This window comes from Malus sylvestris, chromosome 13 (genome assembly GCF_916048215.2).
Source record: "Malus sylvestris chromosome 13, drMalSylv7.2, whole genome shotgun sequence".
NCBI classification, from domain to species: domain Eukaryota; kingdom Viridiplantae; phylum Streptophyta; class Magnoliopsida; order Rosales; family Rosaceae; genus Malus; species Malus sylvestris.
The window spans coordinates 37,974,319-38,046,407 of record NC_062272.1 but is presented as its reverse complement, the minus strand read 5'-3'; the positions used below and the strand labels follow the sequence as shown (position 1 = coordinate 38,046,407).

Genomic DNA, 72,089 nt, shown 5'->3' with positions numbered 1-72,089 from the left:
GTGCAGTGTACTGCTAGTAAGAATCACTGAATAATAATACTCCCGGCCCAATGCCTTCACCTAAGTCTCTATGCCTATAGCTAGAGATAACTTCCTCCCGGCCCAATGCCTGTCTCCGTGTCCCTTAGCCTTTCGTTAGGGATTATTTCTCCCGGCCTCACTGCTAACACCAGATCCTCGCCCCAGGCAGCATAGTGTAGGTACGCACAAATAGTTACGTCTCTCAAAATAATCACTTCATAGTATAAAGTCATCCATCGTCTATACTATAAAGTGGGGTTTCTAAAACATGTTCTAGCATCCTATCGTCATCCATCAAATAGTCTACCAATTCATGGTTTTTATAAAAATACGATATATTAAAATATGGCTCAATATAGGCCAACAATTAAGTCTTCACCAAAAACACGAGGCGAGAATCAACATATTCAATAAACATGCTTAATATAAAATAAAATTATAAACTCGTAAGGCATGCTATTCATTTATGAAATTAAACTATGAAATCATGTAAATTTTAGAAGGGGTCCACTCACTGTACTTAGCCACCAGAAACTACGCCACTAGCGATGACAGAAACGTCACAATAATTGCCCCTACCCACATAACTAGCACATTTAGTCAAACTCTACTCAAACGATTGAATTTGGGAAAACGGACATTGGAAATGGGTTCAGGACGTCGAATTACCCTAAGAAGGGTCCTAGACGAAAACCCAAAAAAGTCAACCCTAAAGTCAATGTTGACCGGGGGTCAACGGTCAAACTAGGTCAAACGGGGTTTAGGCTTGAATCTGGATTAGGGTTTAGGTTAAATAGGATTAGGATTTATTGGGTTTTGAGTGTAGGGTCCTAAGGTTTTTGGTTAAAAAGGGTTAGGGTGAAAAGTGGTGGTTTGGGCTTAAGCCCAAAGACATACACATACACCCACGACATACACACACACTCGCACACACTTACACACACATACAAGCATACACTGGCCCAAGGCCCTTTGGGCTGCTGAAAATAAATAATTAAATAAAACAAAAACAGGCTGGGCTATGGGGTTTAGTACACGGGTCCAAGGCCTTTAGGTATTTGGGTTTTAAAAACATAAATCTAAAAGTAAAAAATATGGTACGGGCTAGGGTATTGGGTTGGTCCAAAAATGGCTAAGGCCCGGGGTGTCCTAAACGGCCTGAAAGGCTTGGTGTCACTAGAGAAGAACGCCGGAGCTGCTACAGCTCCGGCCGACGGCAAACAGGGGTTTTAGACCCCGATCTAACTACCAAAATGAAGAGCAAGATGAGGGGAAGAGATTGCTACCCTCAAATAGTCGTGACACGGGCGGAGGTGATTGGAAATTCCCTCGAAACTCATGGGTTCACCAGAAAAATGGGTGAGCTACCCCCGCGCCGTTCCCATCTTCAAAACCTTGGGAAAACAATGTAAATCTCATCACACAACATCCGACATCATCAATGGCGATTTAAAAAGGGATCCAACCTTACCTAACCAGAAAACTTAGAAAAACTCGTTGGAGGTTCTTTTCTCTATTTGGCCGATCTTACTGCAACGGGGAAGAGAGAGAAGTCTGAGTGAGGATAATGATGATGATGATCTCGAGCCAGGAATGCAGCTGTAGATGGTGTTTGTGTGATCACTGTGCAGGAAATGAAGAGGCAGAGAGAGATGAGGAGGTTGCAAAGGGAGAAAACGAAGAAGAAGGAGGAGGTTACAGGGAGAGCAGAGAAGAGAGAGAGACTGGGGGGAAAATATAAAAAACATAAGGTGGGCTCCACATGGCTCACCATTTAAGAACTAAAACTATTTTTAAAATATAAAAGGGGGTTAGGGTGTTTCACTACCATTCTTCTTAAACGTGCTGAGGAAAATAGAATCTATTAGTTGTTAGGGAATTTGAACTCAGAATACGAGGACCTAAGGAGTCACATCTTGATGAGTCAAGAACTGCCCACCTTCAATAATGTTTGTGCAACTATTCAGCGAGAAGAAGCAAGGAAGAAAGTAATGAATGTTGAGCATAACTCGAGGTTAACTGAGACTCATGCATATACCTCAAGTTACAAGAACTTAGAAGCAAAAGTGTACAAGGGTAGAAATACACACTTAAAATGCAAATACTGCAATGATGTTGGTCATGTGGAATATAAATGTTGGGAACTTCATCCTGAACTCAAGCCTAAATTCAGCAAAGATGGAAAGATAATACCAAGGTCCTCACATCTATTTCACCCTCACCCTAAGGCTCAACTTGCTAATGCTCACTCTCCTAATGTCTCACAAGGATCCACGGAGTTCACTGCCAATCCATTGTCACTCATCAATGAATTTGCAGCCTACCTTCAAAGAAAATGACACGGAGGAGGTTCACAAGCTCAAAGCAAGGATGAGGGCAGGTATACAACTATGTTAGGATAGTTTGTTGGCTTTCTTGCTGGAAATAAGAAAGTACCACATGAGGATGCACCCGGTATACTCAAAGCCTTCACTACTGCTCTATTAACTAGTACTGAAAATGATTGTTGGATAATAGATTCAAGCGCAACATATCATATGACAAACAAAGCCACAAACTTGCATCATATTAAATGCTTTTCAAGTCCTTCACATGTTTCAGATGCAAATGGAAAAAATGTCCTAGTCTTGGGAAAAGGAGAAATAAACTTACTCTCACACAAAACACCTTCCACTACCTTATATGTACCAACCTTTCCTTTCCAACTTCTGTCAATTGGAAAAATCACAAATACCCTAAACTGTCATGCTATTTTCTCACTAGATAAAGTGATTTTTCAAGATGTTCTCACCATGAAGATGATTGGTGAAGGGGTCTTTATAAATGGACTTTACTACCTGTGCAAGGATGCCTATTTTCCTCAGGTATTTCAAGCTCAAGTGAAGTCCATAGATGAAAACCAACTTTGGCATAAGAGATTAGCTCACCCCTCAGACATTGTTTTGTCTAAATTATTTCCTCTTTTTTGTAAATCTCATCTTACATGTGATACTTGTCAATTTTCTAAGTTTACTAGACTACCTTTTGGTAATTCAATGTCTAGGAGAAGTAAACCTTTTGAAATGGTACACATTGATGTATGGGGACCAGCACTTAATCAATGGAAGGATTTAAGTATTTCGTTCTATTTGTTTATGACTTCTCTTGAATGAGTTTTTTTATACCTTATGAAATCAAAGAGTGAAGTCCCAAACATTTTCAAAGATCTTCACATGCATGGTAAAACTCAATTCCAATCAAACATTAAAGTTTTAAGATCAGACAATGGCACTGAATTTCTATCCTACAACATGCTTCAATACATAAGTTCTTAGGGCATCATATATCAAACCAGTTGTGCAAGAACTCCTCAACAAAATGGAGTAGCCGATTGAAAGAATAGGGACCTATTGGAGAAAACTTGTGCTCTCATGCTTCATATGCATGTTCCCAAGAAGTTTTGGTCATTTGCTATTCTCATTGCCACTTATCTCATCAACCGACTCCCAAGTCATGTGCTAGAGTACAAATCTCCCTATGAAACACTCAAAGGTAGCAAAATTGATTTGACACAGCTCAAGGTATTTGGATGTGTTTTCTTTGATCACATTCTAGCCTTGAATCGTGACAAATTAGATGCCAGGGTTACCAAGTGTGTGTTTATGGGGTACTCTTCCACTTAAAAGGGATATATGTGCTTCAATCCAATTACTAAGAAGTGCATTGTGTCAAGAGATGTGAAGTTTGAAGAGGATTATCCTTATTTCACTTCCAAAGGCACTACTACTAATCAGGGGGAGGAATTGTTTGAATTATTTCCACTCCCTCAGAACTTTGATCATCCAGTGTTGGAAGACAACCTAGTCTCTATGAGTTTAGATGGAGAAGAAGTGCAAAGCAACTTAATCACTCCTAGTCCAATTACTGCCAGTGAAAGGGATGGCGAGTCCCATTCTGATCACTCTCAACCTCCTACAAAGCCTCAAGTGATTAAAAGAAACCCTCATTGAACTAGGAAACCTCCAACTAGGTTGCAGGATTATGTTACTTATGCCTCACGGCATCCTATCACTGAAAGCCTCAGTTTTCGTGATTTCTCTGCACCTCATGCTGCATTTCTCAGTGAAAATGATATACGCTATGAACCTAGGAGTTTCCAAGAAGCATCGCTTCTCCTACAATGGAATCAAGCCATGATAGATGAGTTTCATGCACTGGAAGAAAATAAGACCTAAAGCTTAGTTCAACTACCACTAGGAAAAAGTGTTGTTGGAAGTCGTTGGATTTACAAGATAAAATTTAAGTCTAATGGTTCTATTGAGAGACACAAGGCTAGGCTTGTTGCTCGAGGTTTCACCCAAACCTTTGGGGTAGATTATAAAGAAACATTTGCTCCTGCGGCCAAGATGAATTCAATGAGAGTCTTACTCTTAGTGGCTGTTAATTGTGGATGGCCCCTCTATCAAATGGATGTGAAGAATGCCTTTCTTCATGGAGAGTTACAAGAAGAAGTGTATATGCAGCCTCCTCCAGGCTATAATGGTCATAAAGACAACATGGTGTGTAAATTGCACAAGGCAATATATGGATTGAAACAATCTCCAAGATCTTGGTATGCCAAGCACAGTTCAATACTGGATAAGGCCAGATTTGTTCGAAGTAATGCTGATTCCTCACTATTTGTAAGAACTGGTACCAGTGGGAAGTTGGTGGTTCTCATCTCATCATAGGGGATAGTGCTGTTGAAATTGAGGCCCTGAAACGTTCTCTACATCAAACATTTGATATCAAGGATATAGGGCAGCTCAATTATTTTCTGGGCATTGAAATGGCAACTTCTTCAAAGTGGTTGTTTCTCCATCAACACAAATATGTACTGGATCTTCTTCAGGAAGCAAACATGCTTGATTGCAAACCTGGCATCACTCCCATGGATTGTAAACTAAGACTCAACATAGAAGGCGAAGCCATGCATGATGTGAGTTATTATCAACGGTTGGTAGGGAAACTCATTTATCTCACCATCACTCGCCCAAATATCACATATGCAGTGAGCTTGGCAAGTCAATTTATGCATTCTCCCACTGTTGATGACCTTCACATTGTTAAGAGAATCCTCCGCTATCTCAAGGGTTCAATAAGACAAGGAATTATCATGTGCACCAATAAGTCTGCAGCCATTAGTGGCTACACAGATGCAGATTCGGCAGGGAATGCACTTGATAGAAAATCTACCACAGGGTATTGTACATTTGTGGGTAGAAACCTTGTCACTTGGAAGAGCAAGAAGCAACAGGTCATTGCTCACTCTAGCACAGAGGCTGAATATCGAGCCATGGTAGCCACTTCTTGTGAACTTAATTGGCTTAAATGGCTCATTTCAAACTTAGGGTTTTCTACTCCGTCCCCGATGTCCCTTATGTTCGATAATCAAGCAGCCGTGCACATTGCTACCAACCCTGTGCTTCATGAAAGAACCAAACATATCGAAGTGGACTATCATTTTATTCGAGCTCAAGTGCAAACTCAAGTCATACGGACCATTTTCACACGAAGCCATGATCAACTGCTAGATCTCTTTACCAAGGCTCTAGCATCGACTCTATTTCTTCATTTTTTTGGGCAAGCTTGGCTCAATTAACCTCCTCGTTCCAGCTTGAGGGGGAGTGTTGAAGGAATGAAGTGTGTCTCGATGGGTTTATGGTTAGCTTCTAGGGTCAGCTACCATGAGTGTATCTCTAGGGTAAGCTTAAGGCCATATTGTTCTAAATCAGCTTTTCCTTAATTTAAGGGAAGTGACTGATTAGTGTAAAGTAGATAAAGCTTTTCCTTGATCCAAGGAAGATGACTGATTGGGTTAAGTAGGTGAGCTTTAGTTGGCTATGATAGACAACCTTCTTTTCTTCTTTCTAGTTAGCTGCTTGCAGCAGCTAACTACCCAAACATCTCCTCCCTCTCTTCTCTCATATATACCTTGTCACTTGTACATTTGAATACATGAAAAAACATACATTGAAACTCAAAACTAGAAAATCTACAGAATGTCTTTGCTTTTAGAATCTTGATCAGTTCTCCTTTCTTTTTCTTCCCCTCCTGTTTCCTTTTCCACAATCAACAAGGGTTTTAAAACCCATTAATTGACAAGAATGAAGAAGAGAAACGGAAGAAACTTTTAACTCCTCTTTGTTATCTCACTAACATCACCCCTAGCCTTATACCTCTAATTCAATTCATTGCAATAGTAGGCCTCCTTAATTTACCTCTTCAATGCTTTGCTAAGTCTTGAATGACAGTCACATCTCCAAGTGGACATCCACCAAATTTGCAACTTGGCCAATCTCCACAACATATCAAAATCATCAAATAAATATCTCATGTTCATACGTTTGCTTGAGACCCTCAAACTGAAATTTGATCTAGGAAGCTGGATTTCCATCTCTTTTCGAATTTGATCATCTAAAGCCTCTAGCTCTACTGTAATTGTATGTGGCGACTTGCTCCATAAAAATTGGATTAGGCCTTTCTTTTCTTTGTCGGTGTAAATGAGAGAATGGATTAGGCCTTTCTTTTCTTTGTCGGTGTAAATGAGAGAATAAGGGAAACCCTTGTGCAATTGAATACATCACGTGCAAGGCATGTGTTCCACATTTTGTTGACCTGTCAAACCTCCTTTCAAGCTTGCAAAGTAATAGGAAAACTGCTCCTTGCCAAAATAGAAAACCTTGATATAATTTAAGTGAGAGTGAGTTTAGCTTTATAATAATGGAGCCTCACAAAATATTAAATAGTCATCTCTTTGTGCAAGCCAATTATACAATGCCATTCCCTTAAACAAAAGATAAAGACATCCTTGTATTCAAAATACGAATGGCAATAGCTCCATTGGACTCAACAAAATCATATAAATATAATGCAATTTAGTAATTTCCTTTGCCTAACCATACAGGCACAAAAACGTGTAAATGCTTTCATTTAAATCCAACATGTCACAAGAAAAATGCAATTTTGCCGAGCAAAACAAGTGGAACATTATACACTTAACATGTGATATTACGTAACTGTTACATATTTTCAATATTTTGAATAGTTTGTATAGTTGTAATCCAACATGTGATATGTAACATCCCACATCGTCCAGGGGTGAGAATCATGTAAGCCTTATATGTATATTCCCTTCTTTACCTAGCACGAGGCATTTTGGGAGCTCACTGACTTCGAGTTTCATCGGAACTCCGAAGTTAAACGAGTTCGTGCGAGAGCAATCTCATGATGGGTGACCCACTGGGCAGTTCTCGTGTGAATTCCCAGAAATAAAACCGTAGGGCGTGGTCGGGGCCTAAAGCTGACAATATCGTGCTACGACGGTGTCGAGCTTGGGATATGACATGATATTACTTAATGAAAGGGGAAACAAATTCGTCGAAATTAGTTTGACCAAATGTATTTGTGTTATGTTATCTAATTCGACAGGAATAAGGAACATCGTAACGTAAAAATGGTAGAAATTGAAGAATTTATGTTTTGATAATATATATAAAAAATAAATTGTAATTGTAAGTAGAATTTGTTGATAATATATTTGGTCAAAAGTACACCTATCAATTTGTCCCAAATACCCAAGGGATGTAGAAAATGAACTTTAATGTTGATTACCCAACGAAACTCTGTCGGTTTAGAGATCAATGGTCATCAAAACTGTAGTTCAAATTTGCAAAGTTTTCACATAAATCCAAACACATGCGTTAGGAATCTATTGACAGAAACTTTCAGGCGGAATTCAGTCGGGTAAACACATATTGATACCTCCATCTGGGTAAATACTAAAAGGTTAAAAGTTTTCAACTTCTTTTTTTTTGTGGGTCACAGATATCAAGTCACAGGCCTGGGGAATCTATTGACATGGAGATCACCCGACGGAGATCCGTCCGGAAACCAGAATTAGTCAAAAGTTGAATTTCATTTTTCAATGTGTCACAAATACGAAACTCACGTGTGGAAAAATTCCACCACCACAATGCTTAACCGACGAACGTTTGTCAGGTAAATCTATATGCATCCACTATAAATGTCTTCTTTTTCATTCATTTTTCTAATGTTTCCTCCTACCATCCACAAGCATTGTACGAAATTAGTGTGCACAATCCAACGGTAAAAAAATGTTTGCATAAACTTGGAGATCACATATGCAAAAATCACAATACAAAAAAAAAAAAAAAATTGGAGATTAGGAAATAGGTCGAAAGCTTTCGATGGTTAGAAACCAAAATTCACGATTTAACTTACGTTCGATAGCGATCATTTTTGCAAATACATTGGTCAACCCCCAATATTAAGATCAACGTTCCCCTTAGTGGAAATATAGAAGAAACACTAAAGTGTTTTGGTATTGAAGCTTTTGAATGGGACACGCACTGTGTGAAACTAGTGACACACCCCGACCCGAAATATCCACTAGGACTCTGAATTGAGTTGTGCTGGCCAACACCTAGATGGTGATGAAGCCATAAAGTATAAGGATGTGGAAAATGTGAATAAATTTAAACCTAAAAGTGCCTAAAGACAAGAGTGCGCTGTGAGCGGGAATGAACCCATTTTACACGATACATCAGAGCATAAGTAAAGTACAATAGTGTGGGTAAGGATCATACCCTCAGAGGTAGCCACCTATACTAAGATTCGCCCAGAATCCTCGTCGATACGAACTTTCAGCAGCTAAAACCTAGAGGGGCAAAAAACCATAATACATACGTATATAGAAATCAGGCTTGAGAGCAATGAAAATCAAAGTATAAGAGTTGTTCGATAAGAAATAAGGAGGATAAATATGGTATTAATAAGGTGAATCACAAGTATATTCCATTTCTCGCATTAAGTGGCATCCCAAGTAGAATTTTGAGAAATGATGCCAAAGGTATACCTTCTCGAACCGTGCTATTACTAACCAACTCTACGACATGAACTAAAAGGTTTTCATAGTTCTCTCGACACTCCAAACATTCTAATAGTGAGATGTCATTTCGTATTTTGATCATACTGTTTACCTGTGAAAGTGATTGGGAAGTGGCTAGTCAAAGAGGTTTTGATTATCTAAATGGGTAATATGGTTAACATAACCGTGAGTTTACTGTCTTAATACAAGGTCTACTCCTAAGTTTCCACAATTTAGTTTCTTCGGCTCAAGTAGTCACTGTTAATTAGTCTACCAATCGCGCCACTAATTGACGCATATACGATATTTTGATATTATTCACTACCTGAAACTGTAAACCGGCGTCTTGGCATAAGGGTATCACTCTCATATATTAGTCTGTGTCCAATATCAGAAGTTATACCCCCAAAATACTGGTTCACAGTTCCTTGATCTTGGACATTATCGTCAATTAATAGCGCCACCATAGGCTGATTACAGGCTAGAGCCCACTCGGATAATTAGTTTTGGATAATTGGTAAGGAATTGGCCCGGTGAGATGGTTTCATTAATTCTAAAGAAAATACTTACTACTTCAGGGATTTCCACTAACTGTAGGTATAACAACTCGTATACCAGTGCCTAGGTTTGTCAAAATGATGAGTACGTCACCAAAAGAAAACTCAGGAACTAGCGTTGGCTGGAATGTCCTAAGGTCGAAAAAAAAAATTTCTAATAATCTACTTTAGGACAGACTTAGACAGAAGTTGATGTTCCCCCTGAAGATCCAGAATAATCACTAGTGTGTTTGGAAAGATTAGTGCTATCAGGGACCAAAAGTAATTGTCCCCCCTGATGTTCTTACGTCAAGTGCCACCCTTTTTGCACCCCACTATCACTCAAGACAATTCTGGAAATTTTGACAAAAACTAAAACTTCATAGGGATTCTAATAGGTGGTATTCTAACAGATACTGCCAAGGAATCCAAATTATTTATGATTTCCAATCTAGAATGGTTTAGTACTAATGGCTGGAGAATAGTGATGGAATTGGTTGGTAAGGTCTCCGATGATACACAATTGTTAATACATTAGCCCTGCTTTAGGGCCATCAACTTGCCTCAAATTTACATCTTTCCTTGACAGGGAATTTCTTCATTTATAATTCATAGGTGTTCACCAAAATGATTTTCTAAAAGGTCAATAAGTCGACTAAGTCACTCAAGACTTAGAAAAAGCTAATACATTTTTCGTATTTAACGAGGTGGCAAGATTCGACATGTAGGTTCAAGAACCAAGAATACTTTCATTGCGCGTGTGATGAACGCAATACTGCCCAACTTATGTTCTAATACCAAACTGACACACCTCGACCCAGAATGTCCAATAGGACTCCAAATCGAGATGTGCTGGCCGACACATGGAAGGTGATGAAGCCATGAAGTATAGGGATGTGGAAAATGTGAATAAATTTAAACCTAAAAGTGCCTAAAGACAAGAGTGAGCTGTGAGAGGGAATGAACCCATTTCACACGCGACGTCAGAGCATAAGTAAAGTACAGTAGTATGGGTAAGGATCATACCCTCATAGGTATTCACCTATACTGAGATTCACCTAGAATCCTCGTCGATACGAACTTTCAGCAACTAAAACTTAGAGGGGCGAAAAACAGAAGGGTCAATGGGCAAAAACAAAACATTTGAAAACACATTTCTCTTTTGTGAACATAATAGCCCATCACTGTAAAACCCGTATAATTTTCCAGAAAATCATAATACATACGTATATAGAAATCAAGCTTGAGAGCAATGAACACCAAAGTATATGCCATGTCAAGTATCTCAGTAATAAATATGTAAGCCAGATGTTGTGAATCAATATAAAATGATATGTCAACCGGAGTCACCTAACGTGACATGTACGACTGAATTTATAGCTCATAAACCAATTCCTGCACACGAGTGGGAACCACCTATTGTGGTTTGTAAGACAGGCTGGGTGTAAATAGATACACTCAAGTGCTACGATCACGTGAAGGCTGTACGAAGTATCGCAAGTCAACTACGAGTTGGAACCACCTAATGTGGTCTATACGACAGGCTGGCACCTGCCTTGGATCTAAGGTGAGCGTGTGGTGCGAAAAGTGAACGATCATGTGAAGGTTAGGCCCTGGCCTCGAGCGGAGCACTAACACTGGGGTGCAGGTTAATGAACACTAAATGCATCTAAACATAACCATACACATTGCAATTACTATCATCAATATGAACTCACCTGAAGCTTACCTGTGCATCCGCAACGTCATGCAATAATATGCATATCTCTACTAATGTATATACTAAAATGTAATGCAATTGACATGGCATTTAAAGATGTAAATCCATTTAAAACCATTTCTGAGAAAATGGAAAACATATATGTATATATAGAAAAACAAAAGCCTACTCACCTGGAGTCCACGCTATAATAACCTAGTACAAACATTGAGGCGTCACGAACGATCGGCGCCTAGAACAATCATCAAACTGCATCTCAAAATCCTTGTCAATAGAACATGTAACTTACATAAAACACATCCCCAAGGACACTTTAGAATGATTTGAGAGCCGTTGACCAAAAGTCAACCATCGGTCAAAGATCGACGGTAGGGTCCACAACCCTACGTAACTCGATTCGGGAGATCTGCACCTCAGATTTCTAATCCGTAACTTTCCAAGATCCACATTAAGATTCTAGAACAACATACTAAAGTTTCATTACGATCCCATGGTTAGATCTCTGCCAATTACAATTTCAAGTGGCAGTTAACGTTTTATTTTATTAACTTACAATTCCAATTCGGGAAGATCCCTACGTCGGATCCCTGATCCATAAGCTCCAATGGTCCTCAAATATTACGTAATATAATGTCTTAAATTTTGGTGACGATCCAACGGTCGGATCATTGGTTACCATTCTAATAAAGTGGCGTACCTTAATGGAACTTCGTCGGATTCTGCATATTTTGCAGATTTCCGGGGCAATCTTTAGAACTCCATATCTCACTTGTTTCTCAACCAAATTCATCCCATAATGTACTAAATCAAAGTTAGAGAAGTGTAAAACAAGGTTATACTACTTGGAGTCAAAATGGTGGCCAGAGGTGGCCAGAAAATGGCCTGAAAGACGGCTGTCCGTAGGAAAACTGGTACCTCTCCGGAATTTCTGGGCAACCTTTCAACGTCCATAAATTTTTCAATGCTCCACAAAATCAAGTGATTCAAAAAAAGAAATCATAGTTTTTGACAAGAGGAAGAGATTGGTCCCTTGCACAATGGATATCTCACAGTGTTTTGACCACAAAAGCCTCGAAAGTGGCAGAGGTCGTCAGAAACTGAGCAAACCTTAAATCTTTATAGCTTTCTCATTTTTCAACTAAATCACACGATCCAAACATGAAAATTTATCTAATTGACGAGAAGAATCGATCTATACCTGTTTAGAGTTCAAAATATGGCTGAAAATTATCTGAAACTGAAGGGAAACCCACGGCTCCAAAAGGGAGTTCTAACTTGCCTTTGGCCACAAAAATTCTCGAAACCCAACTTCGGATTCACAATTCCAAGGGTGCTATGAACATGATTATGATGTTTTCAGGGTCTAATTCGCTGGAAATATGATTGGTGTTGGTTTGGTTTCCACAGGAAGAAAGGGAGCCGAAAGAGAGTGAGAGAATGAGAGCTATGGGAGAAAGAAGAGAGTCACGGGAGAGAAAGAAGCGAAGGAGAGTTCCAAAAGATTAGGGACCAATCTGTGGGTCCCATGTGGCACACTACTCCAAATACAACATGTGTTTCAAATGAAAAATTACTAAAATGCCCTCTACGTTTAAAGGTTCGTAGAATCTTCGTTACAACTCCAAATTATATTTCGTTTGGGCTCATGCATTCGTAGCGACGAGTACTACCCAAATACACCAAGAAAATTATTCTTACGTGACATGATAAGGCGGTCAAACAAAATCAACGCATTTGCCTTGAAGGGCATTTTCGTACATTCACTTATTAAAATTATAAAAAAAAACTGTAAAATTAGGGCCGGGTTGTTACAACTAGTGTGTAAGTTCCAACCTTTACAAATGTTTGCACAAACTTGGATATCTATGCAAAAATCACAACAAAAACGGATTTGGAGATTAGGAAATAGGTCAAAAACCGTTGATGGTTAGAAACCAAAATTGACGATTTAATGGTCGTTTCAGGTCCGATTGGGATTATTTTTTGCAAATACAATCGTCAGCCCCACAAGATTAAGATTAGTGTTCCCAATGATGCATTAATTATTTTAGAAAAACTGGAGCCAAGAAAAACTTATATTCTACCTAGTGGAAATATAGAAGAAACACTAAGTGTTTTGGTATTTAAGCTTTTGAATGGGACATGCATTATATGAAATACCGTGCATCAAACCGTAAAAAATGTTTGCATAAACTTGGAGATCACGTATGCAAAAAAAAAAATTGTTCGGAGATTTGGAAATAGGTCGAGTGTGACATCCCACATTGCCAGGGAAGTGGATCCTATAAGCCTTATATGTATATTCTCATCTCTACCTAACATGAGGCCTTTTGGGAGCTCACTGGCTTCGGATTCCTTTGGAACTCTGAAGCTAAGCGAGTTCTCATGAGAGTAATTTCATGATGGGTGACCCACTAGGAATTTCTCGTGTGAGTTCCCAGAAACAAAACCGTGAGGGAGTGGTCGGGGCCCAAAGCGGACAATATCGTGCTATGGTGGATTCGAGCCCAGGATGTGGTGGGGGCCCAGGTCGGGATGTGACAATTTGGTATCAGAGCCAATCCCTGGCCGGAAGTGTGCCGATGAGGACGTAGGGCCCTTAAGGGCGGTGGATTGTGACATCCCACACCATCCAGGGGAGTGGATTCTCTAAGCCTTATATGTATATTCCCATCTCTACCTAGCATGAGGCCTTTTGGGAGCTCACTGGCTTCGGATTCCTTCGGAACTCTGAAGTTAAGCGAGTTCGCGTGATAGCAATCTCATGATGGGTGACCCACTAGGAAGTTCTCATGTGAGTTCTCAAAAACAAAACCATGAGGACGTGGTTGAGGCTCAAAGTGGAAAATATCGTGCTACGGTGAAGTCGAGCCCAGGATGTGGTGGGGGCCCTGGCCATGATGTGACATCGAGAACTTTCAACGGTTATAAACCAAAATTTACGATTTAACAGTCGTTTTACGTCTATATTCTACTTAGTCAATGTTCTCGATAACGCATTAAATATTTTAGAAAAAGTGGAGCCAACAAAAATCTATATTATACGTAGTGGAAATATAGAAGAAGCACCAAGTGTATTGAAGCTTTTAAATGAGACACGCATTGTATGAAACTAGTGTGCATGATCCACCGTAAAAAATGTTTGCATAAACTTGGAGATCACATATGCAAAAAATACAAAAAAAAAATATTTGGAGATTCTAAAACAGGTCGAAATCTTTCGACGGTTAGAAACAAAATTCATGGTTTATCAGTTGTTTTAGGCGCAATTGGGATCATTTTTTGCAAATACAATCGTGAATTTCACAAGATTAAGATCAACATTCCAAACAATGCATTAATTATTCAAAAAAAAAGTGGAGCCAACAAAAACAAATAAAAAAAATCAAAATTACCATTATTGCTTACTATATTCGATGGTGGTGGAGGAGTGACCTTAACGGGTAGATAAGAAAGATAATGGAGATAGGAGATAGAGAAGGAAAAATATGAAGTTAGTGGTCCGACAAATTTCAAATGAAGACCGGAGGATAAGAAAGAGGGATGGAGTGTGTACTAAGGAGAGAGAGAGAGAGAGAGAGAGAGAGAGAGAGAGCTGTCAAAACTTTTAGATTAAAAAAATCTGAAATTTTGAAAACTTTGTCGCCCAAGATAAAATGTTGTCGCCCAAACCCAGACCAGACTCTAGTTGCATTTTGGTGATGAAATATGGTTATTGTCGCTGAAAGTGACATTATTCGACAAACTATCTCGTCACTTAATATTATAAGATAATATTCTTGCGTGATGAACATATGTTTATTGCGAAGAGTTTTCCACATTTTTTTTATCTTGTTCTAATTTTATTGACTATTTTTTTGGAAAGTGTTATTGGCACTCCAAAAATCTCATTCTACACTTCTCACAAGTGTATTTTTCTTTCCTAATATATAAAGTTCGGAGTGTAGAATGAAATTTTTGGAGTGCTAATAATAATTTTTTTAAAATATAATTCAAATACAAATTAAGCAAATAAAATATTTAAATTGATAAATTATTATTTTAATCCGGATGCAAATTAAGCAAATTAGTCAATTTGTTATATTTAAAGCGTACATACAAACCATGTGACGACCCCTCCCTACTTTTCTCTATGATTTCTTTTCCGTTGGTGTGAGTTGATGATTTTACCCTTTTTGGAAAAAAGTGGAATCTGACGTGGACGTGGTTTTCGGCTTTCAATTTCATTTTCCTAGGTTCGTACTAAATTAGTACTCATCGCTACGAACGCGTGAGCGAGTGTTAGACTCGAATCGGATTTGTAACGAAAAAGTTATGCTCTGTTAAAGTACGTTAGTTACGAGTATTTTTATACACGCGCATACAAATTTATCGATGCTTGAAACACTGTAGAGAGGCAGATTTTGTACATTGAAAATTGTACAAAATCCATCCATCCAATCTCATTCTTCAAAAGGGGATTTGTGTCCCCCATCTCATCCACCAATCAAACCTTGCTTTTTCCATGAATCCCTCCTCACTACCCAATCAATTGTTTTCCCTCTCACCCAACCAATAAAAAATGTTCTCATTTCTGTCCCACCAATCACAACTTAAACATCACTCACTCTCTACTCTCTCTCCCCGAAGATCTCTTTCTCACCTTCTCTCTACAACTCTCTCATTTCCTCTGCATGCACAAAGAGCTTAGAGAGCCCAAAACACAAGGAGCTGCTGCTCCATTTGGTTAGTAAACATCTAGGAACCACCACCTCACTATTCACTCACCCTCTCCCTTCTCTTGCATGGCACAGTAACTATGCATCCATTTCCAACGACATATAGCCGTCTCCGGCAAAGGTAAGCTTCAAGACTCCTTTGATCTTCCTTCCTTGTAGTCTACATTACTTGGTTAGTGATTAAAAATGGCTTTGGTGAAGGTGTTAGCATGAAAAACAACTCGAGGGACATTTTCCAGAAATTTGGAAGCTTCAAAACTTTGGTCGTTTGGCCACATTCTAGCTATTTTTTTGGCCAACCTCGTGTTCCGACTAGCCTTCCAAGGGTACAAATCTCTCCTCTATATTCCTAACTTCAAAATGGCTTTCTAATCACTGTGTTTGGTTAACTAGCGAGTTAGAAATCAACTCTGAAAGTTGGGAAGAAATTCCTAAATTTCTAGAAACTTGGACCCGTGGCCATGTGGCCACTTCAGACCATTTTTCCAGTGAGCTCTATACATGACATGACCCCAAATGAGTATAGATCTATTCCTTCCATTCCTAACTTTATTTAGGATTTTGAATCACGGATTTTGGTTGAAAATTGAGTTCGAAATGAGCTCTGGAAGTTTGCTCTTCAGTCTGCAAAAATTGCAGATTTCGTGTGATGTCGGCGCGTGGGCATGTGATTGCCTACGCAATAGTGCTGGGAGGAACCCAAGGACCCTCCTTAGGTTCCTTGTTGTGCTAGACCCGAATCCACCCTCCGTTTTTCGAAATTCGATCATTTTAAAATAGTTCATTTATTAGCCCTACTTTGTACGAAAATGCGTATTTATGTTAGTACGTTGCGTATTTACATAAATGGTTTCGTTTCTAGGCGAAATGCAACACAAAGACTTTGGATGGTACGAGGCAGGTTCGACTCGACGACATGATATGTGAGTGGGCAGTTTATTTTATATATATATATGGCTTATTGTTTCCACAAATGCATTGAAATGATTTACGCCTATTATGCCAAAATTTTAATTGAGTTTGGCAAATATTGCCTTGTGATTAGAATTATAAAATTGCTATGGAATGTTCATATGCATATTTACCTGCTTATAAATAGAGTACTGTGGTAGAATACTAAAATGATTCTACAGGACGTGCAAGTAAATTTAGGTGAGTTTAGTATATTGATTTGAATTGTATGGCATACATATATTCATATAATTAGTTCATCATTACTACACCCAGGTGTTAGGGCTCCCGCCCGAGGCTAGGGCCAGCCTTCACGTGTATGTTCACCTCCCACATTGCATGCTCATCTTGGATCCAAGTAGGTCCTAGCCTGTCGTACATGTCTCGTTAGGTGACTCCAACTTGTAGGTGACTGCGCCTAGCGGAAGCTTCACGTGATCGTAGCACTAGAGCATATATTATTATTACACCCAGCCTATCATACAGGTTACATTAGGTGACTCCGACTTGTGTGATAATATAGATTGATGAGCCATAGATGCAATTGTACAGGTCACATTAAATGACTCCGACTTGCATGCTAGTATATTGTCAAGCACATGCCTATATTTCCATTATTGTTGAATTATTCCTGTTGTGGCATATTTTTTATAAACATTGTTGGCATACATTAAATCTTCATACTTATACGTAATATGATTTTAAGGAAACTATACTTGTTTTACGGCCAGGGGTTAGTATATTCGAAAATAAAGGTTTTCTTACAAACGTTGTTTTGCTGACCCACTCAAATTTGTTTTTCGCCCTTCCAGGTTTAGTAGCTGTGCTTACTTGTAAACGAGGATTCTGGAAAATCTTAGGAGATGGTTATCTTCAGTGGTATAACCCTCATCCTATTTACTTTACTATCTTATGCTCTGACATCACGTGTTAATGGGGTTCAATCCCGCTCACCCACCCACTCTTTAGTTTAGGCACAACCTGATTCGGAGTCCAAGTGGACATTTCAGGTCGGGGTGTGTCAAACCACATAAAATATTATTATCTCAATACAAATAAGCAATTGCTGTAACCAAATTCGCTAACCACCGCAGGTGGTATAGGTGCATAAATCCTAGTAACCTGTAAAAGAGTAGACAACCATGCACAAGCCAAAGACCGGCGAGGAAGATGTACCGGCCAAAGACTCTTCGACGGTCAAGCTGCGTAAGTTACAACTCAAGCATGGGAAAGCGAGTAGAGTGCAATAATTGTGTTACCAAAGATGAACCCTAGAAGGGTGTATTTATACCAGTCGGGAGAGAAATTTTTTTTATGATAAATCCTGTATTAAACCGGAGAATCCCATTGGATATCTAGGAGTAGATATTGCATCCTCTTGGGAGTGATTACTTACGGCACAAGCCAATTCCTAGATTGTACGAACTCCAAGAATATTGGAAACCTAGCTAATTCTGTGTTGTATCAGGTTCCCATGTCTTGCGAAACAAGCATGGTCAATACAGGATGAGATATTCTAATTAAAGTTTTTTAAACATTATTACAGGTTGTGTACAACATTACTAAAACCTAGATGAGATATTTTAATTAAAGTTTCTCAAATATTCGAAGAGTAACACAAATGTAAAATTAAACTAGAACTCGGTACGTCGAGCTATGCACGCTGTGATTAAAAAAAAAATATCGTACGGAATCGTGTGCATAAATGCTTGCATACTGAAAAGGAAATACTCTTCTTTTTAAGAGTATATACAAACATTAAAAGTGATTTGATAACTTACCATCTCACCCCTTTCGCAAATTAAATCCTCATAACTAATTACCACAACTTCAAAGATGCATTTTTTAATTTCATTCCATATAAACATTGCACCCATAATGTGTTTGTGGATGATGAGAGTCGTATCACTGTTTTTGAAGTATCTATTTATACCCTTAGGTGGGAGGAGTGTAGAGCATTAGACTATCATCAACCATGACTAGAAATAAGGTCAAGCTTGCATGGATAGTGAATGATAATGCTAGAAAATCTAGCTTTAAAAAGAGAAATGCATGCTTGGTGAAGAAAATGAGTGAACTAACCACCTTATGCGACATCAGTGCCTTTGTCATTGTTTATGGCGAAGACGGTGAGGAGTCAACTGTGTGGCCGGATCGCATGGTGGTGGAACAATTGATTGCAAGGTTTCAAAACATAGCAGATCTGGAGCGGTGGAAGAAAATGATGAACCAAGAGACTTACCTGAAGGACAGGGCAACCAAAATGCAAGAGCAAATCAGAAAGATTATGAAAAAGAACAATGAGCTGAACACAAGTAATGTCTTGCGCCAAATTATTCAAAAAGGTAAGCCCCTGCTTGAATTTGATGATAATGTTCTAACTGGCGTGGTTTTTTCTTTAGAAGAGAGGATGAAAGAAATCCGAAAACGTATCGATTATTTTGAGCAGGCGAATCCTAATCATTCTCCAAGTACTCCTTCACAATGGGGTGGAGATCAGTCTGAAATGATAAGCCAAATTGGAAGTGATTTTCCCGAGTCTTTGTTTATGTACAAAGACCTGGGAAAGCAAATTCAGAACAATTATGGTCCTACTGTTAGTGTTAGGAGTGACATCGCGATACCACCTATCTCGCTCTTTGGTAATTTTACTATTGCAAATGACATGGGGATGCCTCTTTGGAACTTGGGAGGCAATTGTGATGGAAGTGATTTAGGGTTGCCTAAGAAAATAAGGAGTGTTGAAGGTCCTGGAAGTGGCGTTGGGGATGACATGGGGGTCCATAGTGGATTCTTCAAATATCAAAACTATGTTGGAAGTGACAACAAATATGGAAATTTTAAGGAGAGTCGTCCTTTTTGGGACTGGGGAGTCGGTGGGGATGGAAGCGATAAAGGGTTGACTTCGATGAATTCTGAAGGCATGGATGGTGGAACTGGGATGGAGCTAGAGGTTTTTCCTAGTTATGCGACTAAAGTTGCAGGTATTACTAGTAATGTGGGATGTGATCTAGGGCTCGATATGACGTCTTACAATGAGGATACTGGATTTCGTATTGGGGACGACAAGGCTGGATCAAACAATGGAGTATTTGGGCATTTGCCACGTCAATTCAACATTGGAGTCCGTACGGAAAGTCATAAAGATCTGCCTTCTGCATGTTTTGGAGGTAATGGTGCTGGAAGTGATGTAAGGCTACTTCCAGGACTATTTGCAGGTAGCAACGCTGGGAGTGATGTTGGGCATCCTTACAATGTTAGCGAAAGTTGGCAGTTTCCCTTCTCTTCACCTTGAATTGCAGTGCTTTTCTACATTGTTGTTCGATATCTTCAATTAGCATATGCAGGAGTTTATCTTTAATTCATGTAATAAATGTCAAGTGGGAGGAGCTCTTTTTTTTTCTGTGGTCAATTGTCCTCCTTTTAGGAGGTTTTTATGCCAAGGGTTTATTTTACAGAGGTCCAAGCTTGCTCAATCTTCTTTTTCTTCCGTTGTCTCTCTTTGTAATCTGCTGCTTATTGAATGAATTTTAGAACTTCAATAGAACAAATTGATAAATCATTGTACATTGCTTGACAGTTATGGTTTAATTGTAGCAATCATCCCTAAACTTATACCTCTAGTTCAATTTTAGTCCTTGAACTCTCATATTAGTTTCTTTAGGCCTCAAAGTTAACAATGTGTTGCACCTTTGGTCATTTTCACTTACATCATATTTCCTCTATTAAATCTAGGAGTATATTAGGAGCTTCAAAAACTTAAAAAAACCAACAGAAGAAACTAAAACACAAATGAACATTTATAGATAACATTTTAAACGTAAAACAAAAAGAAATTGAACTACAAAATACAAAATAAAAATAGTTGGACTTTTGCAACCTATAAATATTAGGCAATGCGATTTCAAAGTTGGTAGGAGGTCAAATTGTGGTTGGACAAAAACAATTAATAAATCAAATATTGAACTACAGAAAAAAATATTCCTATGTATTCAATTTTTTTTTTACACAAAAAAACTTTGATTTTTTTTTTTTCTTTTTTCTTTCTCATTTCTCATTTTAAATTCATTTTTAGTGATGTAGATGGAGTTCCTAATATATGTCACATCCCGGCCCGGGCCCCCACCACATCCCTAGCTCGACTAGGCCATAGCACGATATCATGATATTGTCCGCTTTGGACCCCGATCACGCCCTCACGGTTTTGTTTCTGGGAACTCACACGAGAACTTCCCAATGGGTCACCTATCATGAGATTGCTCTCGCGCAAACTCGCTTAACTTCGGAGTTCCAATGGAACCTGAAGCCAGTGAGCTCCCGAAAGGCCTCATGCTAGGTAGAGATGAGAATATACATATAAGGCTTACAGGATCCTCACCCCTGAGCGATGTGGGATCTTACAATATACCCCTAAATTTAATGGAAGAATAGGTAGCGTTAGTGAAAAGGATCAATAGTATAACGCGTTGTTAACACTACTACATTTAACAATTATCACAATGAAACACCAACCGTCGCGCAAAGAAGAATTTCGTCGCCTAAAATAATGCACGACGAAACGGTATAGTACCATTTGACCTGAAATAATGAAACCTTCATAGCTAAATGGTAGCTTAAGGTGACTATAATCAACAAGATTGTTTGACTTGGAAGATTTAATGTAGTCTTGGTTTCTATTAATTCGAAGATTGCTAGCTATAACTAAACGGTGATTCAATGTTTGGACATAATATGGGTTTCTGAAACCATTATCAAGATAGTCTTGATAATATATATCTAAGGCTAGGAATCACAAGACTTGTAAGTTGTAGAGATCCATCCATCATGAATCTTAGCAAGCTAGTGGGAGCTATAAGCACCTTATGAGAGAGATCAAATCGTTTGATTCCTCATAAGATGTAAATGAATCTTTTGTTCACTAGGTTTACAAAAGATTAGTGGGAGTTAATCATATTCCTAAATTTTAACATATATATGATATATTAATTTTAGGAATTCTTCTTCGTTAAAATTATGACTTTAAACATTCTATAATGATAGAATGTATATGGGAGACATAGTCTATATACATGGGACGGAAATCTATAATGATAGATTTCAATATATAATTGGATCATATCAATCCCTAATGATAGACAAAGGAAGCTAGGAAGTTTCTCATATGATGATAAACTTCAATCAGAATGACAATTCTAGTGGGACTAGGAAGTTGCTCTTCTCAAAGGGAACGTACCATTTGACTCCCAAAGAAATAATGCGTAAATAGAATCCTTTATGCACATGCAGAAAGGTCATTTATGTATTTCATATTGTATGAAAAACATTGGTATGAGTTGTGCCAAGATCGGTACAAGACGATATTAGTGCAATCCCAGGATCAGAACCATGGCAATTGTCAAGTGCGTCCTTAAATATTTAAGAAATACTAAAGGATAGATTCCACGGGAATGAGTAGGAATTAGAGTAATGCAATGGAAGAGTAAATGTATTAGATTATGAATCTAATATCGTATGCATCATTGGATGTCACTTCATTATGAAAGAAGAGGTAATTGGATATTTCTTTATTATGACTAAAGAGATATTTGGATGGAAATGTTAAAAGTAATGACTTTAATGTGTTCCATCTTGCAAAATGTATCGCCATATACAAGCTTACAACATTGTTGTTTGGATGGGAAAGTTCATTTATGAACTCTCCATTTTGATTCCAAACCAGAAAGTGTCTCTAATGTGCCGACACTACGACACTAATGGGGCGATAGCTCAAGCTAGGGAATCAAGGTCTCATGAAGATCCGAACTCAGATGAGAGACTTAACCACATGATTGAGAATCATGTATAATGGTGACGTTGTTATTCTCAAGGTTGCTTATGTGGATAACATATAGATGTCCATTGTCTAGGCCTACTACTCAACCGTTTTTGAAATAATTCAGAAGAGCTATCATCACTGATGACCAAGCTGATTGGCTCTAATGCAAATGGGAGATTGTTGGAAATGTGCCCTAAAGCCAATCATATGATGATACTTTATGAACATTGCTCATGTTAAACTAATCTAGTTTAGTATAAAGGGCAAAGATTATTGTTTAAAGCCGTCTCATATAAATGTTATGTGCTTAAACAATAAGTCCAAGGAATATGCAATTGGGAGAATGTGATCTAAAGAAGTTAGATTCATGAGACCATGCTCTTTCATATACATATCCTAAACGTTCCTGATCATAAGATTGCCAATTGAGCATTGATAGTCCGTTAAGATTAGTACGTGCTATGTCTTCTGTTAGGGAGAGTGACTGGTCTCGAGTCATTGGTGTGACTGACACCAAGACAAGTATGTAGGTGCTCAATAAAGAATGAGTCCATTGAATGCGATCAACAATGAGTTCTCATACTCATGTCACATGAGAACTTATGGTTGGGATAATTCAAAGTAGTCATTTGACCTGAGGCATCATAATTGTCTTGTGGTTAGGTCCTTGATCTTTGACTATGTCAAAGTGACTCCGTCAGAGGGTATCCATGACATGGTTAGGGTTAAGCCAGTTAGCCATGGAGGCAAGTGAATGTGCAACAAGAGTATCTGGCCAGAGTATGAATGAGATTTAGGAAGTCATTCCAAATCACATTCAAGGTAATCATATAAGTAAATGAATCACATTGGATAGTAGATATGAATAAACTATCAAACCAAACAATGTGGTCAAGAGTATTGTATTAGAGAAAGACCGTATTGCATTGGAATCCTAAACTGAATAGGTTCTTCACCTCTACTAGGTGTCTCTCATGGTTTGTGGAAGCCCTAAAGGTGTATAATCACTAAAGGGAGAATTGAAAGTAAGTTTCAATTCACAATCGATTTGAAGAGTTCTAATCGCCCACTGTCTCGCTAAAAGGAACCTAATGGATCGCACACCGTGTAAGGTAATGATTGAAGGATATAACGAAGATGAGTAAGGACAATTAAATAGTTTAATTGTATATGGCAAGGATTAATTAAAAGTTAATTAATCTAGAATGAAAGGTTCGTTTTAGGCCTTAAGTTAATTTTGGGTTTCGGGATGCAAAAGGGTTTTGGTCCACAAGGCACATAAGGTTTAAGTTGTCTAACAACTAAAACAAAATGGGCAATTAACCCACTAAAAATAGGGAGGCCGGCCATGCTTAGAGAGGGAGTGGGGTTTGGACTTATTACAAGTTTGCCACTCTATTGAAGGTAGGTATAAGTGTGACTTTATAGCCTTTTCTTCATTAGGGTTTTCTTGAGGAAAATGGAGAGAACAAAAGCTCTCCTTTTTCTCTCTAGGAGGCCGGCCACCGTGGGGGAATTTACTAGTATCTAATTCTTCCATGGTCACTCATCTTCTTCCTTAGCCATCCTTGGTGTCGAAACTTAGAGGTCTCCAACTTTGGGGACTTTTGGAGAACCCAATTCTTCCATCCATATCCAAGAAGACATGGAGCCAAGAAGAAAAGTTACTCCATCCAAATCCATGGAGCCAAGGAGCAATGTGACAAAAGAAAGAAGGCCATCACATGGGTGATTAACCTTTGCTAAGCAAAGAGGTGCTTCAAAGGTATAAAGTTTCTCAACTCATTTTGTTTTGAGTTGAGTCTTGGTTCACCATAACTACTAGGCTTTGAATTTCATGGGTTAAGTTTTGTTTTTGAGTGCATACAAGCATGATTCCGCCTTTTAATTGTTAATAACATGCATAGATGTTGCTCAAATGAACTTGTTTTCACAAATATTTCCTTCAAGATCTACGTGGCACAAGGCCAGAGTGACGAAATGATACTTCGTTGCATAAAGTTTAGAGGGATGAAGTTTTCTTATAACAAGATTTGTAACCACGAAGTCCTGTCATTGTGCTAAATTATTGGGGACGAAAAGAATTGTTGGAGCATAAGTAAGTACATTAGAACGGATAAGGATTATACCCTCAAAAGTAGCCTTCTATCCTGAGATTGCCAAGAATCCTTATCGATACGAACATTCAGCAATTAAAACCTGGAGGGTGCAAAACAGAAGATGTGAGTGGGTAAGAAACCATAATTATCTTTGTAATAACACTTCTTTGTAAAACCGTATAACCTCTGAGAATTCACCATGTATAAGTATGATATCAAATGTACGCTAACATTAAATCTAGAAGTATACCACAATACAGCAGCTCAATAGCAATATAAATGATCATGTGTTTAATAATCCATACTAGTACATAAGTCAAAGTCACCTATGGTGACCTATATGACTACAACCATATCTCATCAATCAATGCTAACTCATAAGTTTGAGTCACCTTTTGTGACCTGTACGACTTATCCATATCTCATCACATATGCTAGCTCATAAGTCGGAGTCCCCTCTTGTGACCTGTACGACTGAATCTATATCTTATCACATATTCTAGCTCATAAGTCGGAGTCACCTCTTGCGACTTGTATGACTGAATCTATATCTCATCACATATGCTAGCTTATAAGTCAGAGTCACCTCTTGCGACCTGTATGACTGAATCTATAGCTCAATAAGTATACCTGCACATGAGTCGGAACCACCTAAAGTCGTCTGTACGACAAGACTGGTTGTAAATAAATACGCTCAAGTGCTACGATCATGTGAAGACTGTGAGAATAATCGCAGGTCACTTATGAGTCGGAACCACCTAAAGTGGTCTGTACGATAGGATTGTGCACCTACCTTGGATCCAAGGTGAGCGTAAGGTGCAGGAGGTGAACATCACTTGAAGGACTGTGTCCTGGCCACGGGCGGGAGCACTAACACCGGGGTGCAAGTTTATGACCTCTCAATGCATTTTAACATAACATGTACGATTCATGGGCAACTCGTACGACAGTGTCAAAGTTGCTTAAAACATTATATAGTCATGCCATAACTCCATCATTTCAACTAATACCATAAACTCACCTGAACTTACCTGAATCTCCTGTGTTCACCTTTGCACTTCAAGCGTTCACAATAATTATGTGTAGTTAATATACATATAGATAAACCATGATGCAATCTAATACTCAACCATGTTATAGCATTTTCAATTATATACATACACATATATATATATATGTATATATATATAATGTCATAAAAATGCATAAGTTGTAATGCCCTACTCCTGAACTATTTATTTTCAGGAATAACTGTCGGTGATAAGCCCAACTAGACACTAGTTTAATTAACTATCACTAATTACATTCCCGTACTTCAAATCCTTGATTCTTCACACATTGATTTATGACTAGCATTTAACCACTAATTCATAAGGTTAAATCTCACATTTTCCACCAATGTCCCTCACATTACTCAATCCCCTAAACAAGGCTATTGTCTCAATTATTTAGTCTCATTTATTGTATGGCTGCATCTAATGTCTCGTTAGACTGCCTACGTATCCTAAATAGGGATCAAGCCATTCGTAGTTCACAATAATTACTTCCAAACATTCACAGTAATTGTAAGCAATAATCAATTTATAAACGTTTATGGATTTATCAATCATATATATATATATAATATATATACGATAGAAAGGAAAAGACTCACTCACCTGGAGTTTATGCTACAACTCCCTAGCATACACATAGAGGCGTCATGAACGATCAGCGCCTAGAACAATTATCAAATCACATCTCAGAATTCTTATCTATAGAATACATAATTTACATAAAACACACCCCTAAGATTTGATCCGGAATATCCGCATTATGGATTTCCTATCCGTTACTTCCAAAGATCCACATTATGCTTCTAGAACAACATCCTAAAATTTCATTATGATCCAACGGTCGAATCTCCGCCAATTTCCAAAAACCAAGTGGCGGTCAACATTTTATTTTATGAACTTACAAATCCAATTCGGGAAGATCCATGCGTTGGATTCTTGATCCGTAAGTTTCTATGGTCCTTAAATATTATGTACTATAATGTATTAAAGTTTGGTGACGATCCAATGGTCTGATCGTCGATTTACATTTTACCAAGTAGCGTATCGTAAGGGATTTAGGTTCAAACGATCAACCTACATTATACAATTACCAAAAATGAACTTAAGGCATCTAATGTTGGAAATGTGCCCTAAAACCAATCATATGATGATACTTTACGGACATTTCACAAAGTTAAACTAAGGTAGTTTAAATATAAAGGGCAAAGATTATTGTTTGAGCCGTCTCATATAAATGTTATATGCTTAAACGATAAGTCCAAGGAATATGTGATTGGGAGAATGCAATCTAAAGAAGTTAGATTCATGAGACCATTCTTTCGTAGACACATCCTAAACGTTCCTGATCATAGGATTGCCAATTGGGCATTGACAGTCCGTTAAGATCAGTACGTGCTGTGTCTTCTCTCAGGGAGAGTGACTAGTCTCGAGTCATTGGTGTGTATGACATCAAGACAAGTACGTAGGTGCTCAATAGAGAATGAGTTCACTGAACACGATCAACGAAGAGTTCTCATATTCATGTCACATGAGAACTCATGGTTGGGATAATGCAAAGTAGTCCTTTGACCTGAGGCATCACAGTTGTCTTGTGGTTAAGTCCTTGATCATTGATTATGTCAAAGTCACCCCATCCGCGGGTGTCCACGGCATCGTTGGGGTTAAGCCACTTAGCCATGGAGGCAATTGAATGCGCAACAAGGGATCTCTAACCTTCAAACCGTTTGGGGGAGAATACTCTATGATATGATTGAAAATCTCTGATCAGAGTATGAATGAGATTTAGGAAGGCGTTCCAAATCACATTCAAGGTAATCATATAAGTTAACGAATCACATTGGATAGTAGACATGAATAAACTATCAAACCAAACAATGTGGTCAAGAGTATTGTATTAGAGAAATACCGTATTGCATTTGTAATCCTAAACTGAATAGGTTCTCCACCTCTTCTGATTAGCTTGGGTAACCATGATATGCTGCTAGGTGTCACTCATGGTTTGTGGAAGCCTTAAACGTGTATAATCACTAAAGGGAGAATTGAAAGTAAGTTTCAATTCACAATCGGTTTGAAAGAGTTCTAATCGCCCACTGCCTCGCTAAAAGGAACCTAATGGATCGTACACCGTGTAAGGTAAAAATTGAAGAAACAACGGAGATGAGTAAGAATAATTAAATGGTTTAATTATTTATGGCAAGGCTTAATTAATATGTTAATTAATCAAACGAATAAGTTCGTTAAAAGACCACGGGTTAGTTTTGGGCCTCAAGGCCCAATGGGCTTCGAACGTCAAGCCCATTGACTTAAGTTGTATGACAACTTAATTCACAAAGGCCCAAAAGCCCAACAAAACCCTTGTGGCCGGCCATGTTAGAAGAATGGCTTTTTGGTTCTTTAGGTCACTTATTTGAAGGGACTATATAAAGGACTTTATAGCCTAAATTCATTAAGGGTTTCTTTTTGAGAAAAGATGAGAACACAAAGCTCTCTTTTCTCTCTAAAGAGACCGACCACCCTAGAGGAAATTAACTAGCAATCTTGCTTCCTCTAGGTCACTCATTTCTTCATCAATCCATCCTTGGTGTGGAAACTTAGAGGTTCTCAATTTTGGGAACTTGGAGAATCTATTCTTCCATCCAAATCCATGGATCTAAGAAGCAAGGAATGAAGGCCGTCTCCTTGGGTGATTAGCCTTTGCTTATGCAAAGAGGAATCTACAAAGGTATAAATTTCTCAACTCACTTTGATTTGAGTTGAGTCTTGGTTCACCAATCTACTAGGCTTTGAATTTCATGAGTAATGTTTTGTTTTTGAGTGCATGCTAGCATGATTCCGCCTTTAATTGTTAATTGCATGCTTATAGATGTTGCTCAAATGAACATGTTTTCACAAAATCATCCTTCATCTAATTTAACCTAAGAGTATCATTGACGGTCCCTAGTTCACGCGTTGTTGTACGCGCTGCCGTGGGTGGCGGTCAGCTGCCCCGATTAGCCGGAAAATCGAACTATTTTCTAAAATTACCAAAATTTACAGGACTAAAGATCTCAATGAGTAGAGTAAGTTTCATACCTGTGACCAAGGCCACTTTGGCCAAGAAACATCTCAATTTTACAAGGGTGTGCTTCGATTCGACCTTCATGCTCACTTCGACGCCTCCACAAGTGTTTGGGCTTTGTTTCTGAGGTTGAGGAGAGTCTATGGGTGGTGGTAATTGGTTGGGTTAGCTTCAATTTTTTATAGATTGTCGTCATACACCCACACGGCCCATCGTCAATTTTTCCTTCGAAATACCACCAAATTCTTCTAATTTTTGGGATGAAAATGGAATGGAGAGGGTTAGGGTAGTATTTCCAGGTAGTCATTCAACACAATTCACCGAGAATTTGCTGGAAAATGCACAGATTTGGCCTTGATGCTAGGTCGGGTTGCACAGGGCAAGGAGGAAACCTGTGACATCCCACATTGTCCAGGGCAGTGATCCTTAAAAGTATGTTCTCATCCTTACCTAGCACGAGGCCTTTTGGGAGCTCACTGGCTTCGGGTTTCGTAGGAACTCCGAAATTAAGCAAGAAGGAGGCCAGAGCACTCCCAGGATGAGTGACCTACTAGGAAGTTGCTCGTGAGTTCCCAAAAACAAAACCGTGAGGGAATGGTAAGCCCAAAGTGGACAATATCATGCTATGATGGTGGAACGGGCCCAGGATGTGATGGACCTGGGCCAGGATGTGAAAGAATGGTATCAGGCCTTTTGGGAGCTCACTGGCTTAGGGTTTCGTAGGAACTCTGAAGTTAAGCGAGAAGGAGGCCAAAGCACTCCCAGGATGGGTGACCCACTGGGAAGTTGCTCGAGAGTTCCCAAAAACAAAACCGTGAGGGAATGGTAAGCCCAAAGCGGACAATATCGTGCTATGGTGGAGGAACGGGCCTGGGATGTGGTGGACCCAGGCGGGGATGTGACAAGACCTGATTTCTCCCTCCTCACCTTCCCTTATTTCCCTCATTTCTCTTATCTCTAGTTGGTCAGTCCCCTCTCTTCCTCTCCTCTGATTGGGCAGCAGCCCTCCTTTATGCTCTCTCCCCTTCCCCCTTCTTCTTTCTCTTCTTCTTCCCTCAATTCTTACCAAAATTACTCTTAAAATAATCTAATGGTACTAAAAAAGAATATAAAATAATAAATGGTAATATCAATACCCCAATCCGTTCTACTTACGTCTACGTGGCCATAGTGTCAAGTACTACAGAAATACGCTAAAGGAATATTTCATACGTTTCACTATACATTGGTCAACGTAAGTCAATACCCTAGCCTCTCAAGGCATTTTCGTAAATTCACACCTTTAAAATGTATAAAACTCTAGAAATGGATTGTCAACTTTTGAAGGATGTTCGTGCTTCCTTGCTCGAAGCATGTCTCCCTTTATCTTATTAGGGAGAAGCTAGCACCCTAGCTGCGTGATGCGATGAAAGTTAAGCACTCAAATTAAACCCTCTTGTTGTCAAATTGTAGTATAAATGCAAGTAGGGATTGTTCTAAACTGGGAATTAGGAGGGCTTGCTAAAACCTCTAAACTTACTCAAAAACATAAAAACAAAGTTAAAAACATTTGAATAGACTCAAGGGACTCAAAACAGATTCTAAAGACTCAAAACTACATAAAAACACAAACTGGGCAGATTTGACTCTAACACAATTTTGGACGAATTTAGTGTTTTGGTTTTAATCAAAACACTCAAAAACACAAACAAAACCGAAATTTAACACTTTGAAACAAGAAAGTAAAATGGGGATTTTGGTTTTGATGAATTTGAAACAAACAAACAAGTTATAAAACTAGGCAGATTGTAAGACAAATTTGAGGAATACGATGATGGATGGATTAGTTAGAGGTCCGTTCTTCAGACATGACACACTTGTACATGAATCGATTTCCAATTGCTTTTCAATAAACTATGATGCTCAACACCCCAGATTAACCGTGATGCACAAATTAACCCTCAGATTTTCCTTTACTCATTGAATTGGATGAATGCATGCGACAACCTAAATCATTCTCTAAAAGTCCCCTATATGAATGCATAATAGAGAAACAATCAGAGATCATTACGTTTAATGAAAATCATAAGTGTTGACGAGGCAATTATAACTATGAATGCATGATACAATTGCCAAGAATTCAATTAACGCGATTGTGATAAACAACCTTCACTACTCATGAATATAAACTTGTAACGATTAGGTGAAACTCATTTATATTCTAGCATCTAATTCATGCATGAAAACTAAGTATGCATCCTTAATAAACATACAAGAATCAGTTATGAATAAAATAGATAATTGAATTGCAATAACAACTTATCAAATCACAATTGGAAGAAATCAATTCAAATCTCAAGCATGTTCATGGCTTCAAACTTCCCCCTAACTAAATAGGGGTTTAGCCACTCATATTTGCAACAAAATTAGAAAATAACAAAGTAGACATTGAAAGCAAGAATGAAGTACACCTAAAACACTCCAAAGTTCCAAGCTTGAAACGCCAAGGACCTTTGTTTTCACCACCTTGTTGTAGCACAAGTGTCTAGGATATGTATGGATATATGGATGGAATGGATTTGCACGGCTAAGAGATGAAAGTGTATGGATTGGTGAGATGCAGTATGGCTAGATGAATGGATGGAGGTTACGGCAAGGAAATTGTGTTTGTGAATGAAGCTTTTTTGATGGATCCAGATTTTTTTTAGGAAGGGGAATGGTGGATGTATTTATAGGCTAAGGAGATGAGCACTTCAATTCCTTGCATGTGCAGTTTGTATGGGTGTGTGATGTCCATGTTTCCCTTTACATTTGCACACACATGACCTCCATCATTTCAGCCACAAAACAAATACATTTTCTGCCATGTTTCTCCTTTACATTTACACACATGTTCTTCATCATTTCAGCCACAAATCAACCTATTTTCTGCCCATGTGTGTGTCTTTCCTTTGCCTATGTGTGTGTGTTTTTCCTTTGCATTTGCACACACATGTTGTTCATTATTTCAGCCAACAATCCACCCATTTTCTACCCATGCCAAGCCCTCCATGCCGTGCCTTTCTTGTTGTGTGTGTGCTGTCCATGTAGAGTGTGTGTATGCCCTCCAACCTGTGCAGTTTGCATGTATGTAGCTGTCCATGTTTCACTTTTGCATGTGCCGTGCCTTCTCATTTTAGCTGTGCATTTCCACTTGCTCCAAAGCCAAATGAGTGCAATCATAACCCCATTTGCTGTTGAGTGTTGATGACAAAGCAAAACACAAAACAAGTGCCTTTACTTTCTCATTTTATTAGCCAAATCTACTTAGCCCTTTTCTGAACCTTTCAGTGTTACAATGCCCATAACTTCTTATAGAAAAAATGATATTAACAATCCGTAAATTTCTCCAGAAAATAGACATCCGTAGCTTTCCAAGCATATAAGGCTCATTCTCTCATTCATTCTGAGCTGTTCGTAACATGCTTTCAAAGTCAGCTAATCTGCACAGGCAGTTTTGACGAATTTGTTACTTAATATCTCACTTGTGCTTCTTTTCTTTTCTTTGCTTGATAAATCACACAAAACACAAAAACATAGTAAATAGCTCAAAAATATAAGGAACTAACTAAGAAAAGACAAGTGAATTTTATGTAAAATATATATACATATGAGCTTATCAGTGCGTATCTCATTAATTGTGTTCCATCTCGATCGATGATTTACAGACACCATTTCACGCTCTGTCCTCACATATTGATGCTCCAACAGTCCCTAATCTTTCACCTCACGTGTTTGGATGTGTAGCCTTTGTTCATCTCCATAAACAGTACAGGAGTAAGCTTGAACCTCGGGCCTTACGATGTGTATTTGTAGGATATGCCTCAAATAAAAAAGGATATTGATGTTATCACCCTTTGATGAAAAAGATGCTTGTCAACATGGATGTTATATTTCATGAGAATGATATGTACTTAGTCAATCCCAAGTCTTCACTTCAGGGAGAAAATCAGACAGAAGATCAAACTCTTAATTATACTATTCCAAGTACAAATATTGTGAATGATTTGGATATAAGTAGTGATGTCGTGGAAACCAGTGGTGATCATTTACATGAAAATAATGATGTGAATAACTTGGATTTAAGTGGTAATATCTTGGTGACAAGTGGTGATTTACGAAGTTGATCCAAAATGCAAGACTACGTATTCGGTGAATAAACCCAACCTTTAGTCTAATGTGTTATAACCTTTAAGCAATTAAGTGTCTACTAGTTACTTGTGAAAATCAAGTAAGTCATTTGTGTATCAATTATCTATAGTATATATTCCTAACAGTGTGCAAGAGGCTTTAGTTGATCCACGTTGGCAAGCATCAATGAATGAAAAGTTGGAAGTCATTGAAGAAGAATGCTACCCAGGAGATCACAGACTTGCTTGTTGGTAAGAAACCTATGGGATGCAAATGGGTTTATACTATGAAATCCAAAGTTGATGGGACTTTTAATTGATAGATTTATGGCAAGATGGGTAACGAAAGGGTACACTAAAAAAATATAGAATCAACAATACATATACATTTTCCCATGTGGCCAAGATCAACATAGTATGTGTTTTGTTGTCCTTGGCTGCGAATCTCAATTTTCCTTTACAACAATTTGATGTGAAAAATGCCTTCTTGCTTGGAGATTTTGTTGATGCAAATTTTCGCTGTCTTCAGTCTTGATGAAAATGTACCTGCAAAACAATCAACACCTTTGATCAAAGACCTAAGCCTCATGAGCCCACGAGGTGGGGGGAGGGGTTAGGCCAATGGATCTCCGATGCCTAAGTCAGTTTCTCTGAGAGAGTAGAGTGTTTTGGGCTTTTTAGTGGTAGCAAAAGCTTCTGAAAATTGGTAGAATATGGGGTATTTATAGGGATAAGGCCAGCCACTATGGTAGGGTTTTACCCTACACATGGCGGCATCCTATTGGCCAAGTGTTTTGTGGAGAAATATTTTCTAAATATTCTCAATATATTAAATATGAAATAATATCTTGAGATAATGGAGTAAATAGCCCTAATTGATTTAAATAGGGATTACTTACTTGATTGGAGTCAATCTTCAATTGGGAATATATTAATGATAGGATTTGGGTAATTAATCTTTATCTTTGATGCTTTGACCTTCCTTGCCAAGGGCAGGTGAGTTGTGGGCAGTTGTATTTAGCTCCTGGGACCTTCAGGGATGTGAGTTGCACTTGGGAGCATCTGAGAAGCTTGCCCATTTATTGAGGGCAATCTTGTCTTGAGAAAAAGTCCACGTGTCGCCTCTAGAATTTTTAGGATTATTTTAGGCTCCACAAATGCCCCCACACCTACTCGGTTGCACGTAGGAAAAGGGTAATAGGTGTAGAAATCCCAAGCTGCTTGGGTTTGTAAAGTTGTTTTCCAATTTGAACTTGATCTTCTTTCTTGATTTGGAGATAGACTTCTTATAGGAAAAGGAAACCAATTGCCCCCAATACCTATTTAATTATGCCTTAAACAATGGATTAAATAAACTTGGAGAACAATCATCATTCCAACAAGGAAGAGAACCTAGAGGAAATTTTTCTTCCCCCTCCCCTAGCGTTCTTTTTCTCTTGCCCTTGCAAAAAGTAGTCTCTCATTGTTGTTGTTCTTCTCTGTGCCACACCAAGGTAAGAAAATTTTAAATTTTCTTCTTCTTGATTTTTTTGGGAGTCTTGGGACTTGAAAATTTGGCTTGGCGAGGGTTGAGGAGGTGTGAAACACATGGTAGGGGTGCCACGGTGTTGCTGGTGGTGCAGTGTGGGGAGCGGCTGGCGTGGGCCAGGTGGGCTACTCAGCTCAGGCCGAGGTGGCTGGTGTGTTGGGGTGCTAGGCTGGGTGAGCCATGAGGCTCTAGCCTATCTAAGTGAGCTCGACATGGGCCAAACATGGTGAAGCAGACTTGGGTCTAATGCGGTAGACGAGAGAAAGAGAGAGAGACAGGGCCAAGAGGCCTTGGGCCATACTGGAGTGTAGCGGAGAGGGAGAAAGGCTCAGGGCACTCATCCCTTTCTCTGTTAAACTGGGCAGTGGGCCAGGTGGCCTACTTGGAGCGTTATTGGGCACGGGCCGTGCAGCTGTGAAGTGCAAAAGTATGAGAGATCGGCTCGAGCCAGCTCTCGGACCTTGGTGGCTTGGGTTGAAAGGCCTGGGCTTGCTTCTTGGGGCGCCTGGCGTGCAAAGAAGAAGGGGAGAGGAGGTGCGGGCCTCCTCCTGTGTTGGGCAGCGCCGTTTGCAAGAGAATGTGAAGGCCATGGGGTTGGCGCAGGGGCTCTGGCCTTACGGTCCATATATATATATATATATATATATATATATATATATATATATATATATATATATATTTTTTTTTTTTTTTTATGAGTTGCCTTCTAAATATTTTCCTTCGTACTTTTTGCAGAGACTTTGAGATTTCTTCCTCCGATTGCAAGGGTAACGAATATCCTCCACCCTTGTACCATCAAGGTAGTTCTTTCGGCAAGGTGGGCCATTTCAAGGTTGCACATGTTTCAGGATTTTCTTGAGGCATACAAGCATGCGATTCCGTCAAGGGTTCGTGTGAAGTGGGTGAAAGATGATAGCGACCATGAACCGTGCGGGGAGGGTGCCATTGCTAGGAAGATGGCCATCAAATTCCACCCGTATTACTTTATGTTAGGATTTACTTTTCCTATGCCACGTCTTTTCCAGGATGTGATTTGCTCCATGAAATGGGTGCCTGCTCAGTGCTCCCTAAATGCAGTTTTTGCGATCGTGGGATTCTCAAACTTCAGTAGGTTCTTTAATCTTGGCTTGACCATAAATGAGTTATGGTACTTCTTCGAGATTGGCTACAAAGAGGGCATAAGGTAGCTAAGGTCTCGCCATAGACTGCTTAATGCTTCCTGCAAAGGTGATCATGAATGGGTGAGAGAGACCTTGGAGATTAGTGAAGAGTGGGAGTCTGACTATTTCCTAAGTTGCGTGTTCCGACTGTCTTTATCATTGGTAAGTGAACTACTTCATTCTTGGCCTAATTGAATTTTCGTTGATCTGCTCCATGACTTCAGTTTACTGATTGTCATTCTTACTGTGTGTAGATTCAGGTTTTGGCTCAACTCTAAAAACTTCAGCGGATATGAACAAAGTTCACATCACCTTGGGCATTCCTACTGAGTATCGTGAGTGGCGTTGGCTGCTCAGTCATTTTCATAGGGAAAAAGGCAGGTTGCCTCTGAAGGAAGAGATAAAGCGGATAAAGGATGAGGCGTTTGCTCGTCTGATTGTTGTTATAGAGCTTGCTGCCAATAAGGGTGGAAAGAAGAGATCTTCCTTACCTATTTGTAAACCTTCAGCCGAGAAGAAGCTGATGACTTCTTCTGCTGCTCGCAAGGGCTCGTTTGCTACTGAGAAGCTCGTCATTAATTTAACTTCTCCAAAGGGGATGAAAAAGTGCATTGAACTTGAGCCTGTAAAACCTGCTGCTCTAAAGGTAACCACATCAATTTCTGAGATATTTTCCCAACGGACGGGTTCGATGGTGCCTCCAGTGTCCAGGTTTGTATCAAAAGCACCTGTCGGGAGTTAAGTCTAATTTGGCTTCTAAGAGGCTCGCGGCTATGAAGAGCCAGAAGGTGGATTCTGCTACTAAGGTGGCACTTGGGCCTGTTGATCCTTCTATTGTGACTGACTTGTCTGCTGAGAAGGGGAGATCTACTCGCACGAGCAATTGTGAGAGACCCACTGAATCCTGAGGTTTATGAGCTATTGAAGGCTGACCTGCTTAAGGACGTTGATGCATACGCCAAGTTTTTTGATAGTTTTGGGAAAGTTGTCATCCGCTCAAACTCTTTTGAGAAGCGTCTTGCCTATTCAAGGAGGTCATCCCTGATTGCCACGATGCAGAAGACTTTGATCCTAGCAGCTCAGTCTATTTGAGTTGATCAGGATGCTGTCAAGTGTGCTAAGCAAGCTGAAGTGGCGTTGATGGCTGACCTTCGCCCGACTGCTGAAAAGATCGAGATGCTCGAATTTGAACTTGCCGTTTTGAAGGGGTCTGATGTCTCTGCCCCCACTTCTTTGTAACTGGAGACCGCTCATCCAGAGGTCGCTAATTTGAAGGCTAAGCTTGGTACGACTCAAGCAATGTTGGAAGCTATAGAGAAGGAAATCAGTTGTGTTTCTTTGGTGCCCGAGGACCTTGAATGTGTCAATTTGGAGCTATGATCTGCTTGTTTTGCTAAGGACGAGGAGCTTATCTTCATGCATACTGAAGTGTCTCGTCTCAAAGAGGCTACCAGTAAGCTTGATTACCAGGAAGTGGATCTGCAAGGTGCGCTGTCTGCTAGTGAGAACCTAAGAAAGGAACTAGATGAGCTGCAGGGTTCTCACACTGGGCTTGTTGAGGAGAATGTGCAGTTGAAGAATGAGAAAGCCAGTCACCAAGTGGCACTTTCTTCTTATCAGGACGATTTCTACAAGCTTGGCTATGTAAACCATCTTCAAGGTAGGCCATGAGATTATGAGTTTTTTGAGAATGACTTAAAGACTTTCTCCATTTCTCTAGTTGATCTGCTTGATTTCTTGTTTGAGGTTGCCTTTGGTAAAGCAGCTGAGGGTCAGGCAGTCTAGGTAGGAGTGGCTAAGGATAAGCTGATGGAAGCTTTGGCTACTAAGAGCGGTGCGGCTGCTGAAGGCATGGCAGTAGAGGAATCAGTGGCTGCGCAGGCTGCTAATGAGTATTCTTTTTGCTTAGACTCAAGAATTTTCTTCTTTTCCTTTCTTTTCTACTTTATTTGAACTTTGTTGGCCTTCAAGCCGATTTGTCAATTTGCTAGAAATTTAATAAACAGCTTTCCTTGTTTTTTTTCATCCTTATGTTTCCTCATGATTTTTACAAAACTTTATCCTAGGATGGTCAGCCAGGTAGGCTGCTCTTACATCATCATTTAGGTTTTAGTTTCATCTTTAGGGCTTCAGGAGCTTTACCTGCAAGAGCAAAAATGTGGGATTTCTAACTTATAAAGTCGTCAGCCGAACTCGTTGCCTCCGTAGGAAGTAGGCGCGTTAGCATAGCTACTATAGTTATGAATCTCAGCTTCGAATGGCTTCACGAGCTTAAACCCTCCCAAGGCGTATTGAGAAATTTTTAACCTATAGAGCCGGCAGCCGAATACATGCTTCTCATAGAAAGAAGAGGAGTCCGCTTAGGTACTATGGTTGTATTTCAGCTTTGAGTGGCTTGTTGAAGTTTGGTGGCTTCTTAAGCTATAAGTTTGGTGGCTTCTTAAGCATGAGTCCGACCGACGACTCTATAAGTTTGGTAGCTTCTTGTCGTCGGCCGGACTCATGCTTCTCGTAAAAAGCAGAGGGAGTCGACATAGCTGCTATAGTCGTACCTCATCTTTGTCCCAGTAAAACATTAACTATAGGTCTTCGTTTGGAAGCGCTGCTTTTAAGTAAGCAAATGAGTCCACGTAGTCATAGTAGGTGTAAGTGTCGATTTACGGATTGCTTTGGTTGCCAACCATTAGGTCGTCAGCCAGGCTTCTTACTTACAGAAGCAGACGACCCGCGTAACTACTTTAGCAGCCACATCCTTTTGAGTTGTAACTTGATTCTGTAAGTCGCTTAACTAGTATTGTAAAACTTTAAAACCAAGCTACGTTCTTGAAGACTTGCACGTAGAGGACGAACCATCTTGTCATGCAAACTCTTTCATGGGCAAGAATTCTGCACTTAGCGTCTCTTTCAGTTAGAAACCCAGGATCCTGCAAAATTAAATCCTTCAGTCATCTAAGTCTATTCCCGGGGAAGGACTATCTTGCCAAATTTTGGGAGTTGTCCGGCTCAGGTAGTCGCTGTATTCAGGGGGGAATTGAGCAATTGTGCCACCCATCCATGTCTGGATATTATAGATTAGTTTACACTCTCCTTATCGGAGAGCACATGCCATGTCTGTAGGGCAGAGGGCGTCTTCTGCTTGTCATAGGATTGGTCAGTTTGTTTATGCATTTAGTCCAGGCTTGTGAATAATTCCTTTAATCTTCATTGAGAATAGAGAAATTTATTAACTTTCCTCGTAGGCAATAATGGCATAACAATTGGTAATCCTCAGCATACGAGGTCTTGTTCATCAAGCTGCTTGAGTCTTCGAACTTTTTTCGTCTTGAACGGGGTCCAAGGAATGGTGGGAGGTCACACGTAGTACTTTCTTAGGTTATAGGCATTCCACTGCTTGTCGATTTCTTTCTCGCTCATGGTGGTCACACGTAGTACTTCTTAGGTTATAGGCATCCCACTGCTTGTCGATTTTATATGGACCTTCCCAGATGGGAGCCATCTTTTTGGAGCCTTTCTGTCAGGCGATGATGAAAGCTTTTTTGAGGACTAAGTCTTTTGGCTGGAACTTCTAGATTTTTGCCTTCTTGTTGTAGCTGGAAATGAGTTGTCGCTGATAGGTCGCAATGCAGGTGACAACCTTCTCGCACTCTTCCTCTTCCAGGTTTAAGTTGGTGGGCATCTTCTTCTTGTTCTACTCTAAATTTGGTAGTACAATGCTGATGCTTGGCACCATTACATTATGATGAATGTTCACCTCCGAGCTATACGCCAGGGTTTATGGAGTTTTACCGGTTGCTTGTCTCTTAGTGGTGCTACATGCCCATAGAACACTGAGAAGCTCGTCTAGTCATTTGGCCTTTTTGTCTGAAAGGGTCTTCTTAAGGTAGTCGATGATGCTCTTGTTGGATACCTTGGCTTGCCTATTGCCCTGTGGATACCAAGGCATGGACATGTGTTGCTTGATGCCATATTTTTCGAAGAACCTCACCAAGTCTCTGCCCACGAACTGCAAACCATTATCAGTGATAATGCAGAATGGGATGTTGAGTGGCAGATTCTGTTCTTCCATATGAAGCGCTTTATGTCTGTCTAGGTAGTTGTAGTCATGGTTTTGGCTTCAACCCATTTGGTGAAGTAGTCGGTTGTCACAATCATCATGCCCATGCCCTTAGTGGCAGGCGATATTGGTTCTACCAAGTCGGTCACCTACTGCATGAAGGCCAAGGGCTCATCTGTGGATGGTGTTCACTGGCAAGTAGTGTGGGCACGGGCTTGAAGCGCTGGCAGCTGTCGCACCTTTATACACACTTGTTAGCTTCTTGATGCATGGTTGGACAGTAGTAGTCAGCATAAGAGCTTTTTACGCCAGGAGGCAGCCTCAAGAGTGGTTTCCACAAACACCTTCGTGGATTGAGCTAAGAATCTTCATGTCGTCAGGATGCGATAGGCAACGGAGATGTGGTCCTCAGAAGGATCTTCGAAAGAGCATGCCGTTCCACATGTAGTAGCGTGCTGCGTTCATCTAGAGCTTTATGGACCCCAGTTTGTATGTGGGAATGTTTTATTAACTATGTAGTCGATGATTGGATCTTGCCAACTCAGAGTTGTGTTGATTTATGCCACCTTAATTGCTGGTTCCTCATCTATGCTTGGCCTTTCTAAGTACTCAACTGGGATGGAGCGCATGAGATGATGGTCTAATGCGGAGTCTAGTCTTGCTAGTGCGTCTGCGTGGGCATTTTCTGCTTGTGTAACCTGAGTGAGTGTGTATGCCTGGAACATCACTAGCTGCTCTCGTACCTTTTCAAGGTATTCGGCCATCCTTGGATGCTTTGTTGTGTACTCCCCTGAGGTTTGGTTGGTGATCAACTGAGAATTAGAATATATTACAAGTTTCTTCACTGCTAGGTCTTTCACTAATCGGAGACCTGCTAGTAAGGCTTCATACTCTGTTTCATTGTTTGATGCCTTGAAGCTTTGAATGTTTGCCTACTCGAGCATCGAACCGTCTGGGGTAGTAAGAACTAGGCCTGCCCCCAATGCTTAGTAGTTGGATGATCCATTGATGTGCAAATACCAGAAATCTCCAGCAGGTGGGGTTGGTACGGCTATGGCATGCTTGACTGCCTCTGGGGCATTTTCAGGTTGAGTTGCTGCATCCTTTAGGCTTGGGGTGAATTTTTCTATGAAGTCCGCTAATGCCTAGGCCTTTATTATCAAGCAAGGTTGGTATGCTAAGCCGTATTGGCCAAGTTCCAACGCCTATTTCGTCATTCGTTAACAAGCGTTTGGACTATGCAAAACTGATCGCAGTGGGTACTGGGTCATGACGATAACCAGATGCCCTGAAGAGTAGGGTCTTTACTTCCGAGCTGCAACAACTACGGCCAAAATCAGCTTTTCAATCTTCAGGTATCTGGTTTCCGCATTGAAGAGAGCTTTGGATGTATAGAATATAGGCAATTAGGCCCCCAACTCTTCTCGTATGAAGGCAGAGCTTACTGCTACTTCTGATATCGCCAAAACAGGTTCTCCGCTACTTCCGACTTGGATAGTAGTGGAGGTGATGTCAGGTACTACTTCAAGTCTTGAAATGCTTTTTAGCACTCGTTGTCCTATTTATCCTTCTACGCCTTCTTGATTGCCTTGAAGAAGGGCTTACATGAGTCGGTAGATTGCGAAGAGGAAACGGTTGAGTATGGCTGCTCGTCCGGTTAAACTTTGGATCTCCTTCTGAGTTGTGAGAGACTTCATGTTTATGATCACTTTGATCTGCCTTGGGTGAGCCTCGATTCTTCACTGGGTTACAAGGTACCCTAAGAATCGACATGAAGAGACGCTAAAAGTGTACTTGGCTAGGTTAAGCTTCATTTTGTACTCTCGGATGATGTTAAAAGTCTTTGCCAAGTTGTGAATGTTGTCTGACCCCTGCTTACCTTTCACCATGATGTCGTCGACTTAAACCTCCATGGTGACTTCGATTTGCTTCTTGAACATCATGTTTACGAGCCGTTGGTAGGTTGCTCTTGCATTTTTTAGGCCAAAGGGCATAACCTTGTAACAGTATGTGCCTCGCTTGATCATGAATGCGATTTTCTCATTGTTAGGCTCATACATGACAATATGATTATAGCCTGAGTATTCGTCCAAGAAGTTAAGTAACAGATTCCTAGATTTTGAGTCAACGAGTAAGTCAATTCGAGGAAACAAGTGGTTGTCTTTATGGCACGCCTTGTTACGATCAGTGTAATCCATGCATACTCTCCACTTGCCCTTATCTTTTTTCTTCACTAGCATGACGTTGGCCAGCCACACTGAGTGTGCCACTTCCTTGATGAAACCAGCCTGTAGTAATTTGTCAATCTCTGCCTTGATAATTATTACTCGCTCGGGTGTGAAATGTTGCCTTTTCAGAATCATAAGTTTGATAGTGGGATTGACATGCAGTTTGTGGCAAGCTATCGTTGGATTAATACCGGGCATGTTAGAGGGTGACCATGCAAAGATGTCGTAATTTTCCCTAAGGAAAACCGTGAGTTCTTCCTTCTCAGACGAGCTTAGACGTGAGCCAATTCTAGCTGTCTTCGGGTGGTGGGGGTCAATAATGATGTCTTTGGTGTCTTCAAGTTTACATTATGATTCATCTTCTAAGGCATTGTCGACCTTGATGCCATCTTCTTGACCTGCCTGCTGTAATTGCTATTTGTCAGAGGTAGAGTCGTCCTTCTGCACTTCAGCTACTACTGCTGGGGTGAAAGACTTCTTCTTAAATTCCTTCAGAACTTGTACAATGCATCTTCTGGACCTAGCCTGGTCGCTTTTGATCTATCTGACTGCTCCTCCAGGGATGCAAAATCGGATTTTCTAGTACTCGATCAAGGTCACAGCTCCAATCTTCACTAGCCAGGGTTGGCCCAATATCCCATTAAGGGGAGAAAGGTCATTGATAATCATGAAGGTCTGGATGAGACAGCCGGTGGGTTGGTTACGTCGAGTGTGATTGTGCCAATGGTAGTTGAGGTAAGTCTGTTAAATTCGGTCAAGAGCTCTGCTTTGGGTTGGATCGTGCTTTCCAGGCCCATTTTCTGGATGACTAATAATTGTAGGATATTGACTGAGCTGCCGTTGTCCATCATAACTTTTTCAATAATGGCGTGGGCCAGTTGAACCTAAAAGACGTGAGGAAAGATGGATCTCGCCTGCTGGATCTTTCTTTTCTTGGAACTGCTGGTGGCCCCCAACTGTTCTAACTCAGCAAAGATCCCGTTGATTCAGATGGTCTTGGCTAGGGGTTCGGTATCTGCATCTACTTCACGAGTTTGTCTATCGACGTACTAGTCACACCTGCCTTCCTTCACGAGCTGCTCAAGGTATCTTTTCCACATGAAGCAGTCATTGGTTGTGTGCCCGAGGGGCCTTTATGGAATGCGCACTACTTTGTCCGGTCCATCTTGAAGGTGTTCCCCCTCATGGGTGGTGGTGACTTGAACCGTGGTTGATCCTGGAGGTCGCGATGGATCTCGATCAGGATTAAGAACTTGGTGTACGTCTTGTGTGCTGTGCCTCCTTTTATTGGGGATCGGTCCCTCCTTCTACTTCCTGACTTGCTTTTATCATTAAGAGGTTTATCACTCACCCTCTTTTGAGTTGGCTCTGCATCTTTACATGGCTGCTGAAGCAGCTTATGGGAGCGCTTTTCCTTATACCAGAAAGAATGTTTTTCTGCCAAAGTGTAAGAGTTCGCCAGGGTTAAGTTTTCGCCCATGAGCAATTCTCCGAAAAGTGGATGATCTGCTAGGAGCCTTTTTCGAAAAGTTGAGTATGCAATGTTATCATCGCATCCAACGATCTTCACCTTCTCCGCCTTTAACCTCTAGAATTATGTGCGGAGTGACTCCTTTGGGTCCTTCTTCATGTTGAAAAGGTGGTAAGACTTCTTTTTCATCGAGCAGTATGACAAATATTCCTTAGTGAAAACCAAGGAAAGTTCACTGAAGTTCCATATTGAACTTGGCAGCATGGTGTGGAACCACTTTTGCACCTCGCCTCGGAGCATTATGGCAAAGATTTTGCACATGAAAGCATCATTGTTAGTGTAGAGTGTCATGGCATTTCGATAATGCATTAAGTGCCTGTCCGGATCTTCACCTCATTTGAACAAGGTGAAATGTGGTGGGCTGAATTTCCGCAATGGCTCCGACTGCTCGATCTTGTCTATAAATGGTGACTTGCTCAGGTTGGCCCAGCCTCTACGGAGGGCATTGTCGGTGGTATTAATGCGCTGGAATCCGCGTATCCCCTCTGCTACAAACCTTTGTACTTCCTCCTGGATTTGTGCCTAGTGGGGGTGGTGGAGCCTCTAGCAACCCTCAATGTTGACCTGCTGGTCCATTTTGCTCTTCGGCATGTCCTGCTCATTTGTGCCTTGACCGCAGTGGATAATTTTTGCTTTGTGTTGCTCGCTGTCACTCTTGGCGAGGGCTGCTAGTGGAACTTAAGCTGGACTGCTCTTATGTTTACCTTTGTGCGTCATGTGGCTACCTACTCTGGTGCCTCGTAGAAAGATCTCTTTGTGAGCCTAGCCTAGTGTGGATGCTTCTCCTGGAATGTCCTGAGTGCTCGTCATAGTATGTACCCAACCTCAAATAAACACTAACTCGTGAGCCGAGCCAGGAATAAACACTTATCTGCACATTTAGGTGGGAGAAGATATTTCCCTGAGGGCCTAAACAAGAGTGCACACTACTCGAACACACAGTTTGTGGCGGGCTGAGAAGCTCTTTACTGGAACATCGCTGGAATGAGTGAAAGGAACTAGTTCACGAAGGTCGTCTGCTGAACAAGGGCGCTCATCAAAATTACGACATGTTGGGGCAGGTAATGCTACCATTTGAATTGGAAGAATCTGGGAAATGGGCTTCTTTATGTGTGGTTAGAAGTATAGTAGACTGCAGGTACAAGACCTGAGCCAAAAGCGGGCATTCTTGCAGAAAAGTAGGGTGAAAATAACTCTGAATCGATTGTGGGATCAATGGTCGGGATCTGGATCGCTAGAGATGGCCTCAGAATGGATTGAGCCACGGGCCAGGTCGTCAGAGCGGGTCTTGAGGTGGGCCAACCTGGTTGGGTGCACGATACATAAGCAAGGGTGCGTTGGGCTCACGCGTGTGGCGCCTGGCCTTGGGCTTGCGCTGCATGTTGGGCTGGTGCTACACTCTAGGCCACGCCTTGTTCTTCATGGGTTTGAGCTTGGTTGGCAACTTGCTAGGCTCGACTGGCAGCTGGCAGTGCCTCTTGGGCTCGGGCTACTTCTCCAAGGACCTGGGTGTTCAAAATATGCCTTAAAGCCAATCATATGATGATACTTTACGAACATTTCACTTGTTATATGCTTAAACGATAAGTCCAAGGAATATGTAACTGGGAGAATGTGATCTAAAGAAGTTAAATTCATGAGACCATTCTCTCTCATATACATATCCTAAACGTTGCTGATCATAAGATTGCCAATTGGGCATTGACAGTCCATCAACATCAGTATGTGTTATGTCTTCTCTTAGAGGGAGTGACTGGTCTGGAGTCATTGGTGTGACTGACACCAAGATAAGCATGTAGGTGCTCAATAGAGAATGAGTCTACTAAACGCAACCAACAAGGAGTTCTTATACTCATGTCCAATGAAAACTCATGGTTGGGATAATGCAAAGTAGTCCTTTGACTTGAGGCATCATAGTTGTCTTATGGTTAGGTCCTTGATCCTTGACTATGTCAAAGTCACTCCGTCAAAGGGTGTCCACGACATAGTTGGGGTTAAGCCACTTAGCCATGGAGGCAAGTGAATGCACAACAAGGGATCTCTAACCTTCAAACCATTTGAAGGAGAATACTCTATGATATGATTAAGAATCTCTAGCAAGAGCAGGAACAAGATTTAGGAATTCGTTCCAAATCACATTCAAGGTAATCATATAAGTAAGAGAATTACATTGGATAGTAGACATGATAAACTATCAAATCAAATAATGTGGTCAAGAGTATTGTATTAGAGAAAGATCGTATTGCATTGTAATCCCAAACAGAATAAGTTCTCCACCTCTTCTGATTAGCTTGGGTAGTCATGACATACTGCTAGGTGTCACTCATGGTTTGTGGAAGCCCTAAAGGTGTATAATCACTAAAGGGAGAATTGAAAAGTAAGTTTCAATTCACAATCTATTTGAAGAGTTCTAATCGCCCACTGCTAATCGCCCACTGGAACCTAATGGATCGTACACCGCGTAAGGTAGAGATTGAAGAAACAATGGAAATGAGTAAGGATAATTGAATGGTTTAATTATTTATGATTAGGATTAATTAATATGTTAATTAATCAAACGAATAAGTTCATTTTAGACCTTGGGTTAGTTTTGGGCCTCAAGGCCCAATGGGCTTCGAATGTCAAGTCCAATAACTCAAGTTGTATGACAACTTGGAAAACACAAAGAGCATGAAAGCCTAATGAACCCACATGGCCGGGCATAGAAAGTGTGAGGGGGAGTTGGTTTTAATGTCAATTATGCCACTCAATGTAAGTGGCTATAGAAAGGAAATTATAACCCATTCCCTCATTAAGGGTTTTCTAGAGAGAAAAGAGAAAAACACAAAAAAGCTCTCTCTTCTCTTAGGAGGCCGGCCACCCTAGGAAGAATAGACTAGCATCCATCTCTTCCTAGGTTACTCATATGTTCCTCAATGCTCTCCTTGGTGTGGAAACATAGAGGTTCCCTTTCTTGGGAACTTAGAGAATCCATTCCTTCATCCATATCCAAGAAGTCATGGAGCTAAGAAGCAAAGTTCCTCCATCCACATCCATGGAGCCAAGGAGTAAGGAGACTAAGGAAAGAAGGCCATTGCTAAGCAAAGAGGTGCTTCAAAGGTATAAAAGTTTCTCAACTCTTTTCTTTAAGATTTGAGTTAAGTCTTGGTTCACCACAACTACTAGGCCTTGAATTTCATGGGTAAAGCTTTATGTTTGAGTGCATACAAGCATGATTCCGCCTTTAATTGTTAATTGCATGCATAGATGTTGCTAAAATGACATTGTTTTCACAAATTATTCCTTCAAGTGGTATCAGAGCTTAGGTCTAGTAGTTGGTGAATCCCTTTGGGTTTTGTAGTTCATAGTCATTGATTTGAATGTTGTAATCGTCACAAGCTTTATTCTTCTGTCTTTGAATGTAAATTTTGCTTGAAAATTTGTCATCTCAAATGTTGTAGATGTAGTTCATATGAGCATGAATTTTGGAGCTAAAATTTGGTGGGGAAATTCCACCAAATCCAAAGGGTGGATTTTTGGGTTCATGTTTGTCTTGTCAAAAGTGTTATAAAGTGACATTAGGAACCCCTAAGTACCCTAGGATGTTAACCCTCTTTTGAGTAGTGAAAATTTGAGTTTTATTGAGTTAAAGCATTCATGAAGCTCTTATGGGTTTTCATGGATGTTCTTCAATGTTCTTGCTTTGTTCTTGTTTTTCATACCAAGAACAAAAAGTTTGTTGTTTTGATTGAAAAAAGATGTTTGATTGTTTATTTGTTTTTTGTTAGTGATATATGGTATGATTTTTTAAACAACATCCATACCTTTTTACTATTCACACCATGCAAATCACTTACAACTTTCAATCACCTTTCAAACACACACCATAACTACTCACCATAACCTATGATGAGTCAATATTATACTATATATTTTACCCTATTCTTACCATTAATTGATTTATATTCTTAATGTAGGACGTTCAACTTCCCCTAGAGCAAAACGTAGTCAAATGGATGAATTTTGGTATGATTCCAATTGGAGGATATACGTGAGTCTGTTGACTTCATCATGTCGAAGTTTCATAATTTTCTACCAAGCGGTTTATTTATTGCAATGAAACAAAGGAGCAGAGCATAGTGCTGTGAAACTGACGTTTCGGGATTGGGCTTTTTGGCGTCCAAGATGATGTTTTTTGGGTTTGAGGCCTTCTGCAGTTATGTTCGGGGCATTCCAATCTTTAATTCTAGTCATTTTATGCCGGTTTTGGATCCCTGAATATCCAAAAACATGGCTGTTTTGAGACTATGCAGATTTTGGGCGAATTTTACTAGTCAATTTAGGATTATGTTTCCTAATTTATTTCGTTTCCTAGTTTTATTCTACGACCTTTTCTAGGTAGGGTTTTATTGTCTAGTAGTATAAATAAGGCATTTTAGCCATTAGGGTTTCTTTTTATGGAGAGACAGAGGGGAGATAACACACGCGCACTTTAAAGAGCTTTTGGATTCAAGTTTATTTTCAAGGTGTTTTCTATCCTTGTTGTTAATAATATTTCGTTGTATGATTGCTAGTAACTAAATTCTGTTTGCTAGGGTGAGCCCACTAGCCTTAGCAAGAATATGTAGTTTCTTTTCAATTTACTTATGATATTATGCATACAGGTTGAATTATTAATCACCGATTTAAACTATCTATTTGTCTTAATACTTAGCTACCATTAGGATATTTAGAAAAGTAATTTGATGCAATTTTGGTCAGAGGTCGGTCCCTGAAATTGACAAAGGCTTCTTGTGATTAATATGTGCAAGTTCACTTAGGATGAATACCACATCTTAAGGGTTGTATGATTTTTCAAAAGATTTCACAAAGCATAATGAGTCAAGCATGTTTAGATTTGATCTGAATAAGGGTTGTATGGTAAAAATTCCTATCAAGAAATTGGCGCCGTTGTCGGGGATTGTTTTAAGTAATTTGTGTCTATCAACTCTTAGTTAATTATTATTGTACATATCTTTTTATTTAATTGCTGATTTTGTTTTTATAGGTTACAAGCAATGCAACAATGGAATTTGCAGTTCCCCCTGAATTCAATCTAGCACCCGGTGGACCACCTATTTGGGTTTCCTTAGCAAAAACGGGTTATTACGGATTTAAGCCTACGGTTTGTGCTCTTTGCAATTCAAATACTCATGATATTTTGCAATGTCCTGAGAGAGAATATTTTCCAGATTATGTCTAGGAGTATATAAATATGAGAAACGATTCAAAATGGAACTAGAACAATCCCCATTCAGAGTTCTACACTCAAAGTTTGAAAGAGCATCTTGAGCACTATTTTGAGCAGTTTAATATGCCATAGGAGCTTCCGGTAGAGGACAAGCTCTCTAAATTGTTGGAATCAACTGAGTTGTACATAGAAATAACCAATCAAGGATTTCAAATTCAAGCAATAAACCGTGGGAGAAGCTATGATGATCAAGAGCTTTATGTAGGAACCAAGGAGCCATCTGCCTGTTATTCACACCCAAAGGAGAAAACAGTTGATCCTTAAATCCCACCTAAACTTATCGCTACCCAGTTTTGTGTGCCACCAGCACCTTTTCCACAAAGGCTGCAAGAAGACATCAATGTTAATGTGTTGGGGGAGGTTCACACAAATGCAGCATTAAGCATGTCACATGGTCAACTTTTCATACAGGGCAAATGGTTGTTGATGGGAAAATTTTATTTCGTATATTGAACAGTGTACCAACATAGCTAATCATACTTAACGGTATTCAGTGTAGGTCATACAAGTAGACTATGATCCACAAGGAAAGAAAGAAAAAGCTTAATGGCAACCTAATTCTTTGTCAAGAAATTCGGCCAATGCAGAAATTATGGGTGTTAAATACAAGGTTTAAGTCAGTTCGACGAAGACGTAAACCCTGCTGGAGGGGATCCTATTTTATTACAACATTTCATTCACATAGAAGGGCTAATATGAAGGATTCAACCACTTCCCTAAAACACATAATGGAAAAACATCATCTCATTTCGTACCTACTGTTGTTGTATGATGCTATCAAGGAGTGGTTGACTCTAAGAGAACAAGTGACGTAACCATTAGCCTCATTTCCATCCGTCTAGCTATAGATGTTAACTACAACGCTTCTTGGGAGGCAACCCAATTTTTCTAAACTCTTTTCATTTTTATTTTCGTTCATTTTATTTTCTTCCTTCTAGTCATTATCACAAAAAAAAAAAACAAAAACAAAAACAAAAACAAAAAAAAAAAAAAATCAGAAAATTGAAAAACAATAATTATTTTTAGTTAATCAGTATTTTATTTTGGGATTTATTCTAATTAGATTTTTAATATGTGTTTTTACAGGTTGCATTTGGATTCGAAGGTCCTTAAATATCCATTAAGCGCGCAAATTCAATTGAATCATGCATGAGCTATCTATTCTCTTTCATTGTTTAATCTACACTGTGCTAACGAAATTGAAGGTGGGAAGAGGGAGAGTAGTTACATTTGTGAGGACTGGGGTTTGGAAGATACGATATGGAGTTTAGATGTGCCTTCATTTCATGGTAGAAACTCCTCGGCTTTGGGTTGTGCAGAGATGAGAGAGTGTTGAGGTGCAGTTAGGTTCGGAGAAAAATAAGAGAGAGGGGTGAAAAATGTGAGAGAAGGAGAGCTATTTTTCATTTTAGAGAGAAAGGGGGTCTGAGAAAAGAGAGAGAGAGAGAGAGCTGCGATATATGGGAGAAGGGCTTAGGGTTTCTAAAAACACACTAAAAAATGGAGCATATTTTTAGTCTTTATTTTAGAATCCTAAGGAGCTCCCCACTCGGATGCTCGGCACGTGTGCAAATCTGGAGCTTCCCTTATTTGCAAGAGGAGGGGGTTTTGAAAATGGAGGGACAGAGAGCCGTTTGGCTCTGGTCTCGAGGCTAGTGGAAGGGGATCCAATGCGTGTTCAAGAATAGCTCGGTTTTTTCAAATGACAAATGCAGCTACTACACGAGGTTATATTGTAGTTGTTGCTTAGATTTGACACACATGTGGACTTGTACATGTTGGTCAGCACATCTTCGCCAGTTCCTAGCTACCAGATCCTAATTTTGAATCTTCGAAGTGTCCAGTAGTGTTTTATTTCTCCACATTTTTGTTAGCGCACCATGGTAAATTCACAGTACCCTTCGAATCTTTGGTGTGTTAGTTTCTTTTTCCTTTTCTTTTGTGTTTTCTTTTCTTTTCTTTTATTGTTTTTTTAACTTTTTCCTATTTTATTTTCTTAGGGTATTTTCTTTCTCTTTGCTAGTTGTTCTACATTTTCTAGGATTTAGTAGTTTTGTTTCTGTTCTTGTTTCTTTTTTTTATTTTTCAGACCTTGAGGATAATGTGTGATTTAAGTTTTGGGGTGGGAAAGTAGAATTTTAGGTTTTTAATGTTTGTGTCAAGTTCAAAAATTTCATTCTTTTGAAGTTAATATCCATAGAATATTTTAAACGTTAGAACAAATGGACATGGCGAAGGTTAAGCCCACATTAGAGTCTTTCATATTTATCGTTGCTTAGACACTAATTCATAAGTTATACTTTGACAATTTGCATATTCACATCAACATGGTTTGTGGGGAGTGAGATTGAAACACTTTATTTCAGTCTAAGTTTATTTTTCATTTTTCATTTTAAAGTAAAGTTTAATTCTTGTTATGAACAAAGTAATAATTGTTCCACCCGAGACTTTACCTAGTAACCGGGCTAGTCCTGCCTGATTTACAGTGATTCTCGCATCAAACGGTAGAGTTTTGGCATGGGGTAGGGTGGTTAGTTGGTTTCGTAGTCTTTTCAGCTCGAGTTCATAAGTCTTTAGGGGTGTTCTACACCTAGTGCCTTAAAGCCCTTGTGGTTTGGGAGTTTGGGAGTTATTGACCTAAAACTCGCTACACGGGTTGGATAGAAAGCTTAAGGGAACTAACATTGCACGACCACTATTGTTACTGAAAAAAAAATGAAAAAGGAAAAAATAAAAAAAAAAGAGCAACAAAAAAAAAGAAGGGTAAGGGTTTTAGTCGAGTCTCCTTAGTTATGTTGGTTCACTTTACACCGAAGGAAGTTTGTGAATTCTTTTATAATTGATTCTAAATGGCTTAGACTCTGTGGTGGGATTAGTTGGAACTGTTGGAAAGATGTTCTGATTTTTAACGTGTTCTATGGATTGTAACTTCAAGGTGAAAATTTTGTCTTAGTTGAGTTTTAATAAAGTTTCTAGTTTGTTAGTTTTTATTTTTGTTTTCTAGTTTTGTTTTGCTTGAGGACAACCAACAAGCTAAGTTTAGGGGTATTTGATGAGTCGATATTATTCTATATATTTTATCGTATTCTTAGTATTAATTTATTGGTTATTATGTGTGAATTTTGATACTCTGATTTATATTCTTAATGTAGGATGTTCAACTTCCTTTGGAGAAAAACGTAGATAAACGGATGAATTTTAGAGTGATTCCAATTGGAGGATGTTCGTGGTTCTGTTGACTTTATCATGTCAGAGTTTCATAATTTCTACCAAGCGGTTTATTTATGCCGATGAAATAAAGGAGCAGCACACAATGCTGTCAAACAGACGTTTAGGGATTCTTTAGGCTTTTTAGCATCCAAGATGATGTCTTTTGGATTTGACGCCTTCTGTAATTATGTTTGGGACATCTCAAGCTTTCATTCGAGCCATTTTGGGCCTGTTTTGGAGCCCTGAAGATACAGAAACGTGGCTGTTTTGAGACTATGTAGATTTTGGGCGAATTTTACTAGTCAATTTAGGATTATGTTTCCTAATTTATTTCGTTTCCTAGTTTTATTCTAAGACATTTTCTAGGTAAGGTTTTATTTTCTAGTAGTATAAATAAGGCTTTTTAGCCATTAGGGTTTCTTTTTATGGAGAGACGGAGGGGAGAAAACACACACACACTTTAGAGAGCTTTTGGATTCAAGTTTATTTTCAAGGTGTTTTCTATCCTTGTTGTTAATAATATTTCGTTGTATGATTGCTAGTAACGAAATTCCGTTTGCTAGGGCGAGGCCACTGGTACGAAAATTAACTTAACACACAAATTAAACCCTCTTGTATCAATTGTAGTAAAGAATGTAAGTAGGGATCGTTCTGGACCGGGGATTAAGAGGGCTTTCTAATAACCTCTAAATTGACTTAAAAACATATAAACAAAGTTAAAAACACTAAACTAGACTCAAAGAACTCAAAACAACTAATTAGATTCAAACTAGACACTAAGAATGACTTTGGACGAAAATTGGTTTTAACTTAACTCAAAACACTTAAAAACACAACTAGGACAGATTCTAACTAATTAGACACTCTAAAGTAAAGGGGGATTTGGTTTTGGATGAATTTAAGTAAAAACAAGTAACTAAAGACTTAAAATAGATTTTGGACGAATTTGGTGATTTGAATGGATGATGGACTAGCTAGAAGGTCTTTCTCCACACATGACACACTTGCATATAAAACGATTTCCAGTTGCTTTTCAATAAACCATGAACCTCAACACCCCAGATTAATTAGGTACACTTAAATTAATCCTCAGATTTTCCTAATTTCATTGAATTGGATGATTGCATACAACAACCCAAAGCATTCCCCACAAGTTCCCTACATGAATTGCATAATAGAGATACAAGCAAGAATCATTAAGTTCTATGAAAATCATAAGCATTGACAAAACACTTTTAACTATGAATTGCATGAAACTTATGCCAAGAATTTACTTAACACGGTTGTGACAAACAACCTTTACTACTTGTGAATATAAGTTCATAACGATTAGGTGAAACTCCCTTATATCCTAGCATCATATTTATGCATGGAAATTAAGCGTGCACTCTCAACCAACATACACAAATCAGTTTTAATTCAAATGGATAAGTAAATTGAATTCACAACTTATGAATCACAACTGAAAGTAATCAAATCATATTGCAAGCATGAACATGGTTTCGAATTCCCCCCTAGCTAAGGGGGGTTTCGTTTCTCATACTTACAAAGCAAAGATAAACAAATTTAAACATTGAAAACAAAAGAAAGAAAACACCTAAAAACGCTCCAACAATCCAACTTGAATGGCAAGCACGTCCAAGGGTCCTCCTTCTTCTCTTTGTTGCGGCACAAGGTGTGGTTTGATGGATGAGTGGTAAATTATGGTGGTGGATGGATATATGTGAGTTATGGTGAAGGGTGGATGGGTGGATTGTGTTCTCTTTGGTTTTCTTCCCCCTTCTTATGGTGAAGGGTGGATGTATTTATAGGCTAGGGAGAGGAGTGTATGGAGTTGTAATGAGTGGATGTAATGGGTGTGGTGGGTGAGTGTTGTGGTAATGAGTGGATGTAATGGGTGTAGTGGGTGAGTGTTGTTGGGTGGTTGAAATGAGTGGATGTAGTGGTAGGTGAATGTGTTAGGTGGTTGTAATGAGTGGATGTAATGGGTGTAGTGGGTGGATGTTTGGTAATGAGTAGTGTTTGGTAATGAGTGGATGTAATGGGTGTAGTGGATGGGTGTTTGGTAATGAGTGGATGTAATGGGTGTAGTGGGTGAGTGTTGTGATAATGAGTGGATGTAATGAGTGTAGTGGGTGAGTGTTGTGGTAATGAGTAGTGTTTGGTAATGAGTGGATGTAATGGGTGTAGTGGGTGGATGTTTGGTAATGAGTGGATGTAATGGGTGTAGTGGATGAGTGTTTGGTAATGAGTGGATGTAATGGGTGTAGTGGATGGATGTTTGGAGTTGTAGGTCAACACACTTGCACACACATATGCTGATTTCTAGCCTTCAAATCTTCAAAAACGTTCATCCTCATGTCTCCATGCTTGCACTATCCAATCTTGGCTAAAAAATGCTCTAAAATGCTCCAAAATGCACTTTCTTGCCAACTTTGTTATTATGACCTACAAACACATGAAAATAGCTTAAAATACATAATTAACTAAGAAATAACAACACAAATGCACAAGAACAAGCTAACTAAGTCGCATAAATATGCTCTTATCAAATTCCCCCACACTTAGCTTTTGCTAGTCCTCGAGCAAAACAAAAGAAACAAAACGAAACAAAACAAACAAAACATAACCTAACCTTCCAACATTTGCCTCAGGGATTTTCAATGAAACATGACATGCCAAAGATCACCACTTACATAGAATTAAGCATTCCTTACCCTCGAGCATACTTAATCATAGTCACCATTCACTAGCTCACATTTAATCAATTAAAACAGCATTATGAATATAGTAACATGCCTTAGAGAATTTCCTCAATCCCTTACTAGATACACTCTTATTTTCACACAAGGATTTCTAACTACACTCCCTATACTAGGTATATGTGAGAAGATTGATGTAAACATGAAAATTAGTACTCACATATGTTTTTCAACAAAGAAGCAATTTCTGGAATTATTAATTCATGTATATATATGATCTCATGAATGGAATGCTACTACCTAGATGCGAGAACCAGTGACACCATATGCTCATATCAATTTCAAACTCCACAAATTGAAACACATAACACTCAAGATTGAAGTTAAGGGTTGTAACATGGCTTGGGGGTAATGGCTAACAAAGAAAGGATAGGAATAACAAACGTTCTTAAAGCGATAGCAAGTAAAGTAATGGAATCGACACTTGGAATTTACTTTAGAATGCAAAAATCAACATTTAAACACAAAGGGAAGATTCATGCAACACTTAGGGCCGAATTCAATGCTTTGGACCCTTTCTTCAACAATCAACACTTTAGAGCTCTTTCTTATAAATTTTTCAACTCTTTTCACAACTTTTCTTCTTTTCATTCTATTTCCCACGAATTTTTCGTTTTCTTTTCCTTTTCTACCCATGCCTTATGAAGGACTTTGGCACACACACACACACACACATAAGAATCACTTCCCCCACACTTGTTTTTTTGCAAGAGTTCAACAAAAGGATTTCCTTCTAAATTATGCTTTACTATGCTTCAAGAACAAGGGTATGGATGGTCCTAATCTCGGCTAGGTGAGGATAGTGTGGGTAACGAAGAACATAGGCAACACAAGGCTCAACGGGGTTAAACTTAAACACATAATGAACGGGATAGGCTTTTTGGCTCTTGGCTCATTAAACAACTTCATCTTGAATATGTGTTATGCAAATCAATAACATGCTTTGAATGAAATAGGCATGAGTTCTAGCATTTGGAACTAAATGATGAAACGCCTTCTAAGTAGCAACCAAGCAAAGAATAATGAGATCATGCAACAACTTTAGAAAACAAAAAAAATTGCACAGATTAATAACTCTCCAAATAAATGTTTAGGCCCAAGTCTCTCAAGGATGTAACGTTAGTTTGAGTTCCTTCTTTCAAGCATGTTACAAAAAAAAACTGATTTTTCCTTTTATGATTGCATGTGAATTCATAAATTATAACCACAACCAAGCATACACCAAAGAGTAAATCAAATTTTCATCCATGTTTATAACTCTATGTAACAGTCATGTAATGAAAAACCAAATCCTCATCATTGTGTTGGTAGGTACCCTAAGACACAAATAAACATAAAAAAAAAAACTTTTTTTGGGTTTTTCAAAACAATTTTTCAAATTTCTATGAGATTTTCGGATGTTTATGTCAAAACACACTGAAACACTCCAAAACAGCTTAAAAACACTTAAAACAGCAAGGAACAACACTAGAAGTAATGGGTGATAAACTCCTACGAATTTCATGCAAAACAATGGTTACCCCCTACACTTAAATCAAACATTGTCCTCAATGTTTCAAGCATAAACTACACAAAAAACAAGCAAACAAACAAACAACGAATAAACATGAATTCATGGCAAAGTAAAAACCAGACAGAGTAAAGTTTAAGAACGAAAATATGGTTTTGGAGATAGATGATCTTGTTGTCTTTCCACAGCTTTGATCTCGAACTGGTTTGGAATTCTGAGCGAGGAATATGAGAGTTCCTTGGTTTCAAATCAGACTCCTTCTGCTGGGTTGATTTGATTGTGCAGTTTGCATTCTTCTCTGCTTGTTTCTTCTGCACGGCAGGCAGGAATGAGGTAGAGGTGTTGGTCTGTTTCTTTCTTCAATCTTTCCAAGTGCCCACCTCTTGCTTTCTTTCTCCTTGTCCCTAGTTGAGGATGAATTGGCAAATTGTCTCCACATGCTTCAAGGTATCATTTTCACTTCCCTTATCTGTTCCCCAGTCAGATGTGGTAGACGAAGAGGAAGCATAAAATGATGAAGATGAGTACTCGAGAGCAAGGCTAGGTAAGCAATCAGGAAGGGGTTCCAGGCAGTCGGTTTCAGATCGGAAGATTGATACCAAGTGCTGGCTGATTACTCATTTTCTCATTGTCCTAAAACAACGACAAGGAGAAGGACAGGGAGAAAGCATGATATGAGATACTCTTGCTTTCAACCTTCATGATATGAAATACTTTTGCTTTGGATGGGTTGTTTGCAGAGGTACCCCAAGGAATAAGGAACACTGGGTAACTCGAGAGGGTTTGTTGGAAAGGCATTCTCGGAGAAGAAGAAGGGTTATGTATGTCTGCCTTGCAAGGAAGGGTGAAGGGTGACATTTATAGGAATTAAAAACCGGTACTATTCTTTCACTCTTGTCAGCAACCGTTGGATGATTTAATAGTAAACTTCACGTGCTTTCTACTTCACAAGAGATCTTTGCCAAATTGCCCGTAATTTTTGCAAAGTTGACTGTGCATGTGACAGGCACTGACACATCTGGAAAAACAAGTGCCTCTTCGATATCTGGAAACGGTGCTTCGACAAACTACCCGTGATTTCTGCAAAGCTGACTCTACATGTGACAGATGTTGACACGTCTGGAAAAGCGCTTCAACAAACTGCCCGTGATTTTCGCAAAGCTGACTCTGCATGTGACAGATGTTGACACATCTCGAAAAGCAGATGGTTGGAATCGGCGCTTCGACAACTGCCCGTGATTTCTGCAAAGCTTACTCTGCATGTGACAGATGCTGACACGTTTGGAAAGGCAGATGCCTCTCCGATATCTGGAATTGCCTCTTCGATCTCTGAAATCCCGTCGAGTGCAGAAGGTGCATGTGACAACTGCGGACAAATCTGGAAAAGAAGATTGGTCGTGGTTTCTAAGCAAGCCCAGCTTTTGAGAAAGCTAGCGCCTCTTTGATTTTTGAGTTGGCCTCTTCGATTTCTGAGCTCGCCTTTTCGATCTCTGAAATCCCATCGAGTGCTGATTTTTATAGAGGTACGCAGGACGTTCAAAGCACACTTGAATTTCTACCTGTATAAACTCCCTTCTTGCACTTCTAATATCTTGACTTGTTTGATCTCTTCTTTCTTCAACACCTTTGAAAATGTCTGGCCCTTCCGACCGTTGTTTTGACTTGAACCTTTGTGAAGAGGCAGTCCCGCCTTCTCCAGACAACATATGGCGCCCATCCTTCATATCCCCTACTGGCCCCCTTACCGTTGGGGATTCGGTGATGAAGAATGATATAACAGCTGTGGTGGTGGCCAGGAACCTTGTCACTCCCAAAGATAACAGACTACTTGCCAAACGGTCTGATGAGTTGGCTGTTAAGGATTCTCTGGCTCTCAGTGTGCAGTGCGCGGGTTCCGTGTCTAATATGGCCCAACGCCTATTTGCCCGAACCCGTCAAGTTGAATCATTGGCGGCTGAAGTGATGAGTCTCAAGCAGGAGATTAGATGGCTTAAGCATGAGAATAAACAGTTGCACAGGCTCGCACATAACTATGCTACAAACATGAAGAGGAAGATTGACCAGATGCAGGAATCTGATGGTCAGATTTTACTTGATCATCAGAGGTTTGTGGGTTTGTTCCAACAGCATTTGCCTTCGTCTTCTGGGGCTGTACTGCGTAGTGAAGCTCCAAATGATCAACCTCCGATGCTTCATTCTTCTGGGGCTCCGCCGACCACTGAGACTTCTCCTAAGCAGCCTTTGTAAAGGCTCCCTCTTGTATTTATCTGCTTAATGTTCCTTTCTTTCTTATGAATGCAAAAATACCTTGCATAACTGTCAGTGTTTTCAAAAATAAACCCACACCAAAAACAATTAAACAAGCAACAAATAAAAATGACAATCATGGCAAAATAAAACTACAGAAAAGGGAAGGTTTATAGAAACGCAAAACTGATTGTGGAGCAATTCAAAAACCTTCCTTATTTGAATAAATGGGTTGCCTCCCAATAAGCGCTTGCTTTAACGTCTTCCAGCCAGATGATACCTCCAGTCACACTCCTCTAGGTCCCATGGCATGGAAGTGATCTTCGAATGGAAGCTGATACTTGAAGTGATCGGGCAATGATGTAAATTCTAGTGTGGGTGCCTGAATCATCAAAATTAGCAAGTTAGTGGAAAACGTATGTAAAATTGGAGAAGATGACTTACTTGCTTTGTCTGACAAGAACTCAATGACAAACACCACTTCTTTGAAAGTTTCAGGGATATTGGACTTGGCCAGATTGAATGTGATGGTTAGGACTTGTCCCGTGTCATAAAATTCAACTTCTTTAGGAATGGTTGTCTCAATCACATCCTCTTTGATGCATTCTACATCTTCTCCAGCCATTACTTTATCTCGAATCATTCTTCTTGGTGTACAAAGTCCTTTGAACATTTCAACACAATCTAGAACTTGATTTGTTGCACCAAGAATTGGAATATCATTTTGCACCTTTAGGAAGGCTTCCACGATGTTTTTTTTACTCTCTTCTTTCTTGGGAATCAAAAACCTGCGAGGAAAAGAGACGTTCGGAGGAATAACATTAGAATGAAATGAAATTGGGACGTCCTTACTTGTGGTAGGTGGTTTAGAGGGCTTCGGGGGCTGCGACAAGGGTTGTTCTACCCTTTCCGTGTCTATGTCTTCTTCCTCCTCCTCAATCAGCAGCTCCTCATCCACTTCTAGGCTATGTTTGGATGTTTTTAGGTTAGCTCCAACCTCCATAGCACTTCCCAAAATGATAGCATCATGGATTTCAAAATCTTCCTTCGAATTTTCAATAGTTGAGTTGGGGAGTTCACTTTGCTCTTGAATTTGTGCCATGAACTCCATAATCTGCCCAGTTTGCTTCTCCAATTCACCCGTCTTCTTGGCTTGATTTTGCATCTCTTTGTTTTGATTTTCTACTTCCTGGTTCAAAGAGGTGAGTAACTTATTAAACATATCATTATCCAAAGACGTACCTGAATTGAATTGGGCAGATTGTTGTGGTGGCTGTGATGTTTGGATAGAAACATTAAAAGTAATAACTTTAGTGTGTTCCATAGTGAATGCAAAATATATTGCCATATAGAAGCTTACAACAATGTTGTTTGGATGAGAAAGTTCATTCATGAACTCTCTATTCGGTTCCAACCAGAAAGTGTCTTTAGTGTACCGACAATATGACACTAATGGGGCGATAGCTCAAGCCAGGGAATCAAGGTCTCATCAAGATCCAAACTCAAATGAGAGACTGAACCACATGATTGAGAATCATGTATAATGGTGACGTCGTTATTCTCAAGGTTGCTTCTATGGATAACATATAGATATCCATTGTCTAGGCCTACTACTTAGCCATTTTTGAAATGACTAAAGAAGAGGTATCATCACTGATGACCAAGCTGATTGGCTCTAGTGCAAGTGGGAGATTGTTGGAAATGTGTCATAAAACCAATCATGTGATGATACTTTACGGACATTTCACATGTTAAACTAATCTAGTTTAATATCAAGGGCAAAGATTATTGTTTTAAGCCGTCTCATATAAATGTTATATGCTTAAACGATAAGTCCAAGGAATATGTAATTAGGAGAATGTAATTTAAACAAGTTAGATTTATGAGACCATTATCTTTCGTATACATATCCTAAACGTTCCTGATCATAGGATTGCCAATTAGGCATTGACAGTCCGTTAAGATCAGTACGTGTTGTGTCTTCTCTCATGGAGAGTGACTGGTCTCGAGTCATTGGTGTGATTAACACCAAGACAAGCATGTAGGTGCTCAATAGCGAATGAGTCCACTGAACACGATCAACGAGGAGTTCTCATACTCATGTCACATGAGAACTCATGGTTGGGATAATGCAAAGTAGTCCTTTGACCTGAGGCATCATAGTTGTCTCGTGGTTAAGTCCTTGATCTTTGACTATGTCAAAGTCACTCCATCAGAGGGTGTCCACGGCATAGTTGGGGTTAAGCCACTTAGCCATGAAGGCAAGTGAATGCGCAACAAGGGATCTCTAACTTTCAAACCGTTTGAAGGAGAATACTCTATGATATGATTAAGAATCTCTGGCCAGAGTATGAATGAGATTTAGGAAGTCATTTCAAATCACATTCAAGGTAATCATATAAGTAAATGAATCACATTGGATAGTAGACATGAATAAACTATCAATCCAAACAATGTGGTCAAGAGTATTGTATTAGAGAAAGACCGTATTGCATTGTAATCCTAAACTGAATAGGTTCTCCACCTCTTGGGTAACCATGACATACTACTAGGTCTCACTCATGGTTTGTGGAAGCCCTAAACGTGTATAATCACTAAAGGGAGAATTGAAAGTAAGTTTCAATTCACAATCGATTTGAAAGAGTTCTAATCGCCCACTGCCTCGCTAAAAGGAACCTAATGGATCGTACACCGTGTAAGGTAAAGATTGAAGAAACAACGGAGATGAGTAAGAATAATTAAATGGTTTAATTATTTATGGCAAGGATTAATTAATATGTTAATTAATCAAACGAATAAAGTTCGTTAAAAGACCTAGGGTTAGTTTTGGGCCTTAGGCCCAATGGGCTTCGAATGTCAAGCTCATTGACTTAAGTTGTATGACAACTTAATGACTAAATATTCACAAAGGCCCAAACAACCCAATAACACCCTATGGCCGGCCATATTGATAATGGAGTGGATTTTGGACTTATTACAAGTTTGCCACTCCAATGAAGGTAGGTATAAATATGACTTTATAGCCTTTTCTTCATTAGGGTTTCTTTTGGGAGAAAAGATGAGAACAAAAGCTCTCTTTGCTCTCTAAGAGGCCGGCCACCCTAGAGGAACATAGCTAGCAATCTTACTTCCTCTAGGTCACTCATTTCTTCATCAATCCTTCCTTGGTGTGGAGACTTAGAGGTTCTCAACTTTGAGAACTTGGAGAAACCAATTCTTCCATCCAAATCCATGGAGCTAAGAAGCAAGGAATGAAGGCCCTATCTCTTGGGTGATTATCCTTTGCTTATGCAAAGAGGAATCAACAAAGGTATAAATTTCTCAACTCACTTTGTTTTGAGTTGAGTCTTGGTTCACCTAACTACTAGGCTTTGAATTTGATGGGTCATGTTTTGTTTTGAGTGCATACAAGCATGTTTCCACCTTTAATTGTTAATTGCATGCTATATAGATGTTGCTCAAATGAACATGTTTTTCACAAAATTTCCTTCATATATAGAATGATAGATTTCAAGATATAATTGGATTATCTCAATCCCTATTGATAGACGATAGATGTAGGAAGTTTCTCGAATGATAAACTTCAAATGAAAGAACAATTCCATTCAGACTGGGGAATTGCTATTCTAAAAGGGAATGTACCTTTTTTGACTCCCGAAGAAGCATAATGCATAAATAGAATCCTTTACGCATACTCAGAAAAGTGATTTAATTATTTCATATTGTATGAAAAACGTTGATATGAGTTGTACCAAGATCGGTATAAGACGATATCAGTGCATGCTCAATATCATAATCATGACAATTGTCAAGTGAGTCCTTAAGTATTTGAGAAATACCAAAGGACAGATTCCTCAAGAATGAGGAAGAATTAGAGTAATGCAATGGAAGCATAAATATATTAGATTATGAATCTAATATCATATCCATCATTGGATGTCTCTTCATTATGAATGAAGAGATAATTGGATATCTCTTTATTATGACTATAGAGATATTTGGATGGAAACGTTATAAGTAATGACTTTAGGGGGCGTTTGTTTGCCCTCACTAAGTGGGACTGGACTGGACTGGACTAACTGTTAGTCCAATACTGTGTTTGTTCCATGCTGGGACTAACATTAATGAGACTAAAGGGGACTAGCATGGACAAAACCCTTCACTAAGAGGTCTTAGCGAGACCCCCCAATAACCATGGGACTAGCTAAGACTATCCTCTCTCGTCCTCGTCATGCTCAACAACCACTCCCGATAGACTCCTCGTCATCTCCGGTCACCTAGATCATAATAAAATATTAATAATTTATATATTAAATAATATAATATTAGAATTTGTTATTATCCAGCTTCTTAGTCTAACACTGCACCAAACGCTTCACTAAATTAGTCCAGCTTAGTCTAGTCTAAGCCAATCCAGCTTAGTCCTTGAAGCTAGTCCAGTCCGAGATAATCCGGCGCAACAAACGCCCCCTTAGTGTGTTCCATCATACATGCAAAATATATCATCATATAGAAGCTTACAACAACATTGTTTGGATGGGAAAGTTCATTTATGAACTCTCCATTCAATTCCAACCAAACAGTGTCTCTAGTGCACCCACACTACGACACTAATGGGGCGATAGTTCAAGCCAGGGAATCAAGGTCTCATCACAATCCAAACTCAAATGAGAGATTGAACCACATGATTGAGAATCATGTATAATGGTGACGTCATTATTCTCAAGGTTGCTTCTATGGGTAACATATAGATATCCATTGTCTAGGCCTACTACTGAAGGAAATTTTGTGAAAAACATGTTCATTTAAGCAACATCTATGGCATGCAATTAACAATTAACGGTGGTATTATGATTTTATGCACTCAAAACAAAACATTACCCATGAAATTCAAAGCCTAGTAGTTATGTAAACCAAGACTTAACTCAAGAACAAAGTGAGTTGAGAAATTTTATACCTTTGTTGATTCCTCTTTGCATAAGCAAAGGCTAATCACCCAAGGAGAGGGCCTTCATTCCTTGCTTCTTAGCTCCATGGATTTCTTGGATAAGGATGGTTGAAAGGATTCTCCAAGTTCCCAAAGTTGAGAACCTCTAAGTCTCCACACCAAGTTAGGACTTGAAGAAGAGATGAGTGACCTAGAGGAAGTAAGATTGCTAGCTAAAAATCCTCTAGGGTGGCCGGCCTCTTAGAGAGAAAATGGAGCTTGTGTTCTCATCTTTTCTCCAAAGAAACCCTAAGGATGAAATGGCTGTAAAGTTGCCTTTATACCACCTCATAATGAAGTGGCAAACTTGCAATTAAGCCAAGTTCACTACCCCTCTCTATATGGCCAGCCATTAAGGGTTCATTGGACTTTCAAGCCCTTTGTGGTTTCAAGTTGTCATACAACTTGAGTTAATGGGCTTGACATTCAAATCCCATTGGGCCTTGCAGCCCAAAACTAACCCGAGGTCTATAACGAAATTATTTGTTTGATTAATTAACATATTAATTAATCCTAGCCATAAATAATTCAACCATTTAATTATCCTTACTCATCTTTATTGTTTCTTCAATCTCTACCTTACACGGTGTACGATCCATTAGGTTCCTTTTAGCGAGGCGGTGGGCAATTAGAGCTCTTTCAAATCTATTGTGAATTGAAACTTACTTTCAATTCTCCCTTTAGTGATTATACACGTTTAGGGCTTCCACAAACCATGAGTGACACCTAGCTGTATGTCATGGTTACCCAAGCTAATTAGAAGAGGTTGAGAACCTATTCAATTTAGGATTACAATGCAATACGGTCTTTCTCTAATACAATACTCTTGACCACATTGTTTGGTTTGATAGTTTATTCATGTCTACTATCCAATGTGATTCATTTACTTATATGATTACCTTGAATGTGATTTGGAACGACTTCCTAAATCTCATCATACTCTGGCCAAAGATTGTTAATGATATCATAGAGTATTCTCCCTCAAACGGTTTGAAAGTTAGAGATCCCTTGTTGCGCATTCACTTGCCTCCAGGCTAAGTGGCTTAACCCCAACTATATCGTGGACACCCTCGGATGGAGTGACTTTGTCATAGTTAAAGATCAAGGACCTAACCACAAGACAACTATGGTGCCTCAGGTCAAATGACTACTTTGCATTATCCCAACCATGAGTTCTCATATGACATGAGTATGATTACTTCTTGTTAATCGCGTTCAGTGAACTCATTCTCTATTGAGCACCTACGTACTTGTCTTGGTGTCAGTCACACCAATGACTCGAGACCAGTCACTCTCCCTAAGAGAAGACATAGCACGTACTGATCTTAACGGACCGTCAATGCCCAATTGGCAATCCTATGATCAGGAACGTTTAGGATATATATATGAAAGAGAATGGTCTCATGAATCTAACTTCTGTAGATCGCATTCTCCCAATTACATATTCCTTGGACTTATCATTTAAGCGTATAACATTTATATGAGAGTTTTTGGGGTGTCTTTGGGTAAAAAATGTTCATGGAGTTCTTATGGGTTTTCATGGATGTTCTTCATTGTTCTTGTTATGTTATTGGCAAGAACAAAAAGGTTGGGAATTTTGATTCAAAATTTTTGGTTGTTTGCATAAAGTCTTGTTTTATGATGGATGGTGTGACTTTTCAATCAACAAGTTTTTATTTTGAAAAAGTGATTGAAAGTTGAAAATGTGTTTGAATTTTTGTACATGATTGCTACTTCTCTTACACACCCATACCTATTTTTTTCAACACCAACCCATCACCAACCTTTTCAACATACTTGACTTTAAGACTTTGTCTTTCATCAAAAACCACTCCCTCATACTACCATGACCGGCCACCCTATTAAAGTAGGGTGCTTTTGGAGATTTTATGCAATTACATAAATTTTTTATACTTTTGTGTATTTGCACTTTGACCTGAAAGTTTACTTTTTTACGTAAATGCCTAAAAACACTAAAGGACAACTTATTTTGCTCCTTTCATGAAGTTTTTGCATTTGTTGAAATTTTTGGGTTCTAGTTGTAATTACATGAAGTAGTGGACTTTTGTGTTTTTACAAAGTGACCTCAAAAGTTTTGTGTTTCACAATATAGCCCAAAAAGTTGAGGTTATTGCATTTTGGCCCAAATTAGTTGAGAACAAAATAGTTTTGTATCTTAGAATTGGATTTTCATTTCGTTTAGCTCCATCTAAATCAATTTTATGGATACAAAAACCAAATGACAATGTTGCATTCAAGTTTAATTAGTTAAAGTGTTAATGAATTAAAGAAATAATGATTATGAACCTAAGCCTACGATAATTGAACTATGTGATAGGCCTTCTCTCAAATTGTTTGAACCATGGGAATGTGTAGATTAGATTTTGGTTGTAATTTGATATGATCAAATGTTGTAAAAAAGCATAAGCTCTTCTTTACTTTAAAGTAGTTTAATTTGTTCAATTGTTGTAAAAGAGCATAAGCTCTTCTTTACTTTGAAGTACTCCTTTCTTGTTTTATTTGATATGCATGAAATTGGAGTAGTAGGGTCCAACGCCCAATAAGAAAACATGTTTTAATGTGATTAAATGTGTAACTAAAATCAATCACCATTCCTAGACCGAGATCAAACACTAGGCTCGTGTTGGATCGAATAAAAGGTTCATAGTCATCCTAAGGCCCTAAGGCAACTGTATAGTCCATCAATGAATGCAAACCTTATGTTAGCAGTACCATATATTCTTGCTTAAAAACCGTTTTACAAGCATAGTGGGAGTATCATATACTACTAAATCAATCACATGAACCAATAGTTGTAATAGGACCAAATTGTTTTAATAAGATTAAAAAGCATGCTTATATGTGATGAGACCTAAAATCCTTAACCAACCATTATTAAGTTGAGAGTGCTTTGAACACTTTTTCGTGGCCTTCCACCGTGGTAGGCTCCGATCGTTTGTGACTCGTACACCAACTTCACCCTATCATGGGGGAGTACAAAGTGTTTGCTTACACTCAGGAGGAGTCCTATGCGCATACATGATGTTGTGAAGGTAGGCAATGAGAATGATCAACATCATATCATTGTGAGGTTGTTCTTGAATCCCTACTTGAACTTGCATGGTGGGAATGACTTAACTAAGTGCAACGGAGCCAACATCATATCATTGTGAGGCATCATTCTCTAGAGGCCAAATAAGATGGGTACTTCCAAGAGATGCAAATGAGTAAATGTACTCTCTCATTATTATTGATGCTAGCCAACATCATATCATTGTGAGGTGGGCTTGGTAATAGTGAGCCTCCCATACCCTACTAAGAGTTTCCTCGAAAACTCTCGAATTCCGATGAGGGATATGGAATTTGCCAAAAATAGTGGGTTGTACTATTTGATTTAAAGACCTGGATCAAATGGCTTAAAATCAATCAATTTATATTCGTTATATATTTGTTTGCCGATATATTTGCAAAAGCTATCCAAAACTTGACCAAAGAAAAGCCGAAGGCTTTAGTTTCCGGACTTGGTACCACAATCCCATAGATTGTCTTGATTTGATTGTAATGCACCTAAGTAGTCTCATCCACCCAATCTTCCTATTGATAATGTATCATTGGAAGAACATGTTAGATAAGTCTATCATAAAGAGCAAAACACTTTTAGTGTCATAATTCTTCCATTACAAATCATGTATGAAAAAATAAGAGTTGCTTGGAACAACCATTTGTTAACGCAAACACTAGTGCTTGTTTCGTTGTTAAATGAACAAGTTACTTGAGAAGTAAGCACAAAGGCATAGATACTTTATGTGCCATGATTCTTCACTTACAAATTGTTGCATGAAAAAATAAGAGTTGCCTTGAACAACGTGATAGAACAAAGCATGTTGGAGTTGATCAATTCTTTATCAAAAAAAAATTTGAAAGCAAGATAATTGAGGTACCGACAATAAGTTTTCAAGTTTCTTACACATGTTGGGTATGTGCGACATATATGGACCAACTTCAAGGGGAGAGTTGAATTTGTATTTTAGGTAGGATTCCTAATTGATATTAATCCCGCGTAATCTCATGTACTCCCGTGTGATTAGTTTTTCTTTCTATTTACATTAGAGTTGTAACCTATAACCTCATTAACCGAGAATCAAAACAGTAAAATCCGGATCTATGTATTTACTAAGGATACTTCAGGTCCGATAGCTTTTTATTATAAAATAGTGTATTTAATTGATATCATGTTTTAAGACAGTAAGTCAAACCATAATAAGCATTATAAGAAAGTAAAAAATAATGGTAATGGATTTCTCCACTACCTAATCAACTTAATTCAACTATTATTATATATTAGCCATATACGATACCAAGTAACAAGATGATATTATTGAATTAAGAGAACTTTAATAAAAAACTCCCGATACTGTTAACTTCAACGAAAAACCATATTTTTACACTAAAAAGTCAATCCTGGTACTATTCACTTTACCCTTTATTTTGTCCTTCTCGTTAAAACTCAAAGTTTTCAAACCCTTTTCATTAGTTTTCCTTTGAATTAATAACCAATGCAAACCAATGGCCGTTCATGGTGGAGGTCTCACAAGCATATTGCACATCTTCTCCTTTTATTTCCATCGTCTTGCACCATAACAAAGTCATTAACTCTGTTTTTTCTAATAATAATCTGCAACAAAGATAACTCACATAACAACCCAAGCAATACACTCACCAACTCTGAGAGCATGGCAAAAAGGCTCGTTGTGGCTGCCGTTAGCGTCAGCCTCTCCAACGCCAGCAGAGTCTCTAGCTCCCTTGCGTAGCTTTCGAGCAATTTGAATAAACTAAACTACAGCATTTGGTGATCAGTGATTGCATGGACATTGCAACATCATCGTTGGAGGAGTTAAGCAGGACAATGGATAAGTTGAAGAACCTCCGTAAGGAGACGTTTCGTTTCCAGATGCACAACATCAAGTACTGGCTCACAGTACTACAAAAGTGCTTTATTGTGTCACTGGTTGATGTCAATTTTATATAACATAGTTGTGAATGCAAATTTCTTCCTCCTTGTTCTTGGACAAAATTGCACATACAAAACAAATAACACGTTAAATGAAGGCCAAGAGCCTCATGCCCCCATGATGAATGGGAGGCTTTTGGCCAAAGAACCTCCGATGCCAAAGTTATAATTTAGAGAGAAAAAGTGTTTGGAGAATTTTGAGAATTTAGCAAAAGAATTGGAATTGAGTTTTGGAGAGCATGATGGGGTTTTTATAGGGGTGTGGCCGACCCCTTTGGGAGAGAAACGACTGGCCACTTGGTTCATTTTGTGGGCTAGGTTCTTGATTTGTGTTTAATTAGGAATAATTGAATAATAAATCAACTCATTAGCTAATTAATAAAATAATTTCCTAATTGAGTAGCTAATTAATATAATAAAAGGGGAATGATTTGGGAGTTACCTTGTGGAGAGGATTTGATGCGGATGGATGAAATAGGTTTTGAATTATTACCTATTTTGGGCATTTTTAACTTGTTGATTGTCCACTGCTCGCGCGCAGGCATCCCGGTATGCCTCAAGGGTAATTTTGTCATTTTAACCCAAAGATCCATGTGTCGCCTTGTGATTATTTTTGGATCCACAAATGCCCCACATCTGTTGGGCTGCTCCTAGGAAAGGGCAGCAGGTGTAGAGATCTCCAACTTTGATGGAGATTCTCTCTTGGATGTGGAATTACATTCTTTTAGGAAAGGGAAATAAATCGCCTTGAAAGCCTATTTATGACGACCTTAAGTGGGGGATTAAATCAACTTCGGAGGGCAATTATTTATCCCTACGAGAAAGAGAGAAAGCTAGAGGATATTTGTTTCCCCTCCCCTAGCACTCTTCTTTGCTTGCCCGTGCACAAAATCGTCTTCCGTTGATTTCTTTGTCTTCTTCGCGCCGTACCGATGTAAGAAAAACTTAATTCTCCTTGTGGCACGTCGGGGTGATGTGGCACGTCGGCTGGCAGGGGCAAAGAGTCAACTTGGCATGGGCCAAGGAGGTGGTGTGGCAAGGGCCATTGCTTGTGTTGCTCGACTTAATTAAAACCAAGGATTGGCTTGGCATGGGCCAATGAAGTGGTGTGGCATGGGCAACGGTTTGGGTTGCCACGTCTAGGCTGCTTGCCAAAAATAAGGAAACTGCTTAAGTTTGATTTGTCAGCTGCCATAGATGGAGCAATGAAGGATATAACTACCAAGATTTGAGCTGTTGAAGATGAAGTGTCGGATGAGCGAACTGTTAAGTGCAAAAGTGGATGCTGCCCCCTGACCATTTATTACCTGGTTGATCCTCAAGCATTCGATCTTTTGAGCTATGTGGCTTTCTCGCACTAGAGACCTTACCCCAGATGGGTGTTGGGGAATTAGTTTACCTTCTCGCACTGGAGAGCAATTAGTTTACCCTCTCGCACTGAAGAGCAATTAGTTTATCCTCTCGCACTGGAGAGCAAACCCATATAGGTGTCGGGGAATTGGTTTACCCTCTCGCATTAGAGAACAATTAGTTTATCCTCTCGCACTGGAGAGCAAACCTATATGGGTGTCGGGGAATTAGTTTACCCTCTCGCACTGGAGAGCAATTAGTTTATCCTTTCACACTGAGAGCAAACCCATATGGGCGTCGAGCAATTGGCTTACCCTCTCGCACTGGAGAGCAATTATTTTATCCCCTCGCACTGAAGACCCATATGGTTGTCAGAGAATTGGTTTACCCTTTCGCACTGGAGAGCAATTAGTTTATCTTCTCGTACTGAAGAGTAGACCCATAAAGGGTTTTGAGCAATTGTTGTCGACAGCAGTTGAGGAAAGTTTGACTGCTAGACAACTGAAATAATCCTCAGCCTGCAAGGTCTTGTTTGGCGAACTTCTTGAGACTTCGAACTGCTTGTGGAACACACGTAAGGGTGTAAGTGCAATGAGCTGCTCCCATAATTATTACACCATCACTAGGTGTTTCATCATGTGCCCTTTTGAGGCTTGGTCAAAATCGGCATGGCTGGGAGCCGTGGTGTAAGATTAGCACATTTATGAGCCATGGTAATAGGTCAATGTTTACCGGGAGCCGTGTTGCAGGTTGATAGAAGCATATTTATGTGACTGAGTTAGCTTGTTCTCATGCATTTATGTTGTTATTTCTTAGTTAATTATATATTTTAAGCTATTTTCGTGTGTTTGTAGGTCCAAAGGGTTAATGTGGCAAAGAAGTGCATTTTGGAGCATTTTTGGGCATGGAATGGATAGCTTATGCTTGGAGCAAAAGGAATGGATGAAATTTGAAGTTTGTGCATCATCCTCTCCCTATAAATAACCATTTTAGCACACTCATTTCACCCAACACATTCACCTACCACTACATCCACTCATTTCACCCAACCTATCCACTCATTTCTACCACCCAACACATTCACCTACCATTACATCCACTCATTTCACCCAACACATCCACTCCTTTCAACCACCCAACACATTCACCTACCACTACATCCACTCCTTTCAACCACCCAACACATTCACCTACCACTACATCCACTCATTACCACCACCCACTACATCCTCTTCCTAGTCTATAAATACATTCAACCACCCTTCATCAAGGGGAGATCAATCAAAACACATCCATTCATCTTCACATCCATTCCTCCATACAAACAAACCTTCAAACACTTACCGACACCTTGTGCCGTAGCAAAAGAAGGGAAGGAAAGTGCTTGGATGTGCTTGCTATCCAACTTGGATAGTTGGAGCGTTTAGGTGTTTTCTTTCTTTTGTTTCCAATGTTTAAATTCATTTTACTTTGTTTTGTTGTGAAGATGAGTGGTTAAACCCCTCTTGGCTAGGGGTGATTTCAAAGCCATGATTATGTGTGTAATATGATTTGATAAATTCCAGTTATGAACTCTTGAATCGTAAATGCAATTGGCTTAACTATTTGATTAATAACTTATTTGTATTTGTTGATTAAGGGTCAACACTTAATTGGCATGCATAAATCCGTTGCTAGAATATAAGGAAGTTTCACATAATCGTTACAAACTTATATTCACATGTAGTGAAGGTCGCTTATAAACGATCGCGTTAAGTTCAATTCCTAGCATGAGTGACATGAGGTCATAGTTGCAAGTGCTTTGTCAATGCTTATGATTTTCATTAAACGTAAAGATCTTTGATTGTATCTCTATTATGATGTCATATAGGGAACTTTAGAAGAATGTTTTGGGTTGTCGAATGATGTCATCCAATCCAATAAAATAAGGAAAATCTGAGAGTTAATTAGTGATGTCACGGTTAATTTGGAGCATTGTCATTCATAATTCAATGAAGTAGTAACTGGAAATCAAGTTATTTGCATGCATGTCATGTGTGGAGAAAAAGCCTCTAGCTATTCCATCCATCATCTTATTTCTCAAATTTATTTTACAATCTGTCTAATTTTTCATACTTGTTTGTTTGTTTCAACTTCATCCAAATCAAAACCCCCCTTTTAGTTTCTTGTTTCAAAGTTTTTCAAATATGTTTTAGTTTGTGTTTTTAAGTGTT

The 72,089-nt window shown here is 39.2% G+C and overlaps 1 protein-coding gene and 1 pseudogene across 1 annotated transcript; both read left to right on the top strand.

Annotated features, from left to right (window-relative positions):
* Positions 1 to 18,829: 18,829 nt before the first annotated feature.
* LOC126595474 (MADS-box transcription factor PHERES 2-like) lies at positions 18,830 to 20,149 on the top strand. The gene has a single exon (XM_050261756.1). The coding sequence runs from the start codon at positions 18,830 to 18,832 to the stop codon at positions 20,147 to 20,149; it is 1,320 nt and encodes a 439-aa protein (XP_050117713.1).
* Positions 20,150 to 48,574: 28,425 nt separating this feature from the next.
* On the top strand, positions 48,575 to 49,741 carry LOC126597378 (uncharacterized; annotated as a pseudogene).
* The last annotated feature ends 22,348 nt before the right edge of the window (positions 49,742 to 72,089 follow it).

What these genes read in the sequence shown, in the direction of transcription:
- LOC126595474 (XM_050261756.1), top strand. Translation starts at nt 18,830, where the DNA reads ATGACTAGAAATAAGGTCAAGCTTGCATGGATAGTGAATGATAATGCT.